Source organism: Haemaphysalis longicornis, unplaced genomic scaffold (assembly GCF_048455015.1).
Source record: "Haemaphysalis longicornis isolate Haplotype H1 unplaced genomic scaffold, Haemaphysalis longicornis Haplotype H1 scaffold_2, whole genome shotgun sequence".
Lineage (NCBI taxonomy): Eukaryota > Metazoa > Arthropoda > Arachnida > Ixodida > Ixodidae > Haemaphysalis > Haemaphysalis longicornis.
In genome coordinates this window covers 238,452,220-238,524,308 of record NW_027526295.1, presented here as the reverse complement: position 1 = coordinate 238,524,308, position 72,089 = coordinate 238,452,220, and the positions used below count along the sequence as shown (strand labels likewise).

The 72,089-nt window shown below is 47.6% G+C and overlaps 1 protein-coding gene and 2 non-coding genes across 3 annotated transcripts; 2 read left to right on the top strand and 1 right to left on the bottom strand.

Annotated features, from left to right (window-relative positions):
* Positions 1–25,313: 25,313 nt before the first annotated feature.
* LOC144167706 (neuropeptide receptor 15-like) lies at positions 25,314–52,769 on the bottom strand. Its single transcript, XM_077696891.1, has 5 exons — positions 52,505–52,769; positions 41,833–42,791; positions 37,755–38,001; positions 30,621–30,794; positions 25,314–27,359 (listed from the first exon to the last, which is right to left on the bottom strand). Exons 2-5 carry the CDS (start codon positions 42,243–42,245, stop codon positions 27,057–27,059), a joined length of 1,137 nt encoding a protein of 378 aa, XP_077553017.1. The 5' UTR covers positions 42,246–42,791; positions 52,505–52,769; the 3' UTR covers positions 25,314–27,056.
* On the top strand, positions 43,772–43,844 carry Trnat-agu (transfer RNA threonine (anticodon AGU)). Its single transcript has one exon. It is a non-coding gene; the product is annotated as a tRNA-Thr (tRNA).
* Trnat-agu (transfer RNA threonine (anticodon AGU)) lies at positions 44,237–44,309 on the top strand. The gene has a single exon. It is a non-coding gene; the product is annotated as a tRNA-Thr (tRNA).
* Positions 52,770–72,089: the final 19,320 nt, after the last annotated feature.

Here is a 72,089-nt window from a genome sequence, read left to right as displayed (position 1 = left end):
GACGGAGAACCCTCGCAAACCGAGCCTCTTCTAGGGACAGCGACGGTAGATGTGGTCGGCCTCTCCGCAGTGGTAGCACAGCGGGCGATTATCGGCCGTTCGCCACACGTCGGTCTTCCTTGGCGTCTGGTATTGGTCTACAGGGCGTCGGGCGGGCGGCGTTGGACGGCGGTATGGCTCAGCCTCTTGACGACGGGTTGGAGCAGGGCGGGGTTGACGAACAGCCGAGGAGTAGGTCATGGCTTGTGGTTCGCGGGGTGCTTCCGACGGCGTAGAAGTTCCCAGTGCGTTTTGGACTTCTTCTCGGATTACGTCGGTCAGGGAAGCCACTTGAGGTTGCGGCGTCGTTGGAAAAAGCTTCCGAAGCTCCTCCCTGACCACTGCTCGGATGGTCTCTCGCAATGTATCGGAGCTTCCATTTGCAGCACCGATGGTTTCCGAGAACAGCGCGTTGACAGGGCGGTCGTACTGCCTGGTTCGAATTTCTAGCATCTTCTCCATCGCGGCCGCCTCAGACGCGAATTCGGCCACTGTCTTCGGAGGGTTACGGACTAGACAAGCAAAAAGCTCTTGCTTCACTCCTCGCATTAGAAACCTGAGCTTCTTTTCCTCGGTCATTTCAGGGTCCGCACGACGAAAAAGTCGCTTCATCTCCTCAACAAAAATCACGACTCCTTCGTTGGGGTGCTGCGTTCGAGTTTCAAGCAAAAGCGCAGCTCGCTCTTTTCTCACCACGGTAGTGAAGGTCTTAAGGAACTCCCTCTTGAATTGAGTCCAGTCGGTCAAAGAGCTCTCATGGTTCTCGAACCAAGTTCGAGCAGCATCTTCTAAGTAAAAGAAGACATGCCGGAACGTTTCTTCATCGTCCCACCTGTTGAAGATGCGGACGCGCTCCAACTTCTCCAACCATTCTTCGGGGTCTTCAGCGGGGGCTCCCCGGAACGATGGCGGTTCTCGGGGCTGCTGCAGGATGATTGGCGACGTTGTTTCTTGCACCATGGTGTTGGTTGCAGCGTTCCTTCTCTTGGGCCCTTCTGGCAGAAGACCGAACTCGGGCGGTAAATCTTGCAGGCGGGGGCTGGCTCTTGTTGGACTGGCTTGGCGGCTTTTCGAGGTTGTAGTGGGCATGAAGGGTGCGTACCCAGCACCTCCACCAGATGTCACGAAGACAAGGACGATGCAGTGGTGTTGAATGAGAAACACGTTTATTGGAGCGAACTTGTGCTCCCCTAACAACTCAAAAGAATACAGAGGCGGCGAAGCAGCGGTCAACAAAGTGACTTGCACAGGCGAGTGTCGTCGAATCGAATGCCCCGGCGTCCGCACTGCAGGCTTTTTATCTTTTGGCGCGCGTGGTTCTCGAAACGTCGATTCGCATCGAGAACATAGTAGATCCAAGAAGATTATTCTGGGCTGTTCACGTTAGATCGGAATGCTCTCCCTATCACAACAGATAACACATGCGGCACAGAAAGAAAGAATGGAACACGCGCTTCCCTTGGCGCAGAGATAACACAGACCGGCGCAGCCGGGCGGTAAAAGCAAAACACAAATAAACAAACCCAATGTATGGTTCGCGGCAATATATTCTAGTGTTTGCTAGTTTGTTGCACCGAATTCAATAAAATGTTTGGAGTGATTGTGTTTCGATTATTCTGAATATTGTGTAACGTAGGGATGGAGTGCGGTGCGTTGTATTTTGTCGCACACTACACTTTTTCCGTTATTTTACACGATAATTGTGTGTAAAGTGCGAACAAAAGGCACGTGGTCGTCGTCTATCAGGCTGCTTTTATGCAGCTGTAATAGGCCAACAAAGGGATATTAGCGGTACCCCCAATGACCAGATATAAACCGATATTTTGAAGGCGTTTACAAGACGTCTTGTACACCGATTCAGTAATACACCCAAAACAAATTTTATAGGCATTTTATAATCCCTTTTCTCAACGTTTACAAAATCGGTTTTAGGTCGTCTAGAAAAGGTTAAGCCAGCCGGACGTTAGCGGAGATATAAGACGTCTTCACAATGGCGGGCGTCTTTTCCGAGTCGTTTTGTAGCCAGTTTTGTTCGTCTGGAATATACGCAGTATATACGTTTTGTAACCTTTTTGTGCTAGCTGGAGCTGGGTGCGAAAAAGAGCTAAAGACGCTCCGAGAAACCTCGTACGTGTTTGACACTGCCGGTTACTTTAACGCGTATTGCACGGTTTTTTATTTATTTATTTAGTTATTTATTTATTTATTTATTTATTTATTTATTTAACTGCAACAAGGGGACGTCGTGGACGTGGACTTTAATAAACGCACGACGGCGGAAAAGGGCGAATGGGCGAGGATCCGCACGATGGCTTTATTTTGGGTGATCTTGTCGCCTCACACCGAAGCAGCGAAGTCTCATTCGAAGGAGGATTCGAAGTCTTGTGAGGTGGGCCTGACTAGGGGTGTTTTGTCTGCTGCTGGGTGAATCGCCCTGAATTGGGTGCTCGGGGAACTGTGGGGTTCAACGAAAGGGCGTCCAGCCCTTTTAATGGCGTTGCTCTGAAAGCATTCGTGTAGTCAGCATACCGGTTTCTGGGGATACGAGCAGAAAAAAGTGGTTGGGTTTGAAGCACTTCGCGGAGAAAATATTTAGGGAAAAGGTAGGACCCAGACGCCCCCACTAGCATTGTAGCAATACAATAGTACTTTTATTGAGAGTGCATTTTATTGACGTATCTATTGCCGTGTGTGCGTGATATCTCATTAAGCAGCCATGTTTGTCGCCGTCTGTTCGTCAATTCACGAGGAGGAGGAAAAACTTTATTGTGAGCCTGGTGATGTGGGAGTGGCTCCTCAGTCCAGGAGACCATGGGACGACCTTGCTGTCTCAGCCCTGGACACCAGGAGTTGCTGTGCATCCAAGCCGGGGCTGGTCGTCGAGCGCATTGTACATCGCAAGCTAGAAGGATCGAACTCAGACCCTCGTGCTGCTGAGGCAGGAATGGTATTCACTTGGCCACAAGTGTTTTTTTATCAGAATACATTCAAAGGCACCCACAATCACAGCTGGCGCCAGGCTCCTCGCCCTCGGGCATACCGCCTGAGGGGCACACCGGAAGGCCTCCGCAATGGACAATGGCGCCGTGGGTCCCCGATCCGCAACTGCCCAGGACCTCGTTTCTTTATTTTTGATCCCCTTAAGGGTTTTTTTTTTTCATTTCACAGCAGCTCCCCAGGGGCAATTTAAGTGAAATAAAGACGTGAAACAACAGCAGCAGCAAAGAGTGTTGCTGTTTGCTGTTAAAAGTAGACGACTGAGGGTAAGGAACCTATCAAAAACTAAATCGAAATTTGGGAAAGTCCGCACAAGCTTTTCAAAGAGGAAGCAACTAGTCCTCGTGGATAACTTTGTATTGGCCGCGAGGCCCTCCACTGGTGAGGCCGGCGCTGCGGTCGTTTTGACGTCACTTGTAGGATCACCGTTCCTATCTTCCTACGTAGCTGGCTTGCAGCGAGTAACACTTCGCTTAGGAAGCGCGTTCTAAAAGTATTTTCGTGTTCATTTCCGTAATTTGAAGTTAATTCTCAGTGTGTCAAGCGCAGTTTGATCTCACGGGGACTATATAACTGTATCACTTGTGGTACATTATCCGCAAATATGAGCGTGGTGGTGTATGACGTATGTGACCGAAGCGTAGGCAGCGGCTTGTTTCCCTGATCAACAATGTGGACTACGACGATCGTCGAGTTTAGTTTCTAGATTTCCCTTGTTTGCAAGAAATGTATAAAGAAGGAAATCATGAAGCGTTTACTGCTCGCAGAAGCACACGCACCCACCGTGCCTGCCCGCACGGCCGACGGAGCGGCTCGAACCGACGCAGGTCACGGCAGCAACTTGTCGCCGCTTCATAAATCACACAAGTCGTGGAAAAGAAGCTCCACATTGGTGAAAGTGGGTGTTCGTGTGATTAAAAATTTTGCTAGGTAGTGTCATCAGGTATGGTTTTCAAAGCGATGCTGAAATATCTGCCGCGATTTACGCCGGCTGGCCGCGGAGGTCGGTCCCGGCAGCGCCGGCCCGTTCACGCGCGGTGTGGCAAGTGACCGAAGGGGGGCGATACCTGCGTGCAAGTATCGGCCGAGCCGTGGCAGGCATCTTGATCATCGATCGCTTAAACGGCAATTACCGCGGTTACAGAGTTCCACATACCAGAAGGGGGGTGGCAGTGCGGTGAAAAGTTGTGTTCGGGACTGTCATTCGCAACTGTAACGATAGCGGCGATGAAATCCAGCCATTACAACCTCATCCAGCCATTAAAACCATGGTGCAAGAAAGCCGCTCAGTAATTTCGTTTAAAAAGAAAATACACACACATCTACTAAAGCTTCAACAGTAAATTTGTTTTTCTTTTCTTCTGTTTCTCTTTTTCGTTTTTCTTTTTCTTTTCTTCTTTTTTCTGCCAATTTCATTTTAGTTCGCATCCCTCAGGCTGACTTTAAAAATAGACGTGTATGGATGTGTCCCTTTTAGTTAGTTGTGAAGACAGATGAATTTAACTTTGGTTGACTTTAAAAATCGACATGTACGTATGTGTCACTTTTAGTAAGTAGTGAAGCCAGATGATTTTAACTTTTTTTTTTACGTCTCAAACATGCTCCTTGTGTGCTTTATTGACTGGGACAGGTTGCGGCACTTTGTCAGGCATTAAATTGCCTTTTTGCGAACCTTGTCCCTTTCATGTGTAACAAATGTACTGTTCCCTGTACTCTGTAATCGATTGATTGATTGATTGATTGAATAAATATCTCCCGTGACGTTAAGCCTGAAGTTCCCAACATTCGATTACGTGCATCCGAAGCCGGCTGCGAGCTTTTGGAGAAGACCCTGCCCTCGCGCGCGCGCGGGTTGAGTTTGGGTTCCCCTAACTTCTTGGAGGACCCCTCCTCTCGGTTCTCCTATTCTAAAACTCCCCATTACCGCAAATCATTAACGACGTGTTTCGCCTCGTACACAGTCTCGCCTTCTGTGAGCAGTAGTGAGTTTCATTTCGAAATTGATGCTTGAGAAAGGACAGCTCACTGAAAATAGACAAACGCTCACGCTGCAATTGTAAATTACCACGCCGAGGTTGTAATGGAAACTACATAAAGCCATGTACAAACCCGCTCGAATGCGTTAAAAACTCATGTTCATACAGTTCATACATTGAGGACAAGTCACGAAAACTAAACATAGACGTGCAGAGTAAAAGCTCACGTTGCAATTATAAATTCCCACGCCGAGGTTGTAATGAAAATTACATATAGCCATGTACAAACCCGCTCGAAGGCGTTAAAAACTCACGTTCATACGTTTCCTACATTGTGGACAAGTCGCGAAAAGTAAACATATCAGCCGTGCCGAGCACAGGCTACGGCAGTGATGGTTCATAAAATCCGGGCATAACTATAAAACCATTGTTGGGGAAATAGGCACTGATTGAGCCAAACTGCAGACCATAACAACACATGTGCGGCGAAGCAATCCGATCACCGTTCTCGCGTAGTCATTCATTCACCAGGCAATGCGAGCAGTACGCGCGGTGAGATCACGAGTGAACGACGCCTTTCCGTCGCTGTTACAAGGTGTTTCCTTGCACACAAAGTCTCGTTCATGTCCCGTCCCAAGTATTTCATAATGAATTTACAGCGTCCTTTTCTCGGCATCAGTTGCATCGTCCTTGGCGTTAGTTGGCTGCGTACGAGCTGTGGGTCGCGTTGCTAGCAACTACCTCAACGCGGCGGTGTCGCCGGGAACAAGCGAGTCGCTGATTGCTTGCCCGGATTATTGGGGCTGCAGACAGCTTTTTGGGTAATTTGCATCAAATCCACAAGGACGGGGGAAACTGTGGCCACACACACACACAAAAAGAAAAACACGCTTCCGCGTACGCGCAGGAAATGTGTTGTAGCAGACGACAACGCGACCCGGCGTCCTACAAGTGTCGTCACTCGTAGGTGGCGCCACGGTATGTCCTCGAGGCCAGTTCAAATTTTCTCACCTGTTTAAAGACAAAGAAGGAGACAAATTCATAGTCGCTTGTAGACGATGTACAGCGACCAGCAGGCACATATTTATTTAGTCGCTGCTCCAGGCAGATCCCGCCTCAATCTAACTCCTCCCATTTCTGATCTCACACGCAGTGAAGGCTCTTACATCCGTCAGGCTTACTGCTCTCTCCCTCCCTTGTGATCTAATTCTTCACTATAAAACAACCCGACATGGCACGCCCCAGTGTCAGGTATGTGGTGCCTGTCCCGACGTTAAACATGCTTACTGGACTTGTCCTCGCGCCAGGCGATCACCCCACTTTCTTCATCCACACCTTTTACCATCCCACATTTCATACTCATGGGAAAGCTGGGTCGCTCCTCCGCCTGATCTTTGCCCCATCCTTTGGCCTCGCCTCGCCCGGCAAATTATCCATGTGCGGGGCCCTGACACCTGCGGAATACCCGCCTGAACACATTCCAGGCCCACCAAAACCCATTTTCGGCAGGCCGGACATGGGCCGCTTCAAATAAAGTTTTATCTCTCCCTACAAGCCCACGCCCATGTACCTGTAACAAGTGTCCGTATAGGAGATTAACCTAAAATGACTGTGGCAATGCTTTTAGTTAATATCACCATCATAATGGGCAGAGGAAGATCTGGTCCTCGCAGCGCGAGCGCGCTATCAGTTGTGTCAGCCATTAAAAAAATTCAATTTAATCCAATCCAATCCAATTCCTATCCAAATCCAATACAATCCGAATCCAATCAAATGCTCCTTCCACGGCTCTCCAATGCACGGCTCTCCAGAAGCTCTCTCTTTTTCCTCCCTCTCCCCCCTCTCTCTCTCTAACCTTTTGTGAAACTTTTATTTTGCTGTTAGCCTTTTGTAAACCTCTTATTCACAGATGTTTTGATTTATATGGTGCTCTGCTGTGAGCACGGATGCCAGACGTCGGACAAGCCTCGGCATTAAGGTGCTTCGCCCCTAAAAATGCAGACGGTACCCCGCAGTTACGATCCCTTCCCCCGGGGCATTTCCCGACAAGGTCGGGTAGCTTCCCAAGCACGAGATTCCCTGTTCAGGGGATGCTTGTACCAATTTTACTGGTTGATGCGCAGGGGTACTGAAGTACCTACCACTTTCTCGTACCCCTTGGTACAAATTGACGTGGTGTTACGGACTGTAGCCGGCGCCATATATGAGACTGTTAGTTGCTGAGAGTAGGGTGGGGCGGTGGCTAGATCCTTCTGAAGTGCAGGTAGTGGGATAGGATGGCATTGCATGAAGGCTCGAGGGGTGCTACAGAGTAGATTGTGGAGGCCGAGCAGCTCTAGGCATCTTGCCTTAAGGATGGGAATGCCCGGAAGTGGAGATCGCGGGCGGCAGCGTGAGCTGCCTCGTTCCCGGCAAGGCCCGAGGGGCCTGGGGTCCATACGATGGCGGTTTCAAGATCTTCGGACAAGGTCCGGCGGAGACGAAAGGCGCATCCCTGTACCCTGCCGTACTGATACAGTCGGCAGGCCTGTTGGGAATCGGTGAGAACTGTGACTTGTGGTTGGTCCTGGTGGGTAGCTGCAGCGTATGCAATCGCGATGGCCTCAGCCGCTGTGGGTGATAAACTACAATAAGATGCTGCTGTGGCCACCTCACCTTGCGGAGTAAGGGCAACAATTGTAGTTTTTCGGGATCGGGGGTGCTGTGCAAAGTCTGTGTACAGAACTTGTTGAGATGACGAACGCGAGCTTCTCTACAGCCCTTGTTGAAAATCGGGTGCATGTGGCGGGCTATGAGGGCTACCCGGGTTGCTGATGGCAACGCCGGGAAGTCTTTCAGAGGAAATGCGCTGTGTCAGCGACATCGGGCCCATCTATTATTATACGTGCGAAAAGCGCGGTCCTCCTCCATTACGCATAACTGCAGGGGTAAAATGTCTACGCTAGGAGCGATATCGTGCGGCTACCTAGACGAATTTTAAGCAAAAAAGGGGGAAACATGGCCATAATATACATGAGGTGATTCTTTTTTATTGCGAAAGTTCGACCGACCGACGACCGACCGACCGACCGACAGACCGACCAACCGACCAAACGACCGACCGACCGAACGACCGACCGACCGACCGACCGACCGACCGACCGACCGACCGACCGACCGACCGACCGACCGACCGACCGACCGACCGACCGACCGACCGACCGACTGACCGACCGACCGACTGACTGACTCCACTTCCGCGCAGCTCTAGTGCTCAACTAATTATGACAAGAAACGAATAACTCAACACCAATCGATATATCTGCCCACCCGGTCATTGCTGGGTACCGCTAGTGATTTATATATAGAAATACCCCGCGCCAATCGCGTCCTTCTTTTTTGTCTCTCTATTACTTTTTGCAGTCATATGAATGGGCGTTTAAAAAAATGGCTCGAATCCATGCTGTGAAGGTGGTTGGAAAGCAAAGCTTTAAACGACACCCAAAACAGTTGCCCATGCGACGCCACTTAAATTCACACACGTGGCTCTACAAAGAGTTAAACCATAGATTCTGCCAGCCGTCACTGAATTCGCGGGGGCGAAGTCCCGAACGCAGTAGCGTCGGCCACGGCCGGGCTAGAGCGCTGGACACCACCGCCATAGCCCGGCCGGGCGCCGGCAGAAAGAAAACGGGGAGGAGCGTCTTTCGAACGGTGAGACAGCGGAACCTAGCCATCCCGATCTACTAGCTCGGGGCTCACCACTGCGTGACACAAGCGTAGACACCGAAACAATTCGGCGTGTGAACTTAGTGATTCCCATTTATACCGATTTAAACTAGTTAGTTTAGTAAGTTGGAGAATTGCGAGAAAGCGGAGAGAGCTTTTATGATCACATTTTATCAGAACTAGTTGCTCCTTTCACCTTTTAAAACACAACCGGATTGGTATTCACCAATTTAGAAAACGAAGTCCCATTCGTGGCAAGCAGTGCGCAAAAGGTTGCGTTTCTTTTTGGGGGGGCTGCATGTGGTCTCTACATTTTGTTTTGCCGCCCTTATAACCAATCCTTAACGTATGTTTGGCGTACGACCACTTTAATTCCGTCGGGGTTCGGTTTACCCAGGAGGTGTTGTCGAAAAAGTTAACGAAGCCGTGTGAAGGAAGCGCGCAGTGGACGTGAAGCTGCGCCAAAACACGCCCAAAACAACTGTCGCTAAAGCAGACGACAAAGCCGTACTGCCGACGCGCCCGCCGGCGAGCAGGCCCCTCGGCGCGGGGAACGCGGGGTAAATTCGCCACGCCGTCTACAGTGTGCTTTTTGACCCCCCCCCCCCCCCCCCCGCCACCGCCGCCTCCGCCACGTTGGGCGTTTATTGTCCCGCACGCCGCGAAAGCACCGTTAGCTGGTAGAGATAGAAAGCCTTGCTTTATAACACGGGCAACGCCAAGTTAGGTTTAGTAGTCCAGATTACCAAATAACTGAGTAAAAATAATAATAAAATGTTTGCTACGCAGAAACCCCCACAATTTTTTATGGATATCTGGACACATGTTATTCCGTCCTAATATCAATTGGGTGAACATAGTTTTGCCTTACTACAAAATCAACTTGTTTCGTTTAATACTTTGCTAATTGTTGATTCATTTACATTGAATGCCGAACTTCTCGCATCTAGGGCATTGGTCGCCCCGTCATCACTTGTATTCCCTGACTAGAAAACCACTACTACTTCTCGTTCAAAAGTTTCAGTTTACTACTGGTAGTATTGAATGCAGGCTATCGAGATTCTGATAATGGTGGTTGACGTAAAAACTGATATAGATATATTCCTTTTTACGCGTTAAGCAGGTCCGGGTATCCCAAAGCATTTATCATCTAGTACCCACATATATACACTAGACACCGGCCCACGCTCTGGATATTTTCTAGTTCTAAAGCTGGAACTCCAGCATGTACCGCAGGAAACGTTGTTCCTGAATAATCATGGAAATCGACTAGCGTGCTGCTAACAGCTGACGATGTCGGCCGTGTGACCTCGGGGTCACTGTCTGGGAATTTTTTATAATTCCCCCAAGCAACCGAGCAAACCAGGCGGTTAGAAATGAATCTAACAGGTCAAGGCCGCTAGGGTATCGCGCGGTGCAAAAAGTGCGCCGGAAGTGGCGTAGCCTTCACCGTTCCGCGCTCCGATGTTCGTCCCTGTACACCAGCGGCATTGCAGCTTCCCAGTAAATAAACTTAAAAGGTCACCAACTTTTGCTTATGCACGACCTGCCCCAGTAATAAGAACACAGTACACGTCTAGTATACCGTCGACATACCAGCAGCTTTCCGTTACCGAAGGACTTTTTTAGGGGTGATGGCGGTCCGGCATCCGGCGTCCGTTCTCACGGCACACCACCGTGTGAATCGAAACACCTGTGGATAAACGGTTCACAAAAGGGTAAGAACAAAATAAAAGGTTCACAAAAGGTTAGAGAGAGAGAGAGAGAGAGACGCACAGCACCGTGTAAATCGAAACATCTGTGAACAAGGTTCACAAAAGGTTAACAAAAAAAATAAAAGGTTCACGAAAGGTTAAAGAGAGAGGGGGAGGGAGGGAGGGAGAGAGAGAGAGAATGCCCCTGGAGAACCATGCTCCGCATGCGAGAGGAACATTGGATTGGATTGAATTGGATTTGCATTTGGATTGGATTGGATTGAAATAGATTGGATTGGATTGGATTGGATTAAATTGAATTGTATTGGATTGCATTGGAAATCGTTTTAGCAGTGGTGATTTACGGTAAGAACTATCCCCAGTGCTTCGCCCAATCGTCATGATTCACTTCGTGGAGATGCGTGAATTTTGTTTCTGATCTGTTCCCCTTTCTCCCTCAAACTTGTTGTCCTTCGTCCCCTGTTTCTTCATCACTTCCCCGTCTCCCTTTTCTGCCGTGCGTATTATTTCGGCACTCCCTCGTTACCAACCTTTATCTTTTCTCTCCCATTTACCGCCTTTCTAAATGTGCGCTCCTATATTTGTCTGTAAATTCCTACCCCAAGCTCTCGCTATTGCGCACTGGGCATGTGCACCGTCTTTTCTATCGATATAGTCCTCCGTTTTCCGCATCCGCTTAACCCTGTAACAGCTCCTCTAGTTTTCTCGGTTGACCCACAAAAAGCACGTGATGGGTACACACCAGGGCAACTGCATCATAGAGCAGAAGAATGCCTCCAGTATAAGGAAGGTGAAAAAATGGCAGCATCTCCCCTCCGTGGATGATGGCGAGGGTTCTGTGTACGGGCACCCGAAAGGACATCCAAGTTGCGCCCCGAGTGACATCCGATTTGTGCCCCGACCGTCATTCGATTTCAGCCGTGCGTTGCACCTTGATTATTCCCTATATGAAACTGCAACTCACAGCTCAAATCGAATTTCGCTTGATGTTCGCTTGATGGTGGCGTGCGCACGGATGGACGCAGGCGGACATTGAGAGGTCCTAAGGTACTCCGCACCGTTACAGGCGAGGGAGTAAGCCGTTTGACTCTCGGGTACTCACTCACGGTCGTAGCCCAGTGGGTAAGACGACTGACACGAGCTCTGCCTGCTCTACCAGACACAGGCGCCGTTGCCTGTGTTATTTTTTGCGATTGTAAATGCTATGCGCACGGACGCGGATGGACATTGTGCAGTCCTGAGGTACTCCACACCTAAAAGCCGGCGTGTGGGCTCTGGATGCCTTCACAGAAGCGACAAAAAACAGGCCGCAAGCTACATACTCCGTTCCTCGATACCACCCAACCGTTTTGCATGCTAGACAAAGGCCTGGTCACGGCAGCCACTCAATACACGCTCTTGGAGTTATCAGGAGCAACACATAGGGACCGCGTAGATAGCGTTCACCGTGTAGGGGGGTCCTACATATCAGACACATCCCTGCCGTGTTGTCCCTGGCGACGTTAGCCACCTAAATCGTGTTACTTTCTTTGCTATAACCCGACCGTTTCGCAGTGGGGTCCGATGAAACGGTGGCCTTTTTGAGGCCCTTCGGTGAGAAAAATTGTATTCGCCCACCCTCGCGGGTTTCGCGGGAATTTCATGAATCCTGTTTTGTAAAACATGGTTCATGAAGCGTAATTCACGAAGCGCCCGTATTGTCGAATTTATAACCTGCTTGCGGAAAGGTAAGGAGACAACAGAGCGAGGGGCGACTGTGATACGGGAAGCCTCGATCATAGGCCTGACGTCACGCTTTGAGGTGTAACGTCGCCTACCGGTACCCGCCACTCGACGTACATTTAGTACGACGCTGCGTAACGTGTTGTTTGGCTCAACGTTAAGATAGCGTAGCGTTGAACCTTAACAAAGGATGTTATGCCTGACGCCACCTTGGAGGTCTGGCATCGAGAACCGGTAACCATTAGGAAATGTACACTCCCTGTACTCATTGTAGTTTAGTCGGCGTATACCGGTGGACGCCGTAAGACCTGAAAGCGTAACTTTAGTCCTAAGCTCCTAAACTCCGACCCGTACCTGCAGTTGCTACTGTCAGTCTCGCGGACTGTTTCATGCCCACACAGTAGTAAATACCCGCGACTATGTATTAAACAACGCTTTGAAAGAATTCTGTACCCGTATTCTAAGCTCTGTGTGCGTACTCTAAAGCATTTAAAAGTGTTGTATGCCTACACAGAGAGAGAGAGAGAGAGAGAGAGATAACTCTTTAATGTGGGCTGGAGAGGTCAGCTCTGCTAGCGGCAGTGCTTGCTACGCCAGATGGGGATGATTGAACATGCCTGCAGTGGGGTATTAGAAAACGCTTTGAATGCAGGAATGTGTGCTGCTTTTGAATTATATTCCATGGTGGCATAGCCAAGCCGCGAGTTACTTATTTTCTCTAAGCTTCTATCTCACTTGCTGTGACCGAGTGGTACCACAGGGGTTTGGTGACCGGAGATGGTACTGAAAACCAAAGCTTGCCTTGTCAAGCTTGAAGGTGCGGTTCCAATGGGACCACAAATACGTATTCCTATACAGGGTCATCTGTTTTCTTGAGCTGTATGCAATGTGGGCTGAAAGCCCAGCATCGTATTCGGTGGCATACTGCTCAGTGCTCGATCGATTGCCCCCGAATGCACGTGCCCCAAACAAAAAAAAAAAAAAAGAAATTCTACTTTGATGCGCATTAGCACATACACCGTCTCCACTCAGCATTCAGTAGGATGCTCGTCTGGAATAGTTTTAACGGTTTGCTTGTGACGTCATTCCATCAATCGATTCGAACAAGTCGTGAGACAGGTGCGGTCTACATCCGATCAAGAGGACATGCAAAAGATTTTTAACACCGCCGGAAATGAAGACCGAAGCTTACATTTCGTCGTCCTGGGGGGTGAACCTTTCGTTTGCCCACTTATTTGGACAAGTGAACGCCGCTGCGCTCTGCCTAACTGAGATTCTTGCACCTCTACGCGTGATTTGCTAACGGCAGTAGCAACAAATGACAAATATCAGCAAAACACGCAGGAAAAAAAAAACGAAATCGTCACAGCTCGATCATTACAGCTCGAATATCGCTCGGCAAAATAATACACAAAAGTGCAGTAATAAAGAACGGCCGGTGCGTCGAGGTTTCCAATTTACGAAAATTCGAATTTATAAGGGTCAACCCAAAGCACTCGGGTTACCAATCTATGCTGGCAACCAAAAAAGAAAATTTGGCGAAAGAGAGCGACATGAATATCACTGACCTCGAAACTGGGGTTTGAAGTGTGGTGCTGCGAAATGCTGACGTCGTGCTTTCATTGCCTGATGACACGTGGCCAACCGAACTTCTGAGCCTTCGAGTCAAATCTTATGCTAGACTTCGTCATTCGTCAACATTTCATCGTTACTTTTATGCGTTGGTCTATCTAGTGCGCTGTGGTGATCTAGACTTAACCATGGGACTGCTTTTAACAGCGGAGCTGTTGCACAAGCCGTAAGTTCGGTGTTGCAGGAAGAAATACTAAGAAAACGCGAACGCTCGTGAGCGTGTGCCCCACGGGGGCCACACAACGTCCACGGCACGCGCAGTGGTTTTAGCAAAAAAAAAAAAAAAAAAACTGGCAATAACCCTGAGGAGCGAGAGAATGTACACCGCTCCTGAGCGCGTGCCTCGCAGCGACTGCCGAGTCCCCGGCTCGCACAGTGGCTTTAGCAAAAAGAAAAAAAAAAGAGAGAAAAACTCCAGTGCTGTCGTCAAGCGCTACCGCGCATGTAAAAAAAATGCTCCGCAGCTGATGCTAAAGTTGAAAAGACACCCTGCTCTGTAGAGGTCACCGCGGCCGCCGCATTCTCTAGAAGTCATTATGGATAATTCGAGACTCGGCTACGAGTGTGCCAATCCTTCCCGAGACGCCTTGCAGATCCCGCCACCGCTGCCTCGAGTCGACGACGAAGACCTGGTGTAAGTTTACAATGCTGAGGATGACTTTGCATCCACCACTCGCCGCGAATAAGACGACGGCCTCTTCGATGCACATTACGACAATTACTAGCACCGCAACTATGCCAATAAACAAAGATACCGAAACTTAACTATGTGTCCGGCAATGCTCACCTACAACAGCTTCGCCATTCAAATCTTGCGCGGGAGTGCAAGCTTCCCTGAATGCTTTTTTTTTTTCAGTACAGGGGCCGTAATTATTCCTAATCATTGATGTTTTGTATAACTTATGTCTAAACTTGTAGTGTGCGTTGGCTGGTTAATAGTGAATTTGAAATTTAGATTCGTCATATCGATTTCATTACATATGTATTTTAGAAGTTTCAGAAAAATAATTGCGTCATTTTCAGGAATTCCTCTCTGAAGGTGGATGACCAGCCAAGATATATAAAATACGGATCACATACATGGTTCAAAAAATTATGCCCATTCTTCGTTTCATCATGTGGGTCTTTGTGATAACTTGGGTCTTTCTTATAACTTAATGAAACTCGAAAGTTCTAAAGTTTAACATTAAGAGACTAACCTGGAGATGTCCACTTCTCTCCCGTAGGAACGCGTGTATTGAAGGCAGGCGGGAGTTCGGCAACCTTCGCAACTTCATTGTGATCTACGTAATCATAGAAAGTAAATGATACTTGCCGTAATTATAAAATCGTCCTACCGGACAAGTGCCAGATACTTTTTTGCGGATTTTTGAAAAATGAAAGCCGCTCCACTCAACGTGAAAGCTGACGGAAGCAATTCATATTTCCCGCTTTCTAAGTGCTCGCGCGCCCCCTGCCTGAAACAACGCAAGCAGGAGTTCTGTTCTTTTTGTTCTTGCTTTTCCTCCCGCATTTGCCGGCGTTTCACTGCCACTATTTTTTTCGCTTACTATAGCAAAAACCAACCCAACGAGCGTTCCGAACTAAATGAACACGGATGCTGGCGGTTAATTACATATATTTTGCGTCAAATATACCTGCAGTTTTTTTTTTTTTTTTTGCGCTTAACAACGTGGATATGTATGACAAGCGCCAATGCTTCACGAGTTTCGAACGGTTATGACTATTTAAATCACTTGGTTTTCGAAGCCTCTGCGCGACGCCGTACGCCGGAGCGCCAGGCTCTACTTGGGTCTGTTATCTCACGGCACCGCCTGATTCCGGCCGTCGTTTGACATCGACCGTTACAGGGAGCTACGACGACAAGGCGAGCCCCGAAAGTATTTTGCCCTTGAAAACAAGATTTCCAGCCGTTTTCGGTGACCATAATCCCCCCGTAGACGCATATTATGGACAGCTGCTGAGTATTGTGTAGTGTTTACATTGTCACTGCGGACTAATTATGAGAAGGAACTAAAACTCTGAGTAATGATAGAGTCGTCTTAGTGGCCAGTTTTTATGCAATTTTTTTTTTTTGGGGGGGGGGGGGGGGAGAGAAAATTTGTAGCCCCACAGTTAGAGCCGTTTTCGGTTGAATGTTCGCAGCAATGTTTGCTTTGCCGCAGGGCGTTCTTGCTCTACCGCCAGAGAAATACAGGGCAGTGGAGCCCTGCAGAACTGCATTGTAAACTGCAAAAGATATTTCCTTTCCGAATAAAGGAGGTTTTTAACGCAGTGAACTGCTAGTTTTTGTACAGTTGTTTATCGTTCCTTATTTGTCATGGTGACCGTTTCAATCTGGAATAATGCAGGTGAGAGTGTATTAGTGCGTAATATATTTGACGCCATTAGGTTTTATTTATTTATTTATTTTATTTATTTCAGGATACTTTCAATCCCGTGATGGGATTATTACAGGAGTGGTGTCACATTGTAAAAACAAACAATACACAGACTAAAAATACATGTTTCAAGCACTTGGGATTTCAAGCATATATCTCGGACGTAGTGCGAAATTCGGCGTAGTGATAGGCAAAGAGTCGTCATGAATATAAACATCGGTTGAATTGCTGGGGCAAGCAAATAAAAACAAATGCAACACGTAATTGCACAGACAGAGTTAAAACTCGCAACATCGTCAACTCAGGAAATCACAGCTACGTAAAAGTCAGTACAGATTCACTCGCTCTAATAACAAATTTGTCAACTGTCGGCTGTGTCAACACAGTGGGGTGCAGGGCATTCCAAGCGCGTATGGCTCGTGGAAAAAAAGAGTGGCCAAAAACATTGTTCTTGAAGGGATACTCATCAAGTGTGTGGCAATGCTTATTTCGTGTTTGGCGCTTACAGTTAGCCTTAACATAACTAGCTGGATTTATTTTCAAAGAGGTGTGTAGCACCAGATACAAAAATCTCAGACTGTATCTCAATGTATCACAAAAATCTCAAATTTTGTACCTGTAACCAGGTATAAAATTTTGCATAGCGTTCCCGTGGATTTTGACACATTTTCATGCACCTTAATTATATGCATGGTCTCGCTAAGGCTATCTTCGAACACATTCCAAAGGAAATTGTGAGGGGAAACACCTTCGATTGTGCAGTTTTGCAATTGCATTTTTGTTTTGTAATCGTCTGCTTTATTTGTAGGCTTGAGCGCTATTATTTAGTTTTCACGACGTTCACCTGTAATTTATTCTCTTGTAACCAAGTCGCTTAAACAGCGTTATCATCCGCATTAACGACGACTTATAAACTGTGCCACCAATGGCCTCTGGCTGTTTGTTCTCGTAGGAACGCTTATCTTGTAACGCCAGGCGGCAGGGTATCAGGTTGGCAATCGCTCAGTCCCGGGTTCGAATCTGGGTTCGGCCAATAGAAAGTAAACCCAGCGCAGCGACAATAAAACCTATTTTTTAAAGGGCATCATGCGAAGTCCTTCGACGTTCAACTAAAACGTACAAGGTCACAGCATCGTTTCCCAGCTTAAGTGGCTGAATTTAATATCTATCTTGGGATAAAGTCACAAATGAAGTCATGGTTCTCTGGCCCTTAAAAATATCCATACTCCAGTATACTCCAACTATTTATTACCCCTTGTCAATACGCATGTGTTCAAAGTACATCGTGTTTCGCATCAGAGGCCCGAGGGTCCTCTCAGCGTTTACAGTCAGTCAGTCTGAAAGTGTTCACAGAATACAGAACTTTTTCATGGCAACGTATGAATCTACATTCTTGAGGTGCATGCGAGCGGCGGCGTCCAGTTTAATACCTTCCTGGCATTTTTTGTCCTTTTTTTTTTGCTCTTCGGGTTTTGAGTATCTTCCACCTCCTTTATGCACAAGGACGACATTAAAAATTCCGGCCAACGGGAAGCTAACAGCTTCGTTGTAGTAACTACTGATTGAATTAGCGTATTAACGGTCAATACCGTCACTACAATTTCATGAAAATTGATTGATTGATTGATTGATTGATTGATTGATTGATTGATTGATTGATTGATTGATTGATTGATTGATTGATTGATTGATTGATTGATTGATTGATTGATTGATTGATTGATTGATTGATTGATTGATTGATTGATTGATTGTAGAGTTTAACGCGCCGACGCAACGCAGGCGATGAGGCGCGTCGTAGTGCAGGGCTTCGAATTAATTTTGACCACCGTGGGATCTTTAACGTGCGCCGAAATCGCGTACTCAGGGCGTTTTTGCTTTTCGCCGCCATCAGAAAAGCGGCCGCCGCGGCTGGGAACCGAACCCGTGACCACCTGCTCAACAGCGCAACGCCTTAGCCACTGAGCCACCGCGCGGGTCTCATGGAAAACCATCATGAAGGAGGAGGAATGCCTTTATTATCAGAGGGGGCATGAATGCCCTGTTGGGGAAGGAAAGGGACGTGAAGGAAGGGAGGGAATAATCGAAAAAAAAAAAAGAACAATGTTCAAGGTTCAGTCACCTTAAATGGTGGTCCGTGGACCAAATGGTGGACCATTGTACGGTCCGTGAACATATAGTTCGCAGAAACCGTGAAGAGATAGGTGCGACGATTTTTAGAGGTGTCGGTCCAGGTTATTACACCAGCTTGTAAAGACCACTGGTTAGTGCGTATTCAATAACTTTCTCAAGTACTGAGGGGTCCTCTCGAACGCGTCGCAGGTGCGCTTCTTCATCTCCGGGTGGGGAACCGAGGTCCAATAGTGGCTCGCGATCGGTCTTGAAGTGCTCACAGTGCCATATCAAATGGTACAGGTTAGGGATACACTTCTCGTCACAATACGGGCAGCGTTGGATGTGCGAGCTGGCTCCGTGGGTCCATTTATGTAGTACATGAGGGGTTAGGGCCGTGTTAGCGTAAATCTTATTAGCTACCACCTCGCCCGAGCGTGTGAGCGTCTTCAGCGAGCCCAGCACACCCACCGGGGTGGTATCTTGAAGCCTCTTGCGACTCTCTGCCTTGAATTTCCGCAGATGAAGTTGCCAGTCTGGTCGTGGATATACTACATGCCATCATGAAGAAATACCAGGATGCGAGCACGCGGAAATGTATGAAGCCTCTCACATAGCCTTTAGGGGTGATACGTGCGTTAGTATGCGATCGATTGTATTAGCAGAGAAGGAGATAATGTACTTGAAGGTGTGGGGGAGGCCACAATATGCAAGCCTGTACAGTGATTGTTCAGTGTAGTTCCGCCCATTTTACTAGTTAGTTTCGGGGTTTGGGGGTTTTGTATTGTTCTTGTTTGTGAAAAAACGCAATTACTTGCCTGCTGCAATAAATGGCTCAATTGTTTGTCAACGCTCGTCTGTGTATCCCCTCGACTGTTAGCCCTAATGTTTCGCGGTGTTTTCCAGTTTGGAATGAACTTTGCACGTTAATTCATTTAATGGAATCAAGCCCGCACGAGTGGCTGAGCAATCCTTTGTGGATGCCGGTAACCTGCAGGCCACGAACGATTCAGGCGGCCACCGCTAGCAATTAGGTCATAAAAACGTGCCTCTATAACTTAGCCCTTTCTGCAGCCCAATGAAAAAGCGCCAAGGAATATCGGTAATCATTAAACGCTTGGACTCGAATGAAAATATCGCTGGCGAAAACACACTTCCTGGCCATACGGGGCACACCTGCCGAGCGCTCCCGGATTCATTTAACCATTGAAGGCGTTTCCCTCCAGCCTGCTCAACATGATTGGGTGCGTGTTCTCGGAGTGCCCGTTCACCAGAACGGCGGCGCGTATGCAGAATAGATCAAGCAGCTTCGTCCACAGTGGCGTAGCGTCCTTCACATTATTAGCCGCATCTCCAACACCTTTGGCGGGAATCTCAGGACATAGCCCGGCTTTTAGTGAAAGGTGTACTTGTGTCCAAAGCCACATATGACGCCATGTGCAATTACTCACCCCTATGTAATACCCCATCACCGCTATGTAATACCCCCTCACGGGGGCCTATAGGGGTATTGTGAATAAATAAATAAATAAACACCAGACCCGCCTGCTGGAAGACCTTTACCGGGAAGCACTTCCAGCTATAACTGGGCTTCCACGACACACGCGGATCGTGGAGCTCTATCGGTACGCTGGTCTTACCACTCTAGAAAGCATAATACAATCTAGGGCAGAGGGGGCGAAAGACCGTCGCAATCTCACTCACCAGGGCTGCCGCTTACTGTGCCATGCCGGGGAGGATTTCTACGCGTCTGTGCCTGCCATACATAAGCACTGGGAGGATGAGCTCATTACTGAGCAACGGCCAGCACCTACTCCACGTCATCAAGGAATTTACCCGTCGCAAAGACATGTTCCTTCGGTCGCCGCAACTGCCTTGAACACAGAAAACTCAACAACACTTTCTGTCTTCGTGGGTGCTTTAATTGGGGCGGCGCTATTTACAAACGGCGTCCCTCGCTGCCGTTACACACGTACTGGGCGCGAACACAACCCGCACCTTCAAGATGAACATACCCCCTACCGCCACAGAGCTGGAGCTTCGCGCCATCGAAGAGGGGATCCAGCTGGCTGTGCGTCTACTGGCAGCTGATCCCGATACGTACTACCGAAGCGTCAGCATATTTACGAACAACGCAGAGGCTTTACGGGATCTCATTGGACCACCCAGACGGCACTCTGTGGCTCATAACATTAAACGTTCCTGTGCAACGCTGCGACTGCGCACTGGCATTATTGTGACCGTTCGCCTAACCCCCGGGCACGCACGACCCCTCGGTAGTGAGTGGGCCCATGAGCTGGCGAGCGAGGCTTGTCGGAATTTCCGCCCGCAACTTGAAGGCTCCCTCACTGAGGAGTTCTGCTTTGATCCCGATGGCGAACGCTGCTGCCACAAACAGCGCCGCCGTCGGGATATCTTTCAACAGTGCCCATCAACCCGCACCCAGTGCCTCCTGGGCTTCCCCGCGCCGCACATGTCTTCCTTAACTGTGTGCGCTCAGGATACGCTTTAACTGATGACGTCATTGCCAGGTGGAGGCCCACCTCGACTAGAACAATCAGGCGCGGCAATTCCACTGCAGCAGCTTCCGAAGACCTTTTATCTGCGGCGGCATCCCCATCCGACCCTTCGTACGTCTGCTACGCATGTGGACAGCCGCTGAAGCCAACCATCCATCCCCTTGTATGGGACTGCATAGGTCTGGTAGGGCCACGTGACACACATCGGCCGGCCTGGGTACTTGCTTACGAGGGCTGGATCCGTCAGAAGCGCCGCATCAAACACGCTTTATTCGCACTGTAGCGGTTCGTTGTTGACCCCTCCATGTTGGGACACTATTGAGGCCTTCTTCTCCCATCCCTCCCCTTCTCCGTGCAGCCTTGAGCCATCCCTTTCAATAAATGTTCGTTTGTTGTTGTTAAAAGTTTGGTAGATATACAGCGTTCATAGTCAGCACCACGAAAACAGAGATAAGCGCGAATTCTAGCTTGTTTTCCAGCTCGTGTTGTGTCCCAACAATCATTGCGTGCTTAGAAAAATACAATAATTAAGACGAAAAACAATCTGCATTCGGTCGATTGTTCTAAAGCAGAGTTTTATCAAATGATCCTTTTGGGTTCGATTCGAACTTGTAACTTTTCTAACATTTCTAGTTTTAGTAAACATTCCGCGTTCCGGATAAGGACAGCTGCAGACCTCGTAGCCCGGGAGGCAGTAACTATAGTTTCAGACCCCGTCCTTGCTTTGCAACCTCACCGCCGTTAATATGGCTCAAACGATCGGTAGCCATGAAGACGATGCTACGGGAAAGCGAAAAATGTCTCCCTTTCACAATACGGGGAGCTGCTTTCCCTGACGGCATAACGGTCCCCAGTGCACCCTTCTGCGTAGAGGCCTGGGGGCAAAAGGACCTGCTAATGCATTTCTGATTAAGCGCTCGGTGACGGTAATGCTTGTGTCATTAGGGCTGTAGAAACACGAGCCCCAGGGCATTTCTCAAATCTAACGTCTGGCGCGATTGTAGGTTTGTGAAGCTAGCCGCGGGGTCCAGACTCGAGGAAGAACTTTCTCTTGTACGTGGCTGCTACGTGTGAACCGTCGGTGCGCATTTTCGTGACTTTCTTATATTCATAGCCGCAGTCGAGTAGCGGTGGAGTATGTGGGGCAATCTTCGATTAGGGGGCACGCAGGTGCGTCGGAGAGGCGTAATCTAGTAATATATTCATTTATGTGTCGTCAGTTACGTTCTCGTCAGAGAAATCACGTTGAAATGAATCCTATTACGCAGCCGCATGTTTCCCGCTGACGACGACTGCTTCACGTCGGCAGGACACAGCGTACTTCTCGTTTCGTGCGCGGTCTTCTATATTATCTCGGGCACCCAGCTCTGCCTCTTCCACTGGTTTCGCAAAAAAGACGCGCCAGAATCGTCTGCGACTTTTTTTTTCCTCGTCTCTCGGCACTCTTATCCCAGTAAAGGAATTAAAAGAGCGCGAGCTGCTTGTCGGATAGAGATGTAAAAGTTGCATTCATATTTCGCCCGCCGAAGTCAGTGGGGAAATTAGAGGCTAATCTTTAGGCTTCCTTTCTCTGGCAAAATTGGTTCGTGCTTTTTGGTGCTTTCATCGGTTTGTTTTACATCGCGATGTTTTTTTTTTTTTTGCTCCGAAGGTGTACTGCGTTAACTGTGCTGCTTTTCTCCCCATCGAGGGTAGGTTGATAGCGCTAAGAGCGGACATAACTTAACCGACATCATAATAATATGAGTGGTAGAGATTGTTGGCGACATATTGCTTTGTAGGCTAAACCACAAAGACACGAGCGGAGTGAGAGATGGCAAAAAAAGTAGCTTACGCTTTAAATTGCAGATATACACTAGCCGATATTTTAGGTGAGTCTTATTACTTATCAGTGACAGAAGCATAAAATCGTTGCTGTGAAGCATGCACGTAAAGCCCTTTATCCAGGAATCGTTTGAACTAAGGTTGCGACATAACGAATAATTTTTACTATTTAGCGGATGAAGTAATTTAGCAGCGAGGAATCGAAGATAATATGGATGCTTAACCAGGAGCTGTGTGGTAAAGCTCGTACCTTCGATAAGTAAAGCTAGAACTGCATGCCAGAGCGGGCACAGCACACCCTCTCCCATAGTCAGTCCAAGATTTCTTTGCTTAACGTTCTCTCAGAGCCAGCCTCGGGACGTCTGGTCACTGTTAGTTTCAGTTCTCAGTTTCCCTTCTTCGCTCAATTCAACTCATTGCAGAAAGGAATGGCCTTTTCATATGTATTGCTTCTGATATACGCATTTGGTAACGTTTCGGACAGCGTAGCTGAGACGAGATTGAGCCTACGAAGAGGGCTGCATTTCGGGCTGCATATTCACAGTACACTGCTGGAAAATGTTGTAGATGAAAGCGAAAACGTTGACAGCTGTCCTGTATTTTCATTATACTCTATATTTTGGGTAGCTGTAAAGCAAAGTACTAAAATACTATTACACGTAAGCAAAGCTGCAGTTTTCGATCACCACGATCCCTGATTTCCCTGGAATATAAAAGCCGATGAAGTTAATTCACTAGTAATTTGGAGCCAGTCAGGAACACAGACCCCAAGCCAAGAAAATGAAAGGCGGGATGTGTCGCCCACCCCTATTTTTTTTTTTCGAAAAATTTCAAAGGTAATTTATCATGCGTATCCGCACACAAATACATCCAATCGAAAATGCCAACTCGCTGAGGCTTCGCAGGGGGCTCGTTCCAAGCAATCCCTAAACAACGTATTAAATTGCCCCGCAGACACAGAATGCAATACCACGCGGCTTTCTTGCCGCCCTTGATCGCAGTGTGACTCAAAAATTACCTGTGTACGAGCGAAGCAGCATAATTAGTTTGTTCTGAAATATTCCGAAGCGTGACGTAATTCTAAACACATAACCGATTTATGCTCTAATGAGTAACCAAATTCAAAACAATATATGTATATCTGCTAGGATTTAAAGGAGCCATGAAGAGAAAACACAAGTTTGGTTCATTCGAAAGATTGCCTCGTTAGAACCATAACGACACCACTTATAACGCAAACTTCGCTCAAATAAGCTACATAATTAGGAAAAACGGGAATGGTCATGCGACCCACCAGCTCATTTCCCGCAACAGAACCTATGCCGTCACATGGGCTAAGCTCTGCGATTGGCGGAGGCCGGCAAAAGCAAACGCATGTTAGGCAGGGCTTACAGCTTGCATAGCGAGCTAAATGCCCGTGAAACATACTGCACATTCTTTTTATGACAAAGAACGGTGGAGTAAACGGTTGAAGGTCCGAACGAACTCGCAAGCGTGTGCGCCAATGCGTACGAAACTAGCGCGCCGGCCGAGCTCGACATCTCGCCGTCGCGCAGACGAATTTTCGGGTTCGAGGCTCTTCGGGGCCAACGAACCGTTCCAGCACGCACAGCCGCGACCTTGCTTCGTATCGTAATCCCTTCACAGGAGGTTGGCCGTCATATCGCCAACCAGCAAAGGTAAAAATAGAAACGAGGGGAGTAAGGGACAGCAAGAAGCGACGAGATAGTGCCTGTCGTCGCGTAAGTTTCGAATGGTGTTGGTTTGCTGCTGTCGTTACGAGCTCGTTTCCAGTTTACAACCACTGAAAACTTCAGTTTGTTCAGTTACGGCAGGGACGCTTACGTTAGCTCACTCCTGGAACATGCTGGCGCTCGTTGCCGACTTCGTCAAATCGCTCTGACCTTGGGGAAAAAAATGCCGTAAACACCTCGCATTGACGCTCGTATCTTTCTGGTCGAAGCAGAGAGCTCGCGCGAACGGCTTTCCATACACGACACCGGCCAACTGGCATAAGTGATACTGCTACTGAAATTGAACTATTATTAAACGTAATCAACATACGGCACATACGTACCAGTCTATATTCGTCCGTCGCGACGGGGCTGACGAGGCAGCGGTGCCGACGGCTGGACGTTCGTCTGTTGTGGCTATCGCGGAATGGTCGCTTTCCCGTCCACCGCGTATCCCACAACCCTTGCCGCTCGTGCACTTAGAAGCATTGAGCGTTTTTGTGGTGTGAGGTTGTTAAATGCAAGCCCGAGCTCCTCGGCGAGAGTTTTGTTCTCCGGATCAGGCGATTCCATGACTAGGGCTGCGGGTGCACTAGGTTTTACTAGTATTTTTAAAATGGCCGCCGTCTCGATCGACTCCCGCGTGTGGGTGCTATATGGAGTCGACATACTAAGTATCTGTTTCATGGACCGGCTCTATGACGCCATTGTACACGTCACGGAATGTTCAATTTTAGCGGGAGATTTAAAATTTTGGCTTAAATTGCCTTATTTATCAGTGAATAAAGCATCATTTGCTTCCGGGAAAGCGCTTGGGGTACTATGAAACACCTAATCTTTCGAATAAAACAAACTTTTGTTTTCTCTTCATGGCTCCTTTAATGATTTGCAGAAGGTGAGGTAGGTTTTATACAGAGCGAATTATCCATGGGCAATTTTCTCATTAGGTCAGGCACAGCGCAGATACCTCAGAATTGACGATGTTGTGCACTGCGAAGCAAAAAAAAAAAAACAGCAAAAATGTAACGACGCGAAAGCCTTACCGAATAAATACTTCCGCTAATTTCTTTCCTGCAAGCGACAAACATCATAGAGCAATTTATTCTTCTCACAACACGTACAAAGCACTCGAAACAGTACAAACTCGATCAGCCGGAATGGTCTGAGAAATTCACGCGATGCAATTTTACGTCCAGGCATTTGCACAAAATACACACGAATGTTACACAGCGACGGATGGCAGAAACAACAGCGATAACATTGTGTACGTATTACAAACGCAGAAGGAATAGACAATTTGCAGACGTGTTAGCCGCAACTGACACACGCAGACACCACACACAATTCACTGTTAGTCTCACAGCAGGGCCTTCGCATGGATCAAGAATCCTGCAATTTCCCGACATGTTATCTGGAACTGACAGCGGCTAACAACAGGCACAAATCACTGGAACGGCTCGCAGTATGGTATGTGCGTCAGTTAGGATGGCACGTCAAACATGATGAGTATGACAACAATTTTCGTACCAGTAACGTCGAGGTCGCTTTAAAGGGACAGACAACCGATTTTTATCGAGTATATATTCTCTATCCCAAATGAAAGGGCACCACTCAAGGCAGCTGAACAAGAAACGGGTTTTCTGATAACGCCCTAGAAATTCTTAAATTGAAATTTTTAGATCTACGATCCGTATGTGTCCTCCCAGAAATAAAGATGGCAACCATGACATACAGTAGCGCGGCAACATACTTTTATCTGTATGCGAAATGAGAAGCGGTATTTAAAAACTTCTCCCCAGCTAAAAAAAAGTGGGAATCGCAGGATTTCTTATTTCTTTGTCAGTTTTTTTTATTTACCATTCTTTTTTGCGCGAAGGTGCCATCGGTTGGTATGGACGATAAGTACAATCTGGCTTCACGTTGTGGAGGTCGGAAGTTCGATTCTCCCCAGGAGCGTCCTTTAAAAAAAAAAAAAAAAAACTGCCGTTCACGTATTTGGAAACTGAAATCGAATATTTTGCCAGAAAAAACGCAACTGACTCAGGCAGACTCGTCAAAGCTCCTTCACTGGGTCCGTCTACTGAACGCTGCCGTTTATTCTGGGCATGGAGGCTCAGTTAGCCACACTGAGAGCAACCCGTGGCGGCGGGCGGCGTGTCTTAAAATTTTTCAAAATAATGTTTAAGAATACATATACAATTTAAACTTAAACGAATACTTGTGTTAAAAGGTTTTCAGTAAGAGAACAAACGCTTAAGCAGTTACAGTAGCTGCTAGGTTTGCAGGTCACGGGACCGGGACACGTATTGTAGCGTCAAGTTTCGACACTACGAACCTCCCCCATTCCGATTTTATAAAGTTTGCTGCCAAATTAAAATTATTTCCGCCAGTTTGTTTCTAAATTAAATGTGGTTACTGGGCTATATAAAACGCTGGCCTTCATATGAGCTAGAGAATATATACGCGACAAAAATCGGTTTTCCGCCCCTCCAGTCACGTCTGGAGCAAGCGAGCACTTTCAAGAAATCTCGCAGACATCACAGTTCCCACAACAACGGCCGGCAATCCCTTTTTTTCCGGCATAATCTCTTGGGCAAACAGTACACCAGTCATTTCTTGTCATCCTATGGCACCACCGCGTTTTGCGCGCGTTCATTCACAGCTTCACTGGCCCCCTGAGGGCCGCTCTGCGCAAACGTCACAGCTGTGTGAAGGAGGTCTTGCAGGACTGTCCGCCGACGCCTCCGCGTGTGATTGGCGACGAAGACCAGCGCCTGGTGTCGCTCTTCTTGTTGGACGACGTCATGGCCGAGCCCCTGACCGCTCGCCTCCTGCGGAAGCCGACGATGGCGAGGAACTTTGCGCGGAACTTGTGGCTGAAGACGCTATAGAGCAGCGGGTTGCAGGCCGAGGACGTGTAGGCCATGAGGTTGACGATGATCAGGAACGTCCACGTCTCCTCGAAGCGTCGGCCCGATAGCGTGTTGTACAGAAGCAGCGCCTGGGAAGTTACACGGGGGTGAGAAGGGGATTTGAGGGAAATATTTGGTGCGTGTGTCATCACAACAACCTCAGTTAAGCGCGGCGTGAATGACTCCTTCTGGTTACATGGTCGCTAAAGTTATTTTTAAAGAAAACAAGAATTAGTGATCTTGATGAATTCATAGCGCAAAAAGGACGAGGACATAGAGAGAACACACAACACAGCGCTAACTTCCAACTAATTTTATTTCACCCAAACGTACAAATATGTATCCCCAGCCTACCCGCAATCACTTCCCATCGTCACCGCCAATGCTGACGTGTTGCAGCCATGCGCAGAAACGTTGTGACGATGGGAAGTGATTGCGGGTAGGCTGGGGATACATATTTGTACGTTTGTGTGAAATAAAATTAGTTGGGAGTTAGCGCTGTGTTGTGTGTTCTCTCTATGTCCTCGTCCTTTTTGCGCTATGAATTCATCAAGATCGCCACACCAACTTGCCCAAGAATCCGTACTAGTGAAGAATTAGTGAACATGGCTCTGGCTATTACCGATTTCTTCATATGCGTCAAAGCTTGCGAGTACAATTTCGACGCATTTTAGTAAGCTACGTTGTATAACGTTTTAGCCACGTTGTAGCACATCACTGGGCCACGAAAAAAAGATCAGACCCTTTACCCAGCTAGAAATGTTAACACAACGTAGCCTGCGTGATGAGCGCAACTGTCCTTACATTTTTTTGTTGAGTGAAATATATATAAATATTTGACCTTGCGACAGTCGCCTGTGGTAGGTGCGTTGTGGGTGCACCCAGAAGTGTGAGCCTACCGCTATCGTTGATTTCATCCAACCCACACGATCCAGTAAACTTTAGCGTTGATGCCTACTCACGAGAGATTTTTTCTAATACGAATTTTAGATCAAGGTATTTGTTCCCTCCGCTTGTGTGGGTTGCTTTCTTTTTATGCTGCCGACTTTTTCATACGTAACGTGTATAAGTATCTAAATGCATAACGCAGTGTGTGAGACCGTTTCCTCTCCTAAAAAAAATAATTCACTTTACCTCAATTGCTAATGTCTTCAGAGAAGTGAGACCATCATGGAGCAAATCTTGTGTTGTCATTCAACTTTTTATTGTTATAGCCTGCCCTAACCTCTCAATGCTCGAAACGAAGTGGAAAGTGGTCGATCGATCGCTTCCAAAGCTCCCTGAAATGTCGAGATTACGCAAGTGCGAAGCGATTGCGATCGAACATCTTCCTGCTGTAAGCATACAAACATCAGTTTGTGCGCTTGCGTCTCTTTGCAGCGTGTGAAGGAAAACAAGTGAGGGGAAAAGTCAGGGTGTTGTTGCACACGTTCGCAGGTCCCTCGCCATGATTGCCGGTGTCTCCAGAAAGCGTGCTGCTCAAGAACCCACTCATCCCTCTCCTACTTTGTCTCCTCCCGTCTCCCGTTCTTTGATGCCGCTTTCAGCGAAAATTCTCCGCAGACATGCATTGACCTTCTTTGTAATTTTTTTTTTTGCTCTGAGGCCACAGTGTTTCCTAGAAATGCCTTTATCTTAGAATCTTGCTTTGTCTGGTACCACACTGAAAATATATGTTTTATTATGTGCATTCCCTGCATTCTTTCTTGTAAAACTGTTCTGTGCAGTGAACCCCGACTGCTGAGATTCGCAGGCACGTCGAACACACGTGTTCTTAAGAAGTACTTTCATTCACGAGATCTTTTGCCTCTTATCAGTCCTTCCAAGAATTGTGCCGGCCAATTTCTTAATGTAATGCCAAAAGGGCGCAAGCAGGATTTAGTTTCAAAAGGAGGGAGAGGGCGGACGAACGTGAAATGAGGAGAAAATGGTTTATTGAACCTAAGACAACACATTTAACAAGTGAAAATCAAGAACATAGGCGTGCTCTTGGTGGGTGTACTCTACTCAACATTCCGTCTGTTTTGTTCATTTATGTTTTTCCTGAAAGGTATTGTACGATGGCGTGGTCTTTGCAGCGCGAGCGTACATGGAAGCGTCGTACTGAATAGTTTGAGACCACACAAATATTTTTGGGTTATGGTATAGGTAGAGTCAGTGACACCATCCATTCTGCCGTCACTCCAAGAGACATGAGACATCCAGAGGAGGAGAAGGTGCGTTCGTTTTACTTCACCCCCCGTTTATATGTCAGTGCCATTTCCCGCTATCTATAACACTGTGCAAAAACATCTCATTATTCAAGCACCCAACAACGAAACTTAATGACACATGATCACAATCTGTAGGTCCCGAAGACGTAGTCATTTATATACCGACCCACTTTGGAGGTCTTCCGAACAGTTGGTGAACTGACAGAGACCCTGTATATATCGTTCGTTATATCCATAGTTATATGTATAGTTCGTTATATCCATAATGCTTACAGTGTAGTGCATAGGGAAGTCTTAGAATGGAGCAAAACATGGCGGAGCAGATTTTCTTATATCGCTCGTAAACTAAATACTGAGCATGTAACAGTCCAAAACGTAGGACCGGCAATCCATGGGATTTTGATCTAGCGTTCGTTTCTTGCGAAACATCCGGTTAGTATGCTACCAGCCCTGTCCCTTGTGTCCCTTCTGCAGTACTCTAAGCCAACTTTTGCGCTGTTGTATCTACACTCGTTAAAGTCAAGAACGGCAATATAAGTTGCCCCTGCGCCTTATTACTGGAACCGGCTGTCCCTCCGCACTGATGAAAGAGTGCGTTACTGCGCCTGTTTTGGTAAGCATAGACTAAAAAACAGGTGCAAAAATAAAGCTGGCGACCATAATATCTTTGCGAGTTTAAATTTTTTAATGTCACACTGGGCGTGAAAAGGAGATGATCTCGCGCGTTAAGCACAATCCTCTTTCAAAGGTCGCGTGCATGACGTCACGGTTTCATCGCTTTGGCGAAACGATACAATAGTCGTTCTCTAGCCGTTATTTTCTTGTCCCCAGGCACAGATCCAAAGAACGCCGGTTTGATTCCCGGTCTGGGCGGCTGCTTTTCTGATGGAGAATAAAAGCGGAAACACTTGTGCGTTCGAGATTTCGGCGCACGTAAAAGATTCCCAGGTGGTCACAATTAATTCGGAGACCTTCACTACGCGAGCCTCATCGCCTGTGTAGCGTTGGCGCGTTAAACCTCGAAATTAATCAATCAATACAGATTAAAAGAGGAGGAAGGATAATTATTATTTATGTTTCTGCTTCGTTTCTGTTCTAGTTTGACCCCAAATGTGCGCACGAAATTAATGTACATACCTGGTGAGGCGAGAAGCTGACGAAGTAGACGGCCACTCCGGCAACCAGCATCTTGATGACTCCACGGCGAGCTTTGACCGACCTGGCGTACTTCTCGCGTCCTACAGCGGGTGCCATTGAACGGAAAGACTCGGCACTGAACAGCCGGAGTCCCACAATAGTGTAGAGCACACACTGTCCAAGAAAGAAAGAGAGGCTCGTAAGTGCCGCGTACTCTCCCGTGTACATGCTTTTGGTCGCAGACGTACAGTCATGAACAAATGAAATGCGAACGCGAAAATATGAACCAGAACACAGAAATAGCGCGATTTCTTTTCATTCAAGTAAAAATGATGCGTAGCTCAGTTACAAAAACAAAGTTGGGATACGTGGCTTTCTTAAGATACCAATAGCATGCCATTATTGGACCCCACCGAACAGTATTTTTCCATTTTGCTTTTTCTGGTTCATATTTTCGTGTTTGCATTTCATTTATCAATGACTCCACATGGTGGAAAGAAAGCTAAGGAGAGACCCCGGTGGCTACCGGTGTATAGGGAGAACTGTGGAGGAAGTCAAATTTTTTTTTTGTTTTGTTTTTTGCGTTCATGAGAGGCCACTGGCAACAGCGTCCTAGCAACGGCGCCAAAGGCCGCCCCATGGAGTCCCTACGTCACTGTGCGGCCCAGTCAGTAGCCAATGGTCGCCAAGCGGAGACGCAGACGACAGGAATGCGACAGAACTAGGAGTAGGAGGTACGTGTGCGCAAAATACATGCAACAAACGACGACCTCCAAACATGCCGTTTCCGGCTTAAGTAGTTGTGGCGTCAGGGCCTCTCCTGAGCTTTTCTATCTTCCATGCAGACATATCAGGTAAATGCGTAAATGGTGCCATGGCATTTCACATCGTTCAACAAATGATGCATTAATTTTTGGCTTATCTAAACATATGTAACTAAAGCCAGGTTTCGAGCGAGTTTGCACACCTCGACATACGAGAAAGCACAAAAGTAAAAAAAAAAAAACTGGCCGAGTGTATGCTTTCTTCATTGCAAGTGTCGTCGAAAGCGATTGTCTTCTTCCACGCCTGCCACGTAACTTCTGCCCAGCTCTCCGTTCCCACCTCTGACGCTCTTCCTATTGCATTTTCGTCCTCTAGTGATGAGTTGAACGGAAGTTTGCTTAATGCTATTTACTTTTCACGCCTTCGCACTGCTCGCACTCCACCTTTGGGAAAGCGCGAGTGTTTTAATTTTTTGCAGTCACTTGTTCTGCCTAGAACATCCCGAGTGGGAGATCTGTTCTTTCAACAGCGGAGCTGTTTAAGCTTGACTCATCCGGGCCTGGCAGCGCTCAAAACTGGGTGAACCAAAGTGGAGAGGACGAAAATGTTAGCACGAGAAGTGTGCCGAAAAGTGGCGGGGAAGCAAGGAGCAAACGAGCACGTTTGGGGGGATGCGGGAGGGGAGCGCGTCGTGGCGCAGTACTTCGGGTAAGGAGGCACGCGTCGGGGACTGGCTGCACCTAGTGACGACGTAAGCTCTGACGTGCATGTGTTCTCTTAGTTAAGAGAGCCGCCGTGCGCTAAGCTGAATCAATGTCCGACCTACCAATAAGATGAGCGGATCTAAGAAAAATGCCCCCACCTCCCCGAAGGGAATCGTGAGGAAGTGCGAATGCATTTCTTGCGCCGAGAGTAAACGGCGTAGTAATTCTGACATCGCCTTGAGAGGCGCCCAGCCAGCGAACGGTCTAAACTGGAGCAGAGCGAGCAGGAGACTGTAGCGAGAGAGCGCGCGCGAACCGACCCACGGAGGTCTGGCAGTTTATCGCTGCATATATAGGGGGGCACGCCGCGCCGAGCGCACCGAGCCAGGTGGCTGAGAGAGGAGGCGAGCGCAAGGGGAGAGGGACGCGCGCAGCGTCGCACGGCAGCTGCAGCCGAGCGAGGGGAGAGGAGGTGCGGGTGCGTGACGTCACGGCGCGGGGAGGGAAAGTGACACGCAGCGGCGCACGGCAGCTGCCGGGGAGAGGGGTGGAGTGTGTGACGTCACGGCGCGGGGAAGGGAGAGGGATGCGCGCGGCGCACACCGCCGCGCCGCGAGGGAGCGGTGAGGGGCGTGTCGTCACGTGGTGAGTGACGTCACTGCGCCGTTGCTACCGACGCTCCTCTCCGCTCTGCGCCGTTGCTAGGGAGAGCAGGGCTGCGGACGCCGCCGCCGCCGGCGGTGGATGGTTTGGGGTCGCTTATAAAGTGCATCGCACTTAAAAGACAAGGTAAAGCTAGTAAAGACCACCTGTTCCGTTATTTCCTCAAGCGCCGGATACATGGACTCGACGAGGGGGGGGGGGGGGGGGCAGTCGACGGGTTCAGCTTACCTCGACCTTTTCCGCGTTTATATGCATTCTATCCAAAGAATCGAAACGAGGCGGCCGGTGGGGTTCCCAGAAAGGGAGCTGTTCAGCTCTTTACTGCCCGTCGACTCAGCCCGATGAGCGAGACTGCCTCCGAGTCGAACGGGCTCGCCCCGACGGCTGTTCGACTCACCCCAGTCTGCCTATACATGGCAGGTTCAAAGTTTCAAAGTTTATTTCCAAAAATGCAATAATGTGCGATTACATAATGTAAGTATACAAGAGGAGGTCCCAAGGTAAGAAACCATGGACAGGACCTTGGTTCGAGTCGAAAGAGACCTGTTTTTCTTGATTGAACTCTCCCTCGTCGAGTCCATGCATACGGGGATTCAGTCTTCGCGTCTCAATCGCGAAGGTGGCCGAATTTGTTTGTGCTTACTTTTACCTGGCACGTGCTGGAACCGTTCTGTGTCATTTTGGACGTGTTGTTTTAGAGTGCAGCTCTTAAGCGCCCGTTCTTGTAGTTTCGCGTCGCAGCCGGCCTCGTTGTAACCGAGCGAAGGACGAGGACACCGAAGATTGACAAGATAGAGCAAGCAGGAAAGCGGAGGGGGAAAGAAGGACGAAGGTGTGAGCGGGAGTGCGGTACGGCAATGCCTCACGATACATGCTCGGCGGTGGAGATGCGCTGTGAGATAACGCAACAGTAGCACACGCTTTCGTGTGTTCGCTGATGACGAGATTACTTCCTGAGGTGCAGCTGCTATGCGCCGTCACCGGGAGGACTGCCGTTCGCACTGCACTCAAATTTCGAATTAAAAAGTATTGTAATCGTAACCCAATTTATTCGCTTACTATGTTAAATAGCACCCCACTGTGTATTCTTTCCTTCCGGGCGCAGTGAACGCACTGTGTCTGTTGCAGGCATTCAATAAAGTCTTTATTCATTCCGTTGGTTAAGCACTTCTAATTTGCCTCAAATGTGTCTAAGGTTTACTTCGCGTTAAATAATGGGGACATGTATGACTATCACTAGAAGTTGTTAAAGGAGCCATGAAGACAAAATACAAGTTGGGTTTATTAGAAAGGCTGCTTAAACCCGATAACAATGATACCAATATCATCGCAATCTACCCGCCGCGGTGGCTCAGTGGCTAAGGCTTACCGCTGCTGAGCACGAGGTCGCGGGCTCGATTCCCGGCCGCGGTGGCCGCTTTTATGATGGAGGCGAAAAGCAAAAACGCCCGTGTGTACGAGATTTCGGTTCACGTTAAAGATTGCCAGATGGTCAGAATTAATCCGGAGCCCTACACTACGGCACGCCTCATCGCCTCTGTTGCGTCGGCGCGTTAAACCCTACTATCAATCAATCATCGCAATCCTCGAACAAATAACGGAGATATTAAAGAAAACGTGTGAAGCAGTCGCGACCCCATAGCCAATTTCCGGCAACTTTTCTATGACGTCACGGAACCTTGTTTGTGCGATTGGCGGCCGCCTAACTCACCTGTCGCGACGACACATGACTGGACGTCTGTAATAGGGCCTGTAGTTCCATTTGACCGCATCACTTAAATACTAACGTGCAGTTTACACACTAAAAATTCTGTTTTATTGTTGGCACGTATGACGTCATTCTTGCTCATAACACGTCACTGTGGCGCAAAATTTGAAAGTTTTCAAATACTTCTTGCTTTTTAAAGCTTGACTTTGGGCTAGTTGGGTATGCATGACACCTATTCCGGATGGCGAATGCCAGCAGACGTGCACGGCAGGTCGCTTGGACGATGAGGGTGACACACGCAGATGGGTTTTGCAGGATAGAGAAAAAAACATACGAAAAGAAGCGCGATGTGTAAGAAGCGCGACATGTAACGCAATAAAGCTTGACTTTGGGCTAGTTGGGTATGCATACAGCGCTCGTGTCTGTGTAACCTCTCCACGTCCGGGTTTTTTGCGCTGTTTTTCAAGGTTTCTTGCTTTTTCTCGTTAAAAAGCATATTTTGTGGCTGTAGTGGAGCTGAGTGAGATACTGAATCCTAGTTCTTTCAAATTAAACGAAGTTGTATTTTCTCTTCATGGCTCCTTTAAAGGGCAGCTCCTATGTCTCACCTGCGTCGTAGATCGTAACATCGTAACACCAAAGTGCGCCACAGGAAAGCCAACTTTACACAATTGGTTTCCAAAAAGGGCCCATGATGATGATGATGATGATGACGACGACGACGACGACGGTGATGAGGAGGAGGAGGATGAGGATGACTCTGAAACTAAAGGCGCCTCAAGAAAATAACGCTTCCGTGGTCGGAATCAAACCTGGGTCCCTCGCGTTATGAAGCCGACGTCTATGCGATTGCGCCAACCCGACTCGCTCGAAGCAGTTTGGACTTTGGACTTGGTCGCGGATTTCATGTGAGAAAGCTTCGCGTTTTAACCTAACCATTTTTCTCTCAAAAAAGGGCATTTGATTTTTTGGAACGGATTTTCCTATATATACTTCTGTTTGACGAGTTGTTTCAACTTTTGGCAGGAAGACCGAATAGAGGGACAGACACGCAGACGGACAGAAAGACAGATAGACTAAAATTTCTACATTTAATTAGCAAAAGAAGGGAAAGACTATCGTCTTTAAAAAGGGGTAGGGCGGGAGGGATAAGGGAAGAACTGACACTAGGCAAGCCCTTACTTAAAAATAAGTATTGTTTGGTGCAACATATGCATGTGCAAGGCTACGCAGCCTGTACACATGTGCAGGAACGTGCGGGCAGATCATCTCGGCAAATAAGGGTACCCCCAGCGGACGGTTCTGTGGCGGCGTATAGACTCGTGGGAGATGTCAGGCCGACGGTGACAAGAGAAATGAGGGGGCGGGGGAGCGAAGCCTACGTTCACGCTGTATCGTACGGGCTTTAATAAATGAGGAGGAAATTCCAACATGACAACACAGTTCTGTGTGGCTGCGTATTCTCAAAACTATGAGAAGAAACGTTGCCAGCTTAAAAAAACAAGATGCAATACATAAGCTCGTTCCGTGTGTGAAAAATGTGGTCTACTTTATTCCGCTATCATGTGGCCGAAATTAGGCTTTCCAGGCATGCCGGTATTCAAATGCTCCGTTGCGCGAGCGAACGCGGACAGTGCAACGCTGGAGAGGCTTAGCGCATGCTGTCCAATTTGCACGTGTACACCTGCTCTCAAGGAATGCGTTGTTTTTGGGAAGAACAACAATCAAAGCAACAAGCGCAACAACCAGGAAGGACGCGTGCATAAGCATACCATCGTTGAGCTGACCCCGGAAGGAACTCGATTACCTCTCCTCACCGCCGATAGTTCCCCACTGGCTAACCAAGACAACCGTGTTTCTGCATCCTCAGGTTAAAGGTCTCCTTAAACATATGATTCATAATTTCGTTTGCTTTCTTGTTGTTTTGGGACTGCTAGGGGCTCTTTGACTGATTTTCCTGTGCTAGGCCCGCTTATATAAACGTTGCTGTATAAATTTGCGTTCCGCTTCATGAATCATAGCTGGAAGCAGGAGGTTGTCTGTGTCATTTCTTTCCTTTCCTTCGCAAACTTTTGCGTTTGACACGTTTCCTTAGCTTTTACCACTAGTGTTCGGGAAAAAAAAACTTCATCAGGCGTCCACTTTGTGAATATGGACAAGCGAGCGGAGCTCTAGTGATGATATGCGTTGACCGGGGCGCAGCCCAGGGAGTGCAGGAAACAAAACAAGCCTGTTTTTCATTTGCGTTTGAGCATACTTCCTAGATAATTAGCTGAATAAAACGTGGAAGGACCAGAGTCATAATCTAGGAGTCAAACACTAGGCTGCCCGTTTCCCTGCCGCAGGCGGCCAGGTATTGACAGCAGGCGGGGATTCTGCAAAGTTCACAATTTCACTGTGAACAGCGTAGTAACGAACAGTAGATGAAGGCGTAATGTTAGAGTTTTTATACCGAAAAATTGTCATATAACCTGCTTCGGGATGTTTCTGAAAAAAAAAAAAAAAAAAAGGGCAACGTGATGAGGGGAGCTTTAGCTTCAGAAGGGGCGAAGCTGCCTTACTCGAGAAATAGAAAGCCCCTACTGGCCTACATACCCACCTCCGATTAGTCCATAACGAACCATTTTTGATCGGAGAAATGGGCCGCTATGCGAGAAAAAGCGTTCTCGTTAGAGCAGTCTGTTATAGGGCGAGCTTGACAAAGCCCCCAAGGTGGCATCCATGGCTGACGGCACGAGGGCATGTCCCCGAACTATCCCCTTCCGGCAATCCCTGCCCCCTTAGACTACGAGCTTCCCAACTGAATAAAGACAATCAACCATGTCGCGCACCCAAAAAAGTTTACATGGCATCTTGGGCAGCCATGATTTGAACATTTCGACACTAGTTGAAACTGTCCTGATGAATCTTTATGAATCTTATGCGGATGTCTTCGATTTTAGTTCCGGATTACAGCATTCCCTGAAATGATTCCTGTAACTTACTCAAACCTCCTCTCTCTTTAAATTACTTTAATAGACGGTAAACACTAGCGCCGGCTTAAGTTTTGATTGATTGATTGATTGATTGATTGATTGATTGATTGATTGATTGATTGATTGATTGATTGATTGATTGATTGATTGATTGATTGATTGATTGATTTCCAAGAAGACGCATACTTACAGATAGGTGTTGAAATGTCCAACCTGAGATCCGCGGGTCTACCTGAAGCTTTTTCCTCGCATTGCGAGAATCCGCGCCTCCCATAACATCGGAGCAGCAGATAAGCAGTGCAAATGCTTTTCGACCCACCTGCAGAGTGAGCGGGGCCAGGTAGAAGAGCAGGAACTCGGCGTACTTGAAGAGCACAAAAGCATGGAAGGAGGGGAAGTGCATCACGCAGGGCGAGAATCCGGGCCTTGCATGCTGGATCTCGTGGTAGATGAGGTTTGGCACCGACAGCAGGGCGGACAGGGGCCACAGCACAGCGATCGCCAGCAGCACGCGCTTGCGGCAGCACAGCAGGTGGGCCCGCATCGGGTGCACGATCGCCACGTACCTGTGCTCAACGAACCACGCGAGAGGCCCCATCTTTAGACGTTCCCCCGATTTGATCCCTGTTTCGTGGAATGCAGCAGTTAAGCGCGGTAATTGCCTCCGTATTTAACTAAAGTGCCCTAAGAGATACCAGACCACCTTTATTTGCGGGTGGGGGGGGTATGCGGACTTGGTGCAGAAAAAACATGTGCGTAAAAAAATCATTTTATGTAACAAAGAGAAACCTTCCGAATCCGAATCGCGACAGGCTTGAAACAAAGTCTACCGCTTTAGAACTAAATGCTTCACCTGTAGGCCGCGGAGGATCAACTCCGCATCCGTTTCGGCAATCGTTTAAGTTCAAAGCAAACCAGTAGGTGGCGCTAGAGGTATACAAAAATGATAGTTCGGCATATTTCTTGAAACGGAATGTCGCATGCCTGCACTACAAGCAAAATTTGCCCCTTCCCACACCGTGTGCATCAACCTGCCCGTTCCCGATCATAGTTTTACACTTCAGAATTCAGAATTCTTTAATTTATGCCAAATGCGCATACCACCTGCAGGGTATAGGTTCTATTCAGTGGTGAGGCACGCATTCAGGCAACCATGTTAGTGCGTCGTCACTGGTTACGTCGGGCTCCGCGAGATGGCAGTACTTGTCCGTGCTAAGCACATGATGTGTGTTGGACATTTTAAACTCTACCCCACCGACGGCAAAGTAATGCATTGACTTTAATGTGAGTGCGATTAATAACATCTCTGTTGTCATCACCGTTGAGAATCGGGTTGAAACGGAGCAGATAACGCACGCAGGTGTTTTTTTCTTCTGTGGCGTGCGAGTGCTGTGGCACAAGCCCGCCATGTCCGTGGCGCTTCGGCCATGTCGGTGGCCGTTTCCAGTGTTGCCAAGCGAAGGAATTGACAGCTAAACTTTTCATTGAATACCATCTATACAGAAAGAGGTCCAATAGTCAGGGAGGGGTACTTCCAGCCAATTTCGTTACCATTTCTTGCAAAGAGAACATTTTTTCTGCAAAAAATGCTCAAAGGGTGGTAATAAATTGCTTTCACTTATTAATATGATCCACGCAGTCCAACGACCGCAAACTCACGGCGACCTCCATTGCGTAAAGCGTGCATCGCCGCAATATTAGAAATGTTGTGGAAATTACACCACCCAAAGAACTAACGGCTCCTTTTCTAAAGGTCCAGGTGAAGTTCAGAGGTACCTGTTAAAGTACGCTAGTAGCGCTGGTGTGGCTAGGGAGGTCCAGTCAATTTGCTTTCAGGTCCAGAGAATGCGTAATCCAAAGGTCGCCTGTCCATGTACCACCATGAGAACATATTTACCTCCACTTTGTTTCGAAGTCAGAATGTGTGCTTGCATGCAAAACAATTACAAACTACTTCCCTATTTCCTGCCTGAGGTTTGCGACTGCTGAATTTATTATCTATATATTCATGAATTTCTTATTTTAGGCGCCGCATCTTGTGTAAAATTTCTCCCATCTGTTTCTTAGTCAATCTCAACACTATCCTTACTGCTGTTCTAGGCGTCTGTGTTAAATTTAGTTAATACATTTCCACTGAACTCGCACTGTTTTGTATTTATGCCTTTCATCGATCGCCTTCCCCAGAAGCGTCAAGTTGACGAACGATAACGGCATAAATGGTTTCCCCATTTTTCTGAGTAGTCGTATGACTGGACTTTTACAGAAAGGTGTACGGGCGGTGAAAAAAATCATTAAATTATCCTGCAAAATGCACACCACCTCGACCCTGTAAGGCCTGTCAGCAATGCTAATTTCAAAAACCGTCTTCTTGCGGCTACTAGAGGGTTGTACAATATTGGATAAAACCAGCGCGAATTCAGACGAAGACAGAAGGAAGTAACCACAAGGACAGCCGCTGGATCGAAAACCTCGGACTTCCGAAGGACTTCCTTCTGTCTTCGTCTGAATTCGCGCTGGTTTTATCCAAGAATGTCTCAATTCCAACTAGCCCAGCTTGCAACCCTCCTGCAGTTGTACAATCTCAGCTTCCGTCGGGGATTTCCTGAAATAGCTTCACGTTTGTTGAAATAGCCTTTATTATTCTTTCGATCATTTTTTTTCTTAACCCAAACCTCGTTTCTTTTGCCTAATAGATCGAATGAAACACAGCCAAGTTCTTGTTTGTCTACCCGAATCTATTCTTTCTATCAAGGCCTTCTTTCCGGAGCTCAATAATACAGGAAGCGCTGTTAACGGCTTAAGGTATCACTGTTTTCCGTGCCTTGCCAAGAGCCCTCAATTTCAATGCAAATAAATCCATCCATTCATCAATGTTCTCCCTTCTTTCTCACCGTAAGGTATTGTCCTTGTCCGAAGGATTTCTTTCAATATCCTCCTCTAAGCTCACAAGCTGACGCGCATACCGCAGAAACTGAAAACCGAGCGGGGCTTCGAAATTGGAATCCCAGGAAGCGCTCTCTAGATGTATTCGCCCTCCAGCTTTTCCGGAGGTTTGTCGTGGATTTGAGCATGCTCTCTGTTCTGAGCCAAGCTGATTATTTAAATTACTCCCCAAATGATACAAGCGTCTACGCACAGAAACGACACAACGGCCGTTTTTCCCTTTTTTTTTTGGATAAAAAAAGTGGCTAACTCCACCCTAAAAGTGAACACTCTTCTTGTTTTGTTTTAACGGAAGATCACATCTTTGGCAGCTGTTTGGAATCTTGTTCGGCGAAAGATAGTGGCTCGCCAGTTTAAAAATATGACTAAAGCCGTCTTTTCTCTCCTTTGTTTCCTTTCTGTTTTTTTTTTGTTTTGTTTTTTTGCGCGATGTAAAAGAGCACGTCACAATATTCACAGTCAACCAAGCGAATGGTGGTCGAGCCCCGCCCCGGATTAACATGCACTTCCTTGCGTGCGACCTTCTAAGAGATGGTGTAGAGAATCGCCGTGCCAAGCGAATTCTTCAGAAGGCGGATATGTAATTTTGGCGGCCGGCCTATGATTTCTTCCGTTGGCTGTTTAACATACGAGTGTGCCTATGTACGCCGGCATTAAGTAGAGACGACAGCTCTCATGCTAACGCACACAAACATTTCGTTGTTCATGTACACAAGGCGAAACATTCGACAGAAATCAACATAGAAAAAAGCCTGCCACAGGTGGTAGCGAGTTATCCGATTTTACACTGTTTACTTCCTTAAGTTTCGTATCCGCTTAACCCGTACGTGGTTAACCGGAGGCTCTCAGATGCCTGTCTCTTACATATACGTGTAACTGTATACTGCTGTATTTTCGACAACAAACGCTTAGGAAAGCTTGGTAAATCCCATTTAACCATATACAATTTGTGACGTCACAGACAGCAGTGCGATAAAATGTATGATGTAAGCGAAACCTACGATCATTCCTTTAAAAATTGTTGCGTTAATAGACAGCTGTTGCTGCAAGTGGTATACATACAGTTACGGCACTGCTGACTGCCTATATAGGCTAAATTTTACGCTTCAGCGCCATGCCAGTCCAGGGCACATACCACCGATCCAAATGAACCAACATTTCGGGGGAAAAGGGGGGGTGGGGGAAGGTCACGAGGTTTTGACAGCAGATCGAATCTCCACTGATATGCACGGGCTATAAACAATACCTAACGCAAGAAGAAGACTTAAGGCGTGTGAAGTGAAGCTGCAATAGAAAGTTTACAAAAGGCGCAGTAAAGCAATTAAAAGGAGCCGCGTATAATTCTTAACAAAGTAAAAAACCTCAGTGCACAACTTTTTTCGGCATATGTTAGAGAGCAAACGGTCCGTGGTACGGGACGAGAAAAAGTTCCGCGACAAAAATTTCAAACTCACCGCTCCACGCACACGCTGACCAGAGTCATGACGGAGGCGTAGAGTGCCATGACCTCGAGGAATCGCAGCGCCTTGCAGAGGCCGAGGCTCAGCTCCCAGCCGCGGTTGCGTATGAAGAGGACAATGTCCGGCACGCAGGCCAACATAATCGTGAGGTCGCTGAGCGCCAAGTTGAGGATGAAGAGGTTAGTCACTGAGCCCCGCATATCGCGGTCCCCCAGCACGGCGCACACCACAAAGGCGTTGCCCAGCACGCCCGAGGCGCCGATGACGGCGAACAGGGACGCCAGCGTCGTGATCGAGACGGGCGACGCCACGGGATCCTCCGACGACAGAGACACGCTAGGCAACGTCCCGTTGGCGTTGACAGTCGACGACAAAACGTCTAGCAATGCGCTGTCTGTCGGAGACATGGTGACTTCTATGACTCCAACACCACGCACTCACAGCTCTCGCTGTCCCAGAAGAAGTCTAGACCAGGATTCAAGGTCGTAAGATGCGACCACCACCAAAGGTCACGTGTACACTGGCAGCGACTCTTCAACGAAAATGCTGTTGGAGGTGAGAACGCACATTGACGCACTGAGACGAATGATAACTAGGCGTAAGTGAGAAGCACGGGCTTTAAACTGACTGTTCACGCATTGTCTACAAGTGCGCAGGCGACAAGGTGATGCCCCATAATATATCCTCAGGCTTCTGGCTCGACTATCACGCAATTTTCAGCTTGTTAATTGAGTACGTTCACACGAATTACACCGATTTCTACATTCACGCAAATGTCGTTCGTGCCTCCTTTATTTAATCAATAATTACTCTGTGACACCGATTCTGTTTAAGGGGAAACTTGTTCCTGTCGGCTTGAATGATCCTGTGCAGGAAGTTATTGGCTGGCAACAACGGAGTCGCAGAAGGAGGGCACTACGGCTGCTGGGAAGGATGTCCGAGAAAACTTGGACCTGATGGAAGACAAAAAACAATTTTCAATGAGTTGTGACGATTGGTAACAATCATTTGGTGCGCTTGCACGCAGGCACACACACATTCGCACAGACACTCGCACGCAAGCGTACGAAAGACGAAGAAGGCGAATGTATATATATATATATATATATATATATATATATATATATATATATGCCGTGGCGGCTGCTTTTCTGATGGAGGCAAAAAAGCAAAAACGCCCGTGTGTACGAGATTTCGGCGCACGTTAAAGATCCTCAGGTGGTCAAAATTAATCCGGAGCCCTCCACTACGGCGCGCCTCATCACCTGCGTTGCGTCGGCGCGTTAAACCCCACAATCAATCAATCAATATATATATATATATATATATATATATATATATATATATATATATATATATATATATATATATATATATATATACATAGTGGCGCTGGCTACCGCCCCCCAGTACAGGAAACAAAAAATACCTTAACAGAAATACCCGAGAAAGTGGTGGGGAAGTAGCCCCGCCGGTAGCGTAGTGGTTATCGCACCAGACCGGTATTCTGGAGGTCGTGGGTTCGGATCCCACCTGGCGGGCATTTTTTCACCACTTGCTTTCTGATTCAAAAAATTCTTCATCTGTTTCTATGACCCACCACAACCTCCCCTTTGCTTTCCGAGGTTTTCTTGACTGCCAACCCTTATTTAATGTCTTATTTCACTGAGCCCCTCATTTCCCATTTTCTGATTCGCTACATGCTTAGCGAGGGCCTATCTTCTGGCAGTCTTGGTGACAAAGGTAGCTTAAGAGGGCTCAACACTGGTCGACCACTCTCGACATGTCGTTGACACTAGAGTCACGACCCGGGGGTTAAAAAGAAAGTCGCCTTCACCCCGAGTAGTCCGAGTGGCGCTGGCTACCGCCCCCCAGTACAGGAAACAAAAACTACCTTAACATAAATACCAGAGAAAGTGGTGGGGAAGTAGCCCCGCCGGTAGCGTAGTGGTTATCGCACCAGTCCAGTATTCTGGAGGTCGTGGGTTCGGATCCCACCCGGCGGGCATTTTTTCACCACTTTCTTTCTGACTCAAAACATTCTTCATCTGTTTCTATGACCCACCACAACCTCCCCTTTGCTTTCCGAGGTTTTCTTGACTGCCAACCCTTATTTAATGTCTTATTTCACTGAGCCCCTCATTTCCCATTTTCTGATTCGCTACATGCTTAGCGAGGGCCTATCTTCTGGCAGTCTTGGTGACAAAGGTAGCTTAAGAGGGCTCAACACTGGTCGACCACTCTCGACATGTCGTAGACACTAGAGTCACGACCCGGGGGTTAAAAAGAAAGTCGCCTTCACCCCGAGTAGTCCGAGTGGCGCTGGCTACCGCCCCCCAGTACAGGAAACAAAAACTACCTTAACATAAATACCAGAGAAAGTGGTGGGGAAGTAGCCCCGCCGGTAGCGTAGTGGTTATCGCACCAGTCCAGTATTCTGGAGGTCGTGGGTTCGGATCCCACCCGGCGGGCATTTTTTCACCACTTTCTTTCTGACTCAAAACATTCTTCATCTGTTTCTATGACCCACCACAACCTCCCCTTTGCTTTCCGAGGTTTTCTTGACTGCCAACCCTTATTTTCTGTCTTATTTCACTGAGCCCCTCATTTCATTTCCCATTTTCTGATTCGCTATATATATATATATATATATATATATATATATATATATATATATATATATATATATATATATATATATATATATATATATATATATATATATATATATATATATATATATATATATATATATATATATATATATATATATATATATATATATATATATATATATATATATATATATATATATATATATATATATATATATGTATAGTCGGAAACATAAAAACTCACACATAGCGCGACAAATTAACGTAAGTAAAGACAGAGACGCACGAAAACTTACGTATCAGGAAGAGGACTTCCTCAAAAAAAGGACTTCCTGAAGAGTGCTCGGAAGAAAAGAGGTCCTCTTCCTGAAACGTCAGTAAACTTTTATTTTTTTTATGTTTTTCTCGCGTGCCTCTGTCGCTGTCGTGACGAACATTTTGCTCCCTTGTAACGTCCGCAATGCAAAAAACCTCCACTTAAGGAGAATTTCTTACAACACGACCAACTTTGGTCCCTTCGAGTTCGTCTTAACGGGAGTCTACCGCATTAAGAAACATACAGTTCACATTACCAGTGCAATTGGGCCATTTCGACGAGCTTTACACCGCCGAATTTTAGTAAGATTTTTTTTTCGGGATAAGGACATAGAGAAACTAATGCGGAACAACAAATCGGCCGTGTTCCATGGAAGGGAATCCCGGCTACTGAACTACGCTGATTTTTTTTCTGGGCGCAAATTTCTCTCTAATCCATCACGAAAAGGCAATCTACATACATTTATGTAGAGCTCTGTAAAGTAGCCGAATTGCCATCGTTAGTATATTTCAACTCAACTTGCTTAAAAACGAACGTTTCGCCCCGAGACAAAGCTCTGGCAAGTCCTTTGTTGCAGCAAGAGAACGACAATTTACGCCAAACTTTATTGCGCTAACTGCTTGCAACTGCCTTAAAGATATGAAAAGGAAGAGATGAAGTAAAAAGGAAATATTTTTCCAAGTACACATGACCTTTGCGAAAGAAAACTCTGATATGGAAAGTAAACAAACAACAACACGAACGCAGCCAAGAACGGCTTCGCTGTGCCTTCCCAGGATCGATAAAATCATTTCCCGGTAGGCAGAGGTTGCGCGGGGCCGGTATTAAAAATTCTGATACATACCGCGCTATTGTTGCACCTTCTATTATTAGGGTTGGCCACGGTTGTTGCGTGCCTCCGTCTTATACTTTATTTTTGTTTTGTAATTGTTTGTGCTCATATCGCTTGGGCTGAGGTGTTCCAGGGCTGAAATTTTGAAATATAATCGATTCACAGGCGGAAGCTCTGATATATAATCGATGTAGAAGACCCATGCCCCTTATCTCTCCTTGTTTCTTTTTTATTTGTCTGCTACCCGCACACTCTTAATGCTCCTCGATATAGTAATACGGTTGCTCTTCACTGTTTTGCCCCCTTTTTTTCTGGAACTTCCTTCACATGCGGGTTGCTTCCGATCCAGGGAGAAGCAGCACACACATGATACCGTTCATCGCTTATCGACGTCAGTAAAATGCCTATGGTCTGAAATTTGCGGTCTGAAAAAATATAAAACGGGCGATGCAAGCGAAGTTCTACCCAACCTAATTCGTACCTGCAACGGAATCCTTAGTTTGGCCCTTTTCGAAGCGTGCTTTTCGAGCGAGCCCTGTTTGGCTGAAGGTAGACGACGCAGACGTGGCGCAAAAACAAGCGAAGCGGTGTCGTTGGTGTTTTTTTTTTTGTTTTTTTTTGTTGTCAGAGGCCCGGAAACACGAACTACGACACAACGTAAAACTGGCGCAAAGGGTACACGTTCTGAAACAAACAGAAATCCAAATTCCCCCCCCCCCCTCCCGCCTGTTTGAATGTCGGGACGCACCGGGAGATAATGCTTTCATTATAAAGAATAACAAGAAAAAAAATAAATAGGCGCTACGTAGTCATGCAGTTCAAAAATTAAGACGCTGCTTATAAACAAGAGATGATGGAGAAGGAGAACAAACCGAAATGCTACTCGAGTTAATTGGCAAGCATTTATGGCTACACAGCCCGAAGTAGACGGACCAGGGAGAGTTAATAAACAGCGCCAGTTTGTCGTCGTTTATTAACCGTTCTTCTAACGACTACTTCACCATGTTTAGCCACGAGAAGAAGAAGTTATCTTTAACGAAAAAAAAATAGGGAGAGAGGGGTAAACGCAAGCGCATTCCTGAAAAAAGTATGTGGCGAGTTGGAAAATTACTTTTAACGTGGCTTGCATTCACCACGCCTCATTCCTTTCTTTTTTTGAGCGGGGCGAGAGGAGGGCGTAAGGACGAGAAAGAACTGACGGGTGTTTAGCAATGTTTATGTATATTATACTAGCTGTCAGCATCTTTCTTTCTTCAAAATCTTCTTCTATGTGAGAAGGTAGAGAGTTGCCTTAAAGCAGGGGTCTCAAACTCACATCAGTGAGTGGGCCGCAGTCACGAATTTTAGTCCTGCAAGGGCCAGGAGAACGAAGAAGGTTTGAACGAAGGGGAGAGAGGGGAGGGTTAACAAAATGTCAAATAACGCTGCCATTCCGGAATGGAACTGGGCGTCAGGATTCGAGACACATATCTATACCAATTTCCAGAATGACTAAAATGTGGACGCCGATTCTGAAATATCAGATATTTGTTCCACGATTATGCTTCAACATGGGGTGACCGCATTGCGTGCCTCACAAAGAAAGGCTTCAGGGAAGCTGCGTCTGTGTATCTTACTATAATAAGCGTTACTGATAGTAATTGACGAGAAAATATTGCCTGTATCATTTATGAAAGTCACAAAACAGTATTCCATGCGAAGCTCAATGTAGCTGCTATTGTTCTAAACATGCTGGCTTGATGCCTGGCAACGCTTAGCTGCGACTAGAGAATAAATGTCCACATGAACTTCTTGCGCGGAAACGATCCTCCTGGTCGATCGCAGGTGCCCATCAGTCATCCTCGATCGCAGAGCTGACTTGTTCACCTTCAGCAAGGAAAACAGGTGTTCGCACAAGTAGGTGCTTCCGAACATGGCAATGATCCTTGCAGCCTACCCGCCGCGGTGGCTCAGTGGCTAAGGCGTTGCGCTGCTGAGCACGAGGTCGCGGGTTCGATTCCCGGCCGCGGCGGCCGCTTTTCTGATGGAGGCGAAAAGCAAAAACGCCCGTGTGTACGAGATTTCGGCGCACGTTAAAGATCCCCAGGTGGTTAAAATTAATCCGGAGCCCTCCACTACGGCGCGCCTCATCGCCTGCGTTGCGTCGGCGCGTTAAACCCCACAATCAATCAATAAATCCTTGCAGCCTGCTGACGAAGCGCCGGGAAACTTGCATCGTCAAGAAACTTGTAGCAGTCGGGTACAGCCACGTCCTGAAATATCTGCTTCAACGGAGTGTTAGCTGGTAGCTCAAGAAGTTTCATCTGTAACTCGGGCGCTGCGTCATCCACCGGCACCGAAAATGGCAACGAAAAAATCCGGAATTCATCGGCGAGGCTGGTGATGTCTTGGAAGCGTCCTTGGAATTCTCTTTGGAGATCATGGAGGAGGTCAGCGAAGTTATCACAGACAGGATTGCTCATGCACGTTCTCCAGCACTTCAAGGTTAGAAAATGATCAAACTTCTGAATTCTCATCTGTCTTTCCCAAAGCTGCAATTTGGATTGAAAGGCCTGAATGTCGTCATGCATTTTCGTGATCAATTTGTTTTTTCCCTGAAGTTTAACGTTGAGGCAGCTCAAATGATCAGTGATATCACTTAGGAACGCAAGGGAGTGAAGCTTCGTTTCGTCTAACAGCTCAACAATGGCCCTGTTCTTGCTCTTCATGAACGCGTCAATTTCCTCTCGGAGATCAAAAAATCGTTTCAGCACTCTTCCACGACTCAGCCATCGCACCTCTGTATGGTACAAAATTTCACCATATTCGCTGCCAACCGCTTCTAAAAGAGATACAAATTGGCGGTGGTTAAGAGCTCTTGACCGGATGAAGTTCACTGCGCTGAGCACGATTTCCAAGACGCTCTTCATTTGCAGATACTTGCCGCACAGTGCTTCTTGGTGCAAAATGCAGTGAACCGCGGTAAACTGATTGGTGATTCCGAGTGCAGCGAGTTTCGTCCGCAATCGACCAACAAGCCCGCTCTTGCATCCCACCATTGATATTGCACCGTCTGTAGCCAAACAAACCTACTTTTCCCATGGTAGTCCAGCGTGTTCGACCACTCTTTCGAGAACAGAAAGAATATCCGCCCCTGTGGTCGTGCTTTTCATTGGGATTAGGTCGAGGAGTTCCTCAGTGACTTTCAGGTTTTTGTCTACACCCCTTACAAAAATAGCACATTGTGCTTTTTCTGTAATGTCAGTGCTTTTGTCAACCACAATAAAGAATGCTTCAAAATCGCGGCATCGGTTGACTAATCCTTCTTCAATGTCTTCAGTGATCTCGGTTATTCTCTGGGCGACTGCGTTTGGAGATAGGCTTATTTTCTCGAATGTCTTTTTCATGCTGGGACACGTAGCATCAGTGACTCCGACGGACAGGCACTGCTTAACTAACAGGCCTTCAGTGAAAGGCTTGGATGATTTGGCGATAAGCTCAGAAATGACGAAGCTTGCCTTTACCATTTCGTCGCTTGCTTTGGCCGCCTTTTTAAACAGGTTTTGCTGCTTTCCCAACGCCGCCTTCAGTTGAGTCACGGTGTGCTCGCGAACGTTGCCAGTTAGAGCACCATACTTCTCATGATGGCAAGACATGAAGGGGCGTCGAACATTGTACTCCTTCGGCAAAGCCACAGTCTGGTGGCAGACTAGGCACAACACCTTGCCTCTTGATTCCGTGAAGAAATAAGAAAGTTCCCATCGCTCCTGAAAGCATTTCTTCTCGTCTTCCACTTTGCGTTTTGCAGACAGCTTGGACAACGATATTGTGGCTCGCTAGACTTCCACAGCAGAGAGCTTCGCTGTTTGCAGATCGTCCAAACAAAAAGGTCAAAAAGACACCTGTTACATTTACGGAGGCGACAGGCACGTAGGAGCACAATTATGTAGTGCGCTCTATCATGATTGACTAAGGGCGCCGGTATACCTTCCACAGGGCTGTCAACAGCTTGCGAGTCGGAGGATAGGCGCTTAGTTTGACGTCTCAATTTAGTGCACGCGCACAGATATGGGGCGTTTGATGTCTGGAAGGGCACAGTTTCGAAGTGCAATGTGCAGTATTTTCCTCAGCCGCGCGATTTCGCTCTCTCCCAGGCCATAAATAACGCTTCGACACGCGCCTAAGCGCATGTGGGTGCACTTTGGAGCCCAAACCTAGAGTCAGACGTGTGGCTGCACCCTTTTCGCCACAGCTGCAGCGCAGTAAAAGTGTTTGACACAAATTCGAACAGGAAAGCAAATATCCACAAACACAACACAACGCCCGGAAACCTTCGCGCTTTCGCGGAAGCCCGGAAAACTCCGGTCAAAGCGCCGTCTTCTCATTAGTGACGTGCAGCCCCCCGCGGGCAGTTTCTCCGCAGCCTATGCTCGCCCAGCCCTGTGCGCACTCTAGAGTGCTCGATTCACAAGTCGCAGTTGCTTGCGACCATTATGCACCCGACTTAACAGCGCCCAAATTGAGGGGTCCCCGGAATAGAGGGGTGTACACTCTCGTAACGCGAAGCCGTGAAAGACGATATCCACGCGTTCTCGAGCAGTCTCTGGCCATCTGCGTCCTTGGCTACACAAGCAGGGCGCGCACTCACGCATTCGCTAAAAAAACAAAAAACAAATGAACCAAGACACTCATGAGAGGGCCGCGGGCCGCAATTGAAGGGTGGCCCGCGGGCCGCGTGTTTGAGAACCCTGCCTTAGAGAGTTGATTTGATTTGATTGTAGGGTTTAACGCACCGACGCAACCCAAGCGACGAGGCGCGCCGTAGTGGAGGGCTCCGGATTCATTTTGACCACCGGGGGTTTTTAACGTGCGCCTAAATCTCGTACACACGAATGTTTTTGCTTTTCGCTTCCATCGCCTTAGAAAGTTGCAGTCAGGGCTATTTCTGCTCACTTAAAAAGTTTCCAACAATTCCGTCCCACGAACACTTCCTTCGCCCATGTAGCGGGCGTTTCAGCGCTGCTCAGAAATTTCTTTTGTTTTGTTTTGTTTTGTTTCTTTTTTTTGTTTTTGTTTTTTTATGTGTGAGTGTCTACGAATCCCAGCTTTGATATAAATTTCAAAGGAGTTTCGCTCAAGACCAAACCATGTTGCAGAACCTGTGGAAACGTTTGGGACAACTATTCGCACTCTGCTACTCGTCATGTGCCTAATATTTTTCAACAAAAGCGGAGTTATTTTAACGGCGGAGCTGTTATAGCTGGCCGTAATGTGTGGCGCGTAGCGCGTGACGCGCAAAAATACTAAGAAAATGCCGAGCGTTCGTGAGAGCGTGCCTGGCAGCAACCGCCGATTCTACAATGGCGAGGAAATTGCCTATAATGGCTGCCTTGAAGGAACACGATGATATAAACGAATATGACTATGAATACAACTAGGACAGCACTAGAACATGTAAATAAACAATTTAAAACTTCTACAAATTCCCGGTGATCTGTCCTTCACTGCTCACATAGTAAGAAATCATGCGGCTTCGCTGCGCTTCATGACTTGCGCGACTTAGTGCAAGCTTTTTGTTACTTCATAACTGCAGATGATCTCCCCTCCACCATGATCGTTAAGTTGCTCACCACCATCCACGTTTACTCTACACAAAGAGCGCGCACCGATTCCCCTCCCAACAGTGGTTGAGTTTTCTGAAGAAAACCAGCTCGGCACACTGAAAGTGCCCTACATTCCGCTGTAAGCGGACGTGCCTCGTCAAAATACGGAATTCAAGCGTGATAATGCCGGTTTATAAAAACAGGCATAAGCTTCCTGACGTGGCACTTGTTAACGTAACGCACATTTTTACAGCGCGAAGCACTTTACGGTAGTTCGGGAGAACGCTTAGTCCGGCTATCATGCACTAAAGACAGAAACACACTCAGAACTACTTTTATGCTTATTTCTTCGGTTGAAGAAACTGTATAGTCTTGGAATCGGTGCTGAGTGACTAAGTGACTTCTTACTAGAAGCATGAATAAAAGTGGTAAACTGAGCAATCACTCATTTTCTGACAGCCCGCATCGCACCGTGCTGAGAGCTTAGAAACTGCGTATGCTTTGGCCATTTTACTGCGAAATAAAGCTTAAATGCATTACTTTGTGCTCTTCTAGGAGACGCATTAAACATTTTGCATCATCTTTTTTATGCTATATTTTTGTTTCACTGTTTCATTTTTTTACGATAAGCTGCATGCGGCCACTGTAAGTAGTGTAACATAGGCCGAAATATTATTATCAAAATTCAAGAGCTTACTAATTCTGTTAGTTAGGTTCAAGCTCCAAGAAAATTATATAGTTTGACTTTCTATTACAGTACTCAGTATTATGTCTTTGGAGTATTATTATTCTGTTAGATTATTCTTCATTGTGTCTGTATTATGTCTTTAAAGTAGTATTATTCTGTTTGAGTACTCCTAATTATGTCTTTATTTTTCCCGCAAGAACAGGATGGGTGCCCGAGATTCGTCAGTGGTGTAAATAAATACTATATATCCAATGTTGGAGAAATAAGCCTTGTTCCTTTATTCTCCTCAGAAAGTGGCTTAGTATCTCGTACCCAAAACTGGTCAAGCCATACTATTGCACTTTTGCACTTTTACTGATGTCCAATACAAACAAAATGAAGTTCAATCTCGCCAGCTTCGATGCTGCTATAGCGCTGCTTGTAATCCATTTAATATTTTTAAAACGTTTTCTTATAGCGTAAAGCTCTTAAGCAATACTAACCATTATCCCACGATGATATAGGGCAAAAGAACAACCATATGAAAAATAGATAAGTGGTCGTTTTCAGCGTGACTAATATTATTGGGTGGTCGATACCTATGGCGGGTTAAGATAAGAGTGCATAAAACCTGATAGCATGCGGAACACTTACTCAAAAGGAAAAGGTCCCATTGGGGTGGACTGGCAACTTGAGGATCCAAGCGAGGACGGAAGGGGTCGGGGAAAAGTTTAACGATGCCGCGGACGCAGCTGCGCACATTTCATCTTAGTTACACCTTTAGGGCGATAAATGCACGTGTTAAACACGGTGGTGGAAAGACAATCCAGAAAAGCGGGTTGGAAGTGGAGTAGCGTGACATGGACGTCCCGCACGGCCGCGCACCGTTCCGACAGCGTGCTGTTACCGAGGCCGGTGATTCGATGGTTCGAGTCGAACTGAATCAGGAGGCACGCCTCCGCGCATCGCGATTCGAGCCTCACAATTCGCCGAACGATGGCGCTGTCCCGCTTTCTCACACTCTCTCCTTCAGCTCTCTCTCGCTTTCTCTGCATCTTTCTCTGTCTCGTCGAAACTCGCCCACAGCGGTTTCCGAACATCAGCCCGGAGCTGTCTTGCCGAACCTCGAGGCGCGCCGCTTACAAATCGTGTGATTAAAGGCTCCACGTCTCGCAAGGCGGTGAGAGTCTCTGTTTTGGGCCAATAGAAAATGGAAGCTTGAAAAATAAAAGCTGGAACGCCTGGGAATGATACGTTTGCATTGTCAGTAGCCTTTGAAAAAACCACCACACAAAATCGCGCTAGTTTGCTAGTTTGCGCGAAATATTCCTTATCCGTGCCAGTAATATACCAGAATTGTTAGGACATCGATAAATTGAGGCTAAAAAAGTATAATATAAAATGTAAATATTGTGCAGGAAACTTTAATGTGAAAGCTCAATGAAGACAAACCGGCATTAGTGCTTTTCAGATATTCCGCGTATTTCGGACGTTAGTCTGGGCAATTACAGTGAAGCAATTAGCATGTGCTTGGGCGTATACGAACGACGCCATCATTGGAATGCCAACAATAAAATTTGCAACTTTGTGCGCTTTAGCAACACTCCAGTTTAGCACGCCACTAAGTAGTATACTATGCGGCTGACGATTCCATAAACTCTGGCTTTTTTTTTTTTTAATCTCTAGAGTGCCCGCTGCTCCCCTCACGTAAAACTCGTTCGGTGTGCGAAGCCAACCTGAACGAGAAAAAGCCGGAAGAGAAAAAGAGAGAGTGGAAAAATTTTATTGAGCATTTACATGCGTGGACGGGGCTTGTGAGCAGACCAGAAGCCCAAGCGTCGTCTTCGCACGTTCTGATCCAGCAAGAAAAAGAAGCGCGCCTATTCGTTGATTCGCGATGCCTATTCATGAGCAGAGCGGCTAGTCGGCTTTACAAAAGCAGGCTTCCCCTGCTGGCAGAAACGTTCCAGTGCTGCGCTGCGTCGCCTCGTTTGTTGGGCATGCGCAAAGCGCCTTGCCTCCTGAGCATATGAAGGCCGAGTCAGCATGAAAGAGGATGGCGGGTCCTTCTTTCTGGCAGCGGCGTCCCTGGCGCCGAGCCGCCTCGTTCGGCTGCCTCTGTTCGAGGGGTATCTATATTGCATGTCTGTAGTGGTGTTAGTGTAGGGATGAATGAAGCAAGTTGTGGCTGCCCCACTGCTTGAATCCCTTATTGGTGGCTCCCACCCATCAGGGGCCAGATGAAGGTTTTCAAGCGATTGTAGCCGCCACCTGGTGGCCGGCCCGTTCACCCGCAACCGCCAGCTGTGACTATAAAGCTGTGTGAACACAGCTGCTGCCCCCCCCCCCCCCTTCCCAGAAATACTGCCTCGCATTGCAGGCGCTTCAGGCAAGGCGGCCAGGCCTCGAGTGGTTACCAAAGCATACAAACCCAAACAGCGCCTCACACACACAGAAAATGCCGTGGGTTGTGGACATCAATTCTGACCGTCGTGCATTCTCTTCCTCGCCAAGGATGCTCCCGTCTGCTACGGCCTCACACTTGCCTGAAGGCCTCAGTATCGCTATGGCATGGAAGCCATTTTGAACTTGTCGACGGTACTGCAGACGAGCCGTTCTGCTACGCATTTTCGACTATCTAGTGCGGAAAACTTGGCGTGTTGGAACATAATATGAGCAAAACAGCGCAATATGGACAAGTTGATGATGATGGTTTGGTCTTAATAGCGCAAGGCCAACAAGGGCAAAGGGCGCCAAAAACAGCAAAAAAATACAAGGACATAGATAGGACAACGACTGCGCTGAAAGAGAAATTTTTCCTGCAGTGATTTTGCGCAGTCCTTGTCGTCCTCGCTCTGTCCTTGTCTGTTTTCTGCTGTTTTTCTTGGATTCTCTAGCGCATACAGTGTTGCGTGCTCGTGCATGGCATATGCTTACAAAGAACTAGGCACCCTAACCCCCAGGCCCCTAGCCAGCGGGCTGTTCGGATGTAAGAGCAGCCACAAAATAGTTTGGTTATCGGCCGCATGGAGAGAGCGTAGTGGTCTTAGAATTTGAACTCCTCATTCATCATCATCACCATCACCAGCCTATCTACGTCCACTGTAGGGCAAAGGCCTCTCCTATCAATCTCCAATTATCCCGGTCCTGTGCTAACTGCGAACAATTTATCCCCGCAAACTTCTTGATCTCATCTGCCCATCTAACTTTCTGCCGCCCCCTGCTACGCTTGCCTTCTCCAGGAATCCACTCTGTTACCCTTAATGACCAACGGTTATCTTGCCTTCGCATTACATGCCCTGCCCACGTCCATTTCTTCTTATTAATTCCTACTAATATGTCCTTAACACGCGTTTGTTCCCTAACCCACTCCACTCTCTTCTTGTCCCTTAATGTTACACCTATCATCTTCGACCTCAATTTAAGTTTAACCCTTTTAATGCGCCTCCAAGTTTCTGCCCCGTGGGTGAGTACCGGTAAGATGCCGCTGTCATAGACTTTCTTCTTCAGGGACCATAGTAGGCTAGCCATTCATTATCTGAGAATACCTGCCGTGAATGCACTCCACCCCATTCTTATCCTTCTATAGTTATCTCTGCCTCATGGTTGGGATCCGGGGTCACAACTTGTCCTAAGTAGACATATTCGCTTACCACTTCCACTGCCTCACCACCTATCTCAAACCGCTGTGCTGTCCCGAGGTTATAATTATCATTACTTACTTTTCTGCATATTAATTTTCAGGCCCATGGTTCTGCTTGGCCACCCCTAAATTATGGAAAGCCTCCATCGTAAAAAAAAAAAAATTGCTGGTAAGCTCATATTGTTACGTGTTTCTTAACACCGGCGCCAAGAGACGACTGTGAGGACGAAGAAGTGGTTGAGTGCGCATGCTCTATCATCATCGTCATTCAGAGCTCTGGCGTCCGCTCTTGGAACCCTGTGCTCGAGCTATCCCACAAAAGCTCCGGCTGCTTGTACTGACCTGGTCGTCACCTTCAAGGAACCCGGTTCAGCAACTGCGTGTCTATAGCACGCGACTATATGTTGGCCGCATGTAATATCAAGCGCAGCTGTTGATATACAAACACGCAAACGCGCACAGAATATCCTTATCACGCACACGCACACCCACACGTTGTTTTTATTACGACAGATTTGACCGTAGATACCGTAGATAGCGCAATTTTGTCCGTGGGGAGCTGTCCGTAACAGCCAACAAAACTCTGGGGGTCTGTCGGTGTCAATCAGCCGTCCTATCATCGGTCTCGTCTCACGGCGCCATCCTTACCGTCTTTTACGCATCCCACCCATCCAACCTTTTCTCGTAAACTCCCAGATACCCTTCCAATCGAAGCTGCCGCCCTCACCACTTCATTTCGACCGCTGACCTTTGCTCGATACCAGATAAACGCGTCGCGCGACCGCGGAGGCAACGCTAATAGGAAGAGGAGGAATAAGACCCAACCTTTCCCGGCCGCGGCGGCCGCTTTTCTGGTGGAGGCGAAAAGCAAAAACGCCCGTGTGTTCGAGATTTAGGCGCACGTTAAAGATCCCCAGGTGGTCAAAATTAATCCGGAGCCCTCCACTACGGCGCGCCTCATCGCCTGCGTTGCGTCGGCGCGTTAAACCCTACAATCAATCAATAAGACCCAACCTTACAGTGAAAGCTGAATTCTAAACCAAAGCCAGCAGTGCCCGCTGAAGCAATTGATGATGTAGACTACATGTTCATGCCCAGGCGTTTGGCACTGATTCAATATGTCTGCGCAAGGCCACCAGATTTAGAATTAACTTAACGTGAAAAATGGCGTCATTTTGGGTGACTTCAGAGACAGACGCGTCAACACAACGGGGTGAAGCAGCAGTGGGAGTCGAACTACGGGTCATCTCACTGAAGACATACGGAATAGGACAGGAAGAACATCGCGTACACATTTAATGAAGGGTGAGGGTCGAAAGCCTTCGCATAACTTATAAAGCCTACTTGGCTGCATTTGTCAGCTTCTTTTTTAAGTGGGCTTACCCGGCACAAAGCAAATATATTTAGTTTCCAGCGCATATTCACCGGAGCAAATGATTCCTTTGTACAAATGCAGCGTTGCTCTTACAAGGTTTAAATTTAGAAGGAATGCCGCCTACAGGTTAAGAATTTGGCTGTGTAACATCATGCGGTCTGTCGATCGGCCATTGAACTGAACCGTTCCGAGCGTCTTCTCAACTAACTCGTCTGGTAGCGTATACGTAATTGGGACGTAACCAAACGGCCTTCTGAACGTGCACTCGGGTTGTTCCACATCAAAAAGAACCATTGCTTCGTATATTCACACCGTTTGTCCCGTGCGATATTATTCATGAGCGCTTAGTTTATTATTTCGCGAAAGAAGGCACTTGCTTTTATGGGCGAAAATATTGCTTTTTGAACCCGATGCCTGTGTTTCCCATTCAGGCACGAGACAGGAACGCGTCAACAGCCTCCGTAATATATATTCCCTCTCGGCCACCCGATAGAAACGCACATGAGGCGGGCGTGATTCGTGCTTCTAAAGTTCGCGGCCTCCGATGACAAGCGTAAGCCCACCCGCAAATCGCAGCGCCCCTTCAAATTGAAAAATGGGCACCGTGATTTGAGATGACGAAGCGTGCAAATCGAGCGAACGCTTTCCCGCTGGCGTCTGGAGATTTGCTCAGTAATTGTCTGACCGGAACTTTGTCTCAACCTCCGGCCTGTTTGTTGGGTAGTTGTACCTGGCACTTCTTTTATTGTTACTTCCTACATGATGCTCTAGAAAGCGATAACTCACGCAAGAAGTAAACGCAAATTGAAAGCAAACGAACACGCTTTGATGGACAGGAGCCTGACGGCCGTTTCCACCGCATCAACACCTCGTTATTCACGCGCAGTGGCACGCACCCGGAACGAACTTCAGTTCCTCGCTAAACTGGGACATTTTTCCAACTTACTATGCCCTGAATACCACCAGCCGCGGTGGCCCAGTGGCTAAGGCGTTGGGCTGCTGAGCGCGAGGACGCGGGCTCGATTCCCAGCCGTGGCGGCCGATTTTCTGATAGAGGCGAAAAGCAAAAACGCCCGTGTGTACGAGATTTCGGCGCACGTTAAAGATCCCCAGGTGGTCGGGAGCCCTCAACTACGGCGCGCCTCGCCGCCTGCGTTGAGTCGGCGCGTTAAACCCTACAATAAATCAATCTACCCTGAATACCCATTCGACATCTTCTTCCCCACCGGAAGGCAGTACACAAGAATTCCACGAAAATTCATTGAATCAGGCTGCACGCTATTCAAGAAGTTGGGCCATCAAATCAAGGACTTTTTGGATGACAAGACTACTTGCACAAAGGAGAAAGAATCGAAGAGAGTCAAGGGTGCTTACGCAGTATTTTGTATCGATCAATAAGCGTAGAATGCAGCGTATCCTCTTTTTAGGGCGAAGTCATTAATTGTCTCGGTCGATCGCAAATCCGGCATCGTGGACGTCGTAGCCGAGACATGGTAGACAAAACGGCTGACCGTGAAAAGAGAATATAAGTAAAGTAGTTCAGTCTAAAAGATAAATGGGGCAAATTTGGTCTGGATACGAATAGAATACAGGGCCTTTGGAATGCGAGATTGGCCCTCATCCCCAGAACAGCCCCAGCTAGGCGAATCTAGCTGACTAAAGAAATACCCTGTGAATTCGTAGGGGCCTACGAGTCGAAAACGTGTCTTAGAGACGTCTACTGAGGCATGCATGAATAATTTGAGCTTGCTGATTACAGAATCAGCGATGAGGCGTTGCGAAATTCCAGCTAAATGTCGCCTTCCCTTGGCGATGCGAATGCGGCTGCGTTCGGGCTAAGTTCCACCTGTTCCAGAATGCGGCTAAGTTCCACCTGTAATCGTTACAATAGCGTAAATGGAGATAATTGGTCAAACGAAATTTTGAAAAACCAAAAAATAAGCAAAATATAAAAAAAATTACGGGAAAGGGCAATTCTTCAACTTCGATCTGTCTATCAGGCTCAATTCCAGCGCATGACCCAAGCGGAGTGGGCCCGACTTGAAGCAATTAATAGAGCTGCAATGCGGACGATCACCTGCCTCCCTCACATAACGCCCATACCATCTCTTCAGGCAGAAGCTCAACTTACACCCTGGATGAGCTTGTATGAAAGGAAACACAGTAACGCGTGGCAAACAGCCTCGAACCAGACTCGGAGCGATACGCGGATGGCGCTGTGAAATACAAAGGGGGAAAGGAGGGCGCTCTTCCACTAACTGTTCGCACCAACACCACGCTGGCATTTCTACAAATCAGGAGCTTGCGTCGTTTCGAAGATAATACGGTATCGTTCGTCAGCCGATAAGACGCACCGCGGGAAAGGGAACAATTGTTAGAACAGCGTCCCCCTTTCCACTTTTTTTCCGAAATTGGACGCTGCGGATCACTCATAGCTGGGTCTGAGGGTGTTTTCTGCACGTTACTGTGTTCCCTTTCATATTTCCCATAGTAGTACACCAACGTCGCTCCGACCGTGAGCCCAAACTTAATTTTGTTGCTGAGGCGATGGCGTTGGCGATCTACATATGCCATTATATACCCTTACCAGCCCACCCTGTAACTAGGCCGCCCTGGCTGTACCATCAAGTACAACGCCCGACAGCCGGCCGCTCATTAGACACTACAGTCGGTCGACCGGAAACGCAGACGCGCAATCCGCGGGCGTACCATTACTAGCGGCTGTGATCCAGCCCCGGGTTGTAGAGGCATGTGTGGGCGCTAGGGCCCAAGATGGCGTTTTAACTACGGTGAACGAATCTCCTTCTCATTCAGAAAGCGAACCAAATCTGCGTTTATGAAACACTCCGCAACTGGCCTTCTATGCTAGCGGAGCTTACAGCCATCCGGGACGGACTGCAGTCGCTAATACTGTTCCTTCTTCAGGCCCCAGGTAGTTTAACATACAAATTTACACGGATTCAATGGCGGCCATGCGGGACTTACGCCGTGTAGCCTCCAACTGGTCTGTCTCAAGAGACATTCATAAAGTACTGGACACGTACCCCTGCCCTCTCCGACTGTCATGGATCCGAAGGAAGTTTTGAAAAATAAAAAAAAATTAAAATACATAAAAAATTACCAAATATGGCAAACCGTACAACGCAATGCATTCCCAATAATGACGATTTTACGGAAGTTCCCCCTGTAATCATTATATCAGCGTAAATGGGGATATTTGGCCGAACAAAATTTTGAAACACTAAAAAATTAAGAAGAATATAAAAATTACGGAAATTGCGACCCGTCCAACGCCCCGCATTTCCACAATAAGGCATATTTCGCCAAAGTTCCAAATTTAGACGTTATAATAACGTAAATAGAGTCGAACAAATTTTGAAAAAATAACTAAAAGATATGAAAAATATAAAAAAGAAAAAAAATACGGACAATGGCAAACCATCAAACGCCCTGCATTTCCACAATAATGCAGATTTCCCGAAAGTTGCACTTGAAATCGTTATAATAACGTAAATGGGGTGAAATGGTCGAACGAAATTTTGAAAAATTCACAAAATAAGAAAAATGCGAAGAAATTACGAAATATGGCGAACCCTGCAACGCTTTGCATTTCCACAATCACACAGATTTCACAAAAGTTTCAAGTGTAATCCTCCTAATAGTGTAAATGGAGATAATTGGTCGGACAGGATTTAGAAAAACCAAAAAAAATTGGCTGTTAAGGACTCACACTCAAGACAAGCGGTATAAGAATGCTACGCATTAGGAGACAATTCTCCGTATTTCTGCAGCGTTTTTTCTTCTTTCAGCACCTGAAAATCAACACAAACCCGCATTCGCATCGCTAAGCAAAGAGGACATGTAGCATATGAGTCCGTACTTTGCTTCTCGCCTAATGCTGATGCTGTAAATGCTGTAACTAACACGCATGATGTTACAACACATGGTAGGGCGCAGCGTTTTCTCCAGCAGCCGTGCAAAGGCCATTGAATGTCACTGAGTGCGCGAAGCCTGCTCGAGCTTGCAAGCACTCACCCCCTCCCGCCCCCCATCCTCCCCGTGCATGCATAAAGGGAGGGACGGCGTGCAACGGTTATGTTCGCCAGCCTGGACGGGCAAGACAGCGGCAACAATGTCGCTGCTCCAGGAGACTTCCAACAAAAAAAATTACACCCATCTCCCCGAAGGGAACCATGAGTAGGATGTGGAGCGTCATGGGGGTTCCGTTTGCGTTTCCATTATGTTTGTTAGCCAAATTTGGTGGAAATGTAGTGAACCCCGTAATGCTCATATATCCTATGGTTCCCTTCGGGGCGATGGGTGTAATTTTCCTTATTGTATGCGTATATACGCGAGTGAGACGAGATTGAAGTTGTATCTAAAGGTCTTTATTTAGGTTTGCACGTCTTCTTACTTTGAGTATGACGGCCTTATGGTCGCTCAAGTGCACAGTCAGTGGATCTCGTAGCAGCGGTTGTATGTAGTCGTCGCCGTTGCAGTTGGTAAAGACGAGATCGATACACGTTCCGTGGATTGTAGTTGGGTGTAATTGCTGTTAGTGTTTGCGCTGATGCTCTCACTTAATTGCGTCAGCACACTCCCTGGCTTCCATCCTACTTCATCTGAAGAATCACGGAGTCAAGCGCAAGCACAACCGGAGTTGTTGTTGTTGTTGTTGTTGTTGTTGTTGTTGTTGTTGTTGTTCCTCTTCTATAGCACGTACCCACGTTAGGGAGTGGCCAAGAAACGGTGGTGTGCGGACGCCGGACCACCGCCGACGCCGCGGGACATACCCCCGAGTATAAGTCGTGGGTGATTGGCCAAGAAACGGTGGTGTGCGGACGCCGGACCATGGCCGACGCCGCGGGACATACCCCCGATCATAAGACGCTCCGCATCTAAAAAATCTGCGGTTGATTCCTCTGTCATAGGAATCATTAAAACACGAAAGGGACATGTGCAGCGAAATCTGCACGTGAGTATGATTTGCGGGTCGGCGGTTATCTTGTGGGTGTGCTTGGCGAGCGACGTCCTGCCGGCGCGTAGCTTCGGCAAAGGTGCGCTGACGTCATTTCCGTGACCGATATTACATCAGTGAAATATTCGGCTATCACGTCATAAAAGACGTTCGTTTTAAAATATAAAACCGTAAAACGAACAACCGTAAGTATAACGTACTCTTGAGTACTAAAGATTGCTTCCCCGCGGTATCGGTATCGTAATGCACTGCCTTAACAGATGACGTGCAAGCAGGAGCAGAAAGTTTTCAGCGCTCTCTGCATGCGCCGCGAATGGGGCCCTATAACGCTATTGCGTTCGACGCTTAAAGGCGAAGCGTAAGCCTCCTCCATAGTGGTATACCTTTCTTTCCTCCGCATTCTGTAGCATCTGCGATGGTAGCACGATCCTATAAGTCTGGTTGATTTTTTTCACGTGATAAGTAAAATATTATGCACGCTTCGTCTACTGAAGACTGTGGTAGAAGGCTAAGCTTTCAAGGGAGGGATTCCTTGGTTTTCGTGAGAGTTTGGACTTTCACCCGCAGATGGCTTGTACTGTGAGTCCTTCACTCGTTGACGACTCTCACTTTGACCTTTCGCCGCTTTATTTCGCACGAAGAAAGCTTCGCGTTCAACCATCATCTTCGTTAGACGGAGAGGTGCATTTTCGGTCTAATATTCCACGTCTATGCACTTATCTCCAAATCCAAACTTCTTCGGCCATGTCGGAATGGCGAAATCGGATGGACGTCGTCTTCATGACGGTAAGAACTCATGTTCGATTCCGAGAACAAAAGCGTTTTGTTTCTGTTTTTTCACTTCGCCCACGATCATCCTCGTCGGAGAAAGATTTACTCCAGTGAGTTTTCGACGCCGCATGTACGCCAATAGGGAAACATAGAAACATTCGCTTTAATAAGTACTGTTAAGTAAGTTAGTTCTGTTAAGTAAGTCAGTCAGTCCGTCAGCCAGTTAGCCAGGCAAGTACCGTATGTTCCTACATATCTGTACCAACGTCATTAACTTTCTAGGGATACAGCAGCCTCTTCTTTTCACTATTTTTACCCCAACGTTACACAAAACTCACATACAAAGACGCGCACGCTTTTCAGCAACCTTCTGCTCGCATTAGCGCACTCAGCGGGCGAATACATGCCGCATTGCTCGTTCGTCTCGCCGCTGAGCGAGTAGCTATATAATAAGGCGCCGTGCTTGTGCAAGCGAACCGTGGCTGTCGCGGCCGTCCCAAAGCGGCTTGCGAGCACTGTTCGCGCCGCGACGACAAGCAGTACAAGGCGCGCGAAGCAGACACGGCGGCTGGACTTGTCATTATACGTCGTGTCACCGTTCCTAATTGAAGTCCTCCGCCCAATCCTCGGTGTTCGTTGCGTGCCGTCGGCCGGGAAAGCAATATATGCGCAGGCCTTTTGCCTTTTCTGCCTTTGACCATTGCGTGCCCGCCGCTTCCGCTGGCTGTCCGCATCTGTCAACGCAGCGCGCATTCCGCGGAGTCAGGAAACGCTCGCTGGATGAATATACGCCCACGTCTCGGCGGCGACAGGCGCGACACAACGTCGGAGCCGGGCTTGTCAACGCTAAGCCTATACGCCGTATACACCCCCGGGCTGCTTGTCCTATCCCCGGAGGAATCTTTCGGCTCTACACTGTGAAGGTTCTTTTTCTAGATGATAATGTGGCTCCGTTGGCATCTCAGCGTTCCTATTCGCACGCAGCATTTCTTTATTTCCGGCGTTTCTTGAACACAACAAAGGCTTTCGCGTGGGTTGGTAAGCCGTGTGGCTGAGTATATCTCCTCAAGCTTTTCGCACAGGCTACAGCTTGACGGAGATTTCTTTTTAGCTTTTGTTGGGTGTCCCGTATTCAACTGTGTAGAGCCTGGGACGACAGCATTCTTAGAACTTACAACTCCTACAGCCCTGCAGTGCGTGTTTCAGGCTGCGCTCGGCTTCTTGAAGACATGAGTTGTTTCTAGCTTTTATAATAAGAGCACACAAATCCGGCAGAATTTTATATTAATAACATACAACTCCGCCAGCTCTGCAGCGCGCATTTCAGTCTGCGTTCGGCTTCTTTCTTGAAGCCATGAGTTGTTTCTAGCTTTTATGTTAACAGACTCCGTTGAGCTTATGCCAGGATTTGGCAGAATTGGGCCTGAAACTTGCTTCTAACATGCAGCAAATAAAACGTTAAAAGTTTTCCCCATGCACTGACAGATTTGATTTGACTATGAGCAAGCATGGAAAGAATTCAGGCTTGGACAATTTTAAACGCCTCCTCTGGCAGTTAAACCACTCAAATCCTAAACTACTCTGCTTTCAAAATGCCTACAGCATTTTCTATTCTCAGTGACGACGCGGAAAGCCGGCAGCGGTGTCTTGAGCCACGCCCGTTCACGGCCACGCCGCAGGCCGGAGTTTTCGGAATCCAATCTCGTCCCTGAGTCGTTTTGAAGTGTTCAAACCCATACTTACTCACACACGTCTGACGCCTGCGGCTTATTCGTTTTCGCCCAGTAGGGTGCTGTACGGATACGCAGGCGCCGCTTGAAAAAAAAAAAAAAAACACGATAAGCGGGCTTAGCCAATATAGGCACTCCTAAAGCGGTGAATGCTTTTCACAGAGTGCCAATGGCGGCGCTGACGGCCTATAACCGCTATAACTGTTTCACTAGCTTAGTTGCAGGGTTTCCGAAGCTGCGAGGCGGGAAGTGACGGAGCCAGCGACGTGCAGCAAGGACAGGACCTCAACGCGCATCACTTGCTTTCTCCTGATGGAATCGTAAACAACACCATCCGGAAAAAAGAAATTCGAGGCAGGCCTGGGTGCTTCCTTCTCTTCATACGACAAGTATCGCGTAGGGGGCAGGTTTCACATTTCCTATTGGTCATCGCCTTTGACAGCCACTGTTATCTTAGACGGCGACCAACGGAAGTAAGCGCGCAGTCTCCCAACTGTGGCGTGAAGTTATCACTCCATGCCGCGGCCTTTTTTTATCATTTGCGGTTTGCATAAGCCGTTGGCGTGCTTGTAGAGGAAGACCATTCCGGTGGATGAATCTGCCGCCTTCACCGACAGGTGCCGCCTCCATTGGCAGTGGCTGCGGAGACAAAATGCAATTTCGGTTCATTTAAAAGACTGCTTTAATTGTCCCAATAAACGGGATAACAATTTTATCACAAGCCTCAAAAGCATCAAGCAAGTAATGGGGTTATTAAGGAAAGCATAGGAAACAGTGCGGACTCTACAGCCACGAAGGCGTTTTAACCCCCAAAACAGGCAAGAAATGTCTAAACAAAATGGCTGCGGCTTAGTTCAGCTAACCTTGGATATGCAAAGCAAAAGCTTGGCTTAGTCTGGTTGAGTCTTGACTTCGCTTGGTTAACCTTTGATGTAGCTGCATTGCCGACCACGGCTCAACGCCGTTCGGTCCCGTGCAACGCACACAGGGGGAGGTCCAGCGAACGCGGCGTTCCTCTTCGCCGGGCGCGAGACAAGTCACGTAGCCCCGAGACGACTCAGCGGCGCATGCGTGGGAGGCTGCGGGGTGATATGCTGCCGATCAGCTGATCGCCTGCAGCGGCGGCGGCGTCCGGCGCTCTTGCTGACCAGAAAGACAGAAAGCGCAACCTTGTGCGCATCGCCGACAGCGGGCCCGGCGAATCACGCGATGCGCTTCGAGAGGTGTCAGGTGGGGGGGTGTCTCCGGTCAAAAGGTTAACTTCCGCAGCCTCCGTGGAACCGCTGGACGAAAGTAGTAAAGTTTGTTTTTAAAACTGTCAGATTTGTGACGTAATATGGGCATAAGTGACGTCACATGGGCCAGAACTAAAAACGTAGTTATGAGTGGGTGAATTGCACGTTAGCATTCAAGTGACACGGTCAAAAGGAACTATGCAGGTCCCACTATAATCGCTCAGTCATGTTTCTTGGCGTTGGCTTATGTCGGCCGCCCCACCCCCCCTCCCTAGCACAAACAAGATTCTGTGACGTCATAAAGAAATCGCCGCAAAGTGGCCGGAGCGTTTTTTTTTTTTTTTTTTTTACGGTTTCAGCCTCAACCTTCCGATATCCCCAACAAGTTTAGTGGAAAAACGGGAACATTCCTCGCACCTCTGAGAGAAACAATTCCCTCTCAGGTTATCCCACTCGTGCGGAGAATGTCATCTGGCCGATCAATCACATTCGCCAAGTACAAGTATCCGCCGTATAATTAGAGAGGGAAAAGAGATATATTTCGCCATTGTTGTACGCATTCTCTGCAGTGTTGCCGCCTTATCCTTCGTTGGTGGCGTGGACGCGTCCACATTTCGCGCGTTTGGCTGTGGTATAGACAGGTGCGGGTGCGAGGCGCTGTTTCCTAACAAACTTCCATTTTAAGAGCACTCGTGCGTGCATGTTGTGTGCCTTTGTATTCGTCGTTATTTTCCCTCTGTGCGTTTCGATATTCTATTTCTTCTTTTCCAACATGTCAAACAAAGTCGACCATCGTTCTTCACGATAAAAACTCGGTTTTAAGCACAGGCCTTTTAGGAGATTCTCTTCTCGCGTTATTTCCTCTCCAACCACCGACAAATACAGCTGAAGCGGAAACTCGTGTCAGATCACATTAACGCCTTTTCAAAGTTTTACGTCAAAAGTTTGCCTGTGCGTGAAGAGCTCGCCAGACTGTAACAGCCGGAACCCACTTCCATGAGCTGTTTTACCTTTTTTTCGCCCGTCTTTCGGGGCTTCTGATTGGAGGTTTCTTGGCATCCCTTGGTATCGGGGTGATTGCATATGCTGTAAGTTCTGATGTGCGCATACTCTAAACACGCCCCTCTCGTTTCAGCGCTGATACGTGCGGTAGGCTTCCGTAAATAAAGTTTTCCGCACAACGGGTGTTAGCCGTTTCTATGGTATGTCCACCTTTCTGTTTTCGTCCGACAGTATTCCAGTACATTTATATGCTTCCCATGGCTTTGTAGTCTGCTTTTTGTGTATTCCATTTACATCCCTTTCCCTCCCTGCCCCCCGATCTTCGCGAGGACGGACATTTCGATTACTCGTATTGGCACCTGGGCTTCAATGGAGTCTAATGCGTTGTAACCGAATGGCGTTCGACTCAAACGCGAATGCTATGCTGCTTCATCAAGTTTTTCAGCGGCATTCCGTTGAAAGAAGGGAGGAGGTAAAATGAAGGCAGGAATGCTAACCAAACTATAGGCTAGTTTGCTAGCCTGCAAGTTTGAAATAGGACTGTGAAACATGGTTAAGTAGCGCGGTAAAGACGGGACAATATAGGAGAGACCACACAGGACCAGCGGTAGTCCTGTGTGGCCTCTTCTTTATTGTCCCGTCTTTACCGCGCTACTTAACCATGCTTCACAGTTCGAACCAACTAGCCCACATTTATGCCTTGGAAATAGGAAAGTGGGCAAAGACAAGAAAACAAAAAAAAGGAAGTCGAAAAGAAGAGAGCGTACAGAGGTGAGCGCAGCTTTAGGGCAGAAGACGCCCGAGCTCAGTAATTCCCACACTAGAGTTTTCGTACTATATTCTCTTGTACAGATTCGTAGTTCGCAGATAGTACAGGAAAGCCCTTGTTGCTTTGTGGGCAGGTGGCAGAAAAGGTCAGGGACCCAAGATCTCCTCAGAAAACAACCACCGAGGATCTAGATGCCGCTGTGTTTGCAAGAGTGGCTGTTTTTCCGATGACAAACGTGGACACTAGAATGAAAGGTGCCGAATAGTCGCCGGCGTGCCGCAAACTTCACACTCGTCATTTGCTGCATTCTAACCAAATAGGAGTAGGCATTTATGACTGCCATTTTCAGCCAAGCGTGGCGAAGAAGGGTTGCGTCAGACTTATTGGTCGGGGACGTTGAAAGCACGGGTCAAAGGCGCTGATACCTGCATTTGTGAATTCTGCGGTGTTCCCATTTCGAAAGTGTCTGCTGAGAAAGCATGCGGAGAGGTTTAGATGCGTCCATCCTACGCAACCGGACGTGTGTGGTCGCCGCTCTTTGTTGGTCTGAACGGGCGGCAACACCGGCACTTTCATTGCCGACAATGTCATATCTTTATTCAGGCTGTTCAGGCTGTGTACGTTATTCTTATATTTGAATGGGCACTAGACAGGCCTGAGGCCGCGGCTATACGACGATAATAAGCGCTAACAGCAGTAACCAAGGCGCCTAAAACACAATTACTTACTGCATCCGTTTAGACACCGCCAAAAATCAGAATTGTAGCGGCACATTCGTACGGATGCTAGACTTCGTATCGCACAGGGGCTACCGGCACCACAGAGAAGGCGCGGTCCCTTCATTGCTCCATGAGCTATCGTCGACTCGCCGTCAACAGGGCAGAAGACGACAGTGGTAGAAAAAAGCTCGCGATACAATATTGGCTGCTCAAAGTGTAAATCCTCAATGACACTGAAAAGTGGAGGGGGGGGGGGGGGGGGCGTACGGTGACAATGTGGAAGGACAAGCGGTGCAGTAATCTACGCAAACTCATCTGACAACGCCTTTTCGCGGAACGGATTCTACTCAGTCGTAAGCGCAGCAGGACGACAAAGCGAAACCGAAACTATGCTTTGTTGTTATCTGAGGTTCATGTTTTGTAGCCTTACTGAGGCGTTGACTGGCGACGGTCTTAAGCGGGGTCAAATACAGATTAATGTGTTAATCTTGAACCGTGGACGCTGCCATTACCCGGAAGGGAAAAAAACGGAGTACACCAAAACAACTCGGAATCGGAATTGTGCATGCGTGCGGACTCTACAAAATGCGCTTCCTTATTTTGCAAAATCAGGCCGCAGCTGTCCAGACTTTAACACCTATCTAAATATACCTTTCAGGTTTTCATTTTTGCATCTTAGAAACAAGTAAGAGCGCTCACCTTTTTATTTTTTATAACACCTCTTCCAGACTTACCGCTGCGTGGTACACGCGCAAAGAATTGAGAGTGCACCTCGGATTGCGAGTACGTGTTTAAAGGGGATGACATAAATAATGTACGGGGACAGATTCTCGGGGGGTAAGAACTGCACCGTAGGGTTTTCTAACAAACACGAAGATAGTTAAATTTGTGGCTAAAATTTGGAAAGTGTTTCTTTAAAATCTGTTTTACATTTGTGTCGCTCGTCAGCACCGGCGACGAACTATGTCCCGACAATGTAACTTCCGTCCTGTCTTCCCCTTCCTCTCACGCATCCTCCTCTATTAGCACTACCCAAACAGGTCTTCAAATAACCGGCACATTCGAATCGTCCAACAGTCGTGTCGGAACTAGTATAACTATAACAGCTAACAACATCTCGCCAACCCTCCTCTCGTTTCCACACACAACGCGCGACTTTTCCAGTCTTGTTGCCTCACCATTTGTTGCATGAAATAAGAAACCATTCGTCATAACAGCGTGCCACTACAATACAGCCGTGGAATGAACCTTCTTACAAGGCTGTTATTACGACGTCGCCGAACTGACGTTCCAGAAGGCGGTACTTTGTCGCATTGCTCAACCCCTTCGCAGTACACTGGGCAGCAGCTCGTGAGGCTCTGGTCAAGTCGAGGTGTTCAGAGCTCATCGATCTCAGCTCTCGGCGGCGGTGGCGGGCAGCGTGCCAAAATAAATAATACTGGCTCCTGGGTCAACAAGGACTCGGTCTCGGCGCATTGCGCGCGCTCACCCGCCCGGGTGAGCATTAGTGCCACTCTAGGCCGGAAACGCGAGAGAGGTGTTTGTGGGCCACATTAGAGGCGCCGATCGATGGGCCGGAGAAGAAGAGTTGGGGAGGGCACTTCTGTTGTGCAGTAGGACAGAACTATACGAAGGTCGTCGTTGTTATGCTGCCACAACAGCAAGAAAAAAAGTTGCGCTATTCGAAGACGTGCAAGCTCTTGTTCCGGCTCCCTTCAGACGCGCGTCCTTCAGTTGGGATAAGTCTTTATTTTATGAGCGTGCACCATCAATCCCGACAAGCGGCCTTCAATTCCTTTTCGCCACGTGTAAGCTTCCATCATCGTAGCTTTTAAAATCAACTCCGCTGTCTAAGTTCTTTGCAATGAGACTCGGTGTATTTGTTGTTTTAGCACACCCTAGAACAGCATTCTGGGTGACTGTTCATAATTATTGCCCATCGGAGTAGTAATCTACGATAGTTTCCGACCAAGAATACATATAGATGCACGCACGCACACGCACACGCACAACTTCATGCACACGCACACGCACACGCACACACATACATACAAACACACACATTATATATATAACGAGCATGGTGATGATACGGCCGAATGCGTTGTGAACACAAAGTAGAGGTCCCTCGGGAACAACTACGGAAAGGTTTCTTCGAGATTTGGGAACTCCGGCATTCGTCCGGAGGACCAGTACAGCATCTGTACCACTCCTGCCGAAGGACGGACTGCGGCTGAAATGTCGAATAAAATCCGTTGTTGCTGTGATATATATATATATATATATATATATATATATATATATATATATATATATATATATATATATATATATATATATATATATATATATATATATATATATATATATATATATATATATATATATATATATATATATATATATATTGTAAGCCCGAATCTTAAATGTCCCGTCATCAGGTCATAGCTAAGTATTATGAATGGCCAATACCGCCTTCCCGTTTCGTTGTCGTCGCTACATTGTGTGCGTCCATCATCATCTTATCATTCGTCCTCTTTCTCAGACGCGCCATCATCGCCATCGTGTCTCTGTTGCCTGGACGACATTGTCATCTTTGCCTCCTCATTTGTCGAGCACCTTCAATGCCTGGACCAAGTATTAACTTGCCTCAGCGATGCCGGTCTCCAACTCAATGAAAAAAAACCACTTTGCAACCACATCCATCAACGTATTGGGGCACGTTGTGAGCAAGGAGGGCATTGGCCCCGATCCCGATAAAACAAAAACCGTAATAAATTTTTCCCGACCTCTTCGTCAGAAAGAACTTCGCAGTTTCCTTGGATTGGCTTCATACTTCTGTCGATTCATTCGGAACTTTTCGGAAATAGCTTCACCCTTAAACAAGCTATTAGCTTCTGGCACACCGTTTACTTGGTCTAACGCATGCGAAACAGCGTTCCTGGAGCTCAAACAGGCTCTTACTTCTGCACCCGTACTTAGCCATTTTGATGACAACGCTCCGACAATACTCCACACCGACGCCAGTGGACACGGTATTGGTGCTGCGTTCCTGCAACGCAATGCATCTTCTTTGGAGCACGTGGTTGCCTACGCCAGCCGGACGTTGACGCCAGCCGAAAGGAACTACGCAATAACTGAACAGGAGTGCCTGACTGTAGTTTTGTCCATTCAAAAGTTTAGAACATACTTGTATGGTCGTCATTTCACCGTTGTAACGGATCACCATGCACTCTGCTGGCTATCCTCCCTCAAGAATGTAACCGGACGCCTTGGCCGCTGGATACTTAAGCTGCAAAAGTACGATTTTAACGTGGTATACAGGTCTGGCAACAAGCACTCGGATGCCGATGCACTTTCACGCTGTCCGCTGTTGTCAACAGAGGAAAGTTGTCAAGCGCCACCTCCAACAGAGCCAGCTATTACTATTGCCTCCGCCGAGCCCGTCAGCTCGGCCTTACCTTCTAATCTTCTCTCCTTACAATGAGCTGACACGTACTGCCGCAACTTTATCGACCTTCTAGACGGTTCAACCCAACCTCACAACAGCCGTTCGCTTCGCCAACGCAACAAATTTAAACTCATGAATGGCGGCTGCCTTTACCACGTGAGCTATCATCCTACTGCATCGTTCTGCGTTCCCTTCGGCAGGACATATTACGAACTTTTCACGACGATGCTACCGCTGGTCATCTTGCCTACATTAAGACATACGATCGCATAAAAAGCCGCTTCTTTTGGCCCGGACTTTCAACAAGCGTCGCCAAATACGTTTCATCCTGTGAACCATGTCAACGCCGTAAACAACCGACCTCGAGTCCAGCTGGGACCCTAAAACCCCTGCCATGTCCCTCGACTCCATTCGAAGTCGTAGGGATCGATCTTTACGGACCCCTTCCAGTCACCCAGCCCGTAATCGGTGGGTTGTCACCGCGGTTGACCACCTGACCCGCTATGCCGAAACAGCGGCTATTCACGCCTTATGCGCCTCGGAGGTTGCGGAATTCTCCTTGCAAG

Excerpts from the sequence above, each read along its gene's own strand:
- LOC144167706 (XM_077696891.1), bottom strand. The coding sequence starts at position 42,245 with ATGTCTCCGACAGACAGCGCATTGCTAGACGTTTTGTCGTCGACTGTC. Across the intron at positions 38,002-41,832 it reads GTCAGCGTGTGCGTGGAGCG|GTACGTGGCGATCGTGCACC; the intron begins GTGAGTTTGAAA and ends CGTTGAGCACAG. Across the intron at positions 30,795-37,754 it reads TGGCCCCGCTCACTCTGCAG|TGTGTGCTCTACACTATTGT; the intron begins GTGGGTCGAAAA and ends TTTCTTGGACAG.